General features: G+C 38.3%; 1 pseudogene; it reads left to right on the top strand.

Annotated features, from left to right (window-relative positions):
- The first annotated feature begins 1820 nt into the window (after positions 1-1820).
- Positions 1821-17658, top strand: LOC127440583 (synaptosomal-associated protein 47-like; annotated as a pseudogene).
- Positions 17659-60948: the final 43290 nt, after the last annotated feature.

The raw sequence follows: 60948 nt of genomic DNA, 5'->3' as shown, positions 1-60948 counted from the left end.
GCTGCCATCTGTTCCTCAGGTAAACGACACACACGCACCTGGCTATCCACATGATCTGAAAGAAAACGTGATTCATCAGACCAGTCCACCTTCTTCCATTGCTCCATGGTCCAGTTCTGACGCTCACGTGCCCACTGTTGGCACTTTCGGCGGTGGACAAGGGTCAGCATGGGCACTCTGACTGGTCTGCGGCTACGCAGCCCCATACTCAGCAAGCTGCGATGCATTGAGTGTTCTGACAGCTTTCTATCATACCAGCATTACGTTTTTCAGCAATTTGTGCTACAGTAGCTCTTCTGTGTGCTCGGACTAGACTTGCTAGCCTTCGCTCCCCATGCACACCAGTGAGCCTTGGGCGCCCATAACCCTGTCACCGGTTCACCAGTTGTCCTTCCTTGGACCACTTTTGATAGGTACTAACCACTGCATACTGGGAACACCCCACAAGACCTGCCATTTTGGAGATACTCTGACCCAGTCGTTTAGCCATCCCAATTTGGCCCTTGTCAAAGTCACTATGATCCTTACGCTTGCCCATTTGTACTGCTTCCAACACATGAAATTCAAAAACTGACTGTTCACTTGCTGCCTAATATATCCCACCCCTTGACAGGTGCCATTGTAACAATATAATCAATGTTTTTCACTTCACCTGTCAGTGGTTTTAATGTGCCTGATCAGTATACATTTTGCACAGTAATAAAATATTTCAGCTGTTAGATTTTTGTTAGCTCTTTGTAGGTGTCAATCTGTAGATGCAAAAACAATCAATCAAAAAAAAAAAAAAAATATTATATATATATATATATATATATATATATATATATATATATATATATATATATATATATATAGGTGTCTGCTGGTCTGTTCTCTTGATTTCCTGTTCTTGTTGTTTCTCTTTCCTTCAGTAGATTCTGCTTGTTAACATCAGGTGTCATCACTAATGATCAATCATCACTCAGAGAGTGTATCTACTTTATTTAATTATAACCAGCGAGTGAGAACCATATAAACACCAGGAGTGTACATTTAACACCGGGGATTGTGCTGTGTTGATATCGATTCATATGTGTATATTTCAGTTATAATGTCCACTTTGCTTACATATGAAAGAAATTCTCTCCCAGCTAATGCTATTAATTATACTGGGACCTTCTAACTAGGTACATGACATGACTAATTATATTTTATTATATATTTTAGCTTTTTAAAAATGAACAAATCAGTGTATTCCATCAATAAATATTAATCTAATATTATATTGCACATATAAGATGTTTATGATTTAATTGCATAATTTTTACTTTTTACAAGTATTTACACTGTTTTGTTAAAAAAGTGATAAAAGCCGGTACTGTCTCTTTAAGAAAAGCAGCAGTTCTGTAAAGAGCGTCTATAAATGAGCGCATATTAACGAGAGAGGACTCGAATGGCTTTACCTCATCCGTGCTATTTGTGATTAGCATTAGATGTTATTTTTTTGTTGTTCTGATCAAAAACTGACTGTAAAGAACATAAAGAGTTTTAAAAGAGACATTTTTGCTAATTTAAAAGAGAGATTGCGTGGATCTCGTCTTTGGACACACAATACGAGTCATACCAAACTTTTACTCTCAACACGCAGTGAAAGGATTTAGCTGCTGAACTTCCTCACCACTATAGTCCACATTCACTGGTGAGTGAAATCTGATCATTTGCCAGCCAGTGGCTAATCAAAGACATTTTAGTCGCATAGTGCGTCATTTGATTGCAAATTCAAGCGATTTTCTCTTATTGAAGTAAAGGGTTACGCATAGAGCGAAAGAAGAATCTTGGGATTTAAGAACCAATATCGAGCTCGTTCAAATGAAGATCGCAATGCATCATAAAATGTATATTTTTACCCAGTCATAATATCCAGTAATTATGAACAACTGGAAATGTATTGGAAATGTATTGGTCAAAAAGTGATCAATGCTGGTAAATCCCTATCAGCAGTCCATGAACAGTTACCATTATGCATTTGAGCAAGACACTTAATGCTAGGTTGTTCCAGGCGTATTCATTGTCCTTATAATAAGTGTACTGTTCGCTTTTGATAAAACAAATATCTGCTTAATAGCTACTTACTATCTACATTATTGACTTGACAAGTGAGCTTCAGTCAAAATCCATGGCATTAGTGCCAAATCGCTCCATCAGGATGAGCCGGGATGCATCCATTCACAGTTGGCCCGGCTATTATTACATCAACAGTGAGAAATGCTGGGTCAGTGGCACCCTTTCGTTAACTTGCACCACCCTGTGCTTCACGTCTAAGCAGAACCAGGAGAGTCTGGCCAGTCTGAGGCTCTCGCACATCAAGATGGAGTCCTCAAGCTTCATCTTCAGAGCTCTGACAGTATTGGAACAGGGAAACGTCAAGCACTGGTTCGGCTCCCTCAGGCCCTGCCGCACCGGCATTTACCATGTGCTTGAGCACTTCTGGAGGGAAAAAAAAAATCATTTTTCATTTGTAAATAACTTTTGAACTGTTTTCTAATTATGCAACAACACTGAGGCAAAAAAAAAAAAAAAAGTTTTAGGTTTTACAGGCCATACAATAAGAAAAAGATTATTGGAAGTTTGACATTTTGAACATTTGAACATTCCGTCAATATAAATCTAATCAGGATTATTCCGATTTTGATAGTTAACTGTGCAAAACCATAAGTCCGATCAGTTAGAAAACATACTGAACAGTCAGAACAGTCTGAAGGTCTGTGCCAAGTTTGATGGATGTAGTTTGAAAGCTCTAGAAGGAGTTGGTGTTAGAAATGTTGGTCTCTGTTTAGAGATTTTGAAAAAACCCTAAACCAAGGTCGTAGAATAACACTATGTTTACTTTGTCAAGCCAACATAATTATACAGGGCTTCCTTAAGACTAGTTGTCAAGTTTTGCACATCCCCAAACAAAAATTTCCATGGGTCAGATCAGAGTGTCCACAGTTATTTATGACCTATAAAAATGGGGGACAAGATTTTACTTCTTTACAGAGCTATATGTAATTCTTAATCCCGGACAACAGAGATTTCATCAAGGCATTTATTGATTCCCTTGTTTACATTGTGTGCAAACTACTATCCAAACTTGAGTGCCCATCTTGCCAAGGAGGAGCCAACAGGAAGCCAAATCTGAGGAGGCTGCCAAAGCAGCGTATACCAAAGGAGTGGGCAAGGGCCAGAAAATAATTACCAGCATTCCAGCTATTGTTTCCCATGGTGGGACCTCCGAGGACAAGAAACCAGGCAACCTGATGGTGTCGGCCTTCTCTCTAGAGCTCCTTCGTCGCTTTGAGAGGGAAGCGGTGGATGATATCTGTGTGCACAACCCTTATGAGATCAGTGTGCGGCAATGGTTCATCGGCAAGCCGGACATCTGTTTCCGAGTTCTCTCGGCCAGGATGGTGGAAGCTTTGTCTGTACTGGAGATGCAGTATAAGAAGAAAGTGGAGTTCACCTATGACTATGCAGCATTTTAGGTGACCCCAACAACAACACCATGAAGCCCAGAGGGTGGAGGATACATCTGGAGTGCAGGTAAAGGACATCTAGCTAACTGTTTCATCCTATGAAACCATGACTTGTTACTATGATTATACCAACAATATGATGATACTTTAATGCCTTTTACTTTATGTAAAAGTACATTTTTGAACTACGTAAGAATAATTTATATAGTAAGTTGGTTGTTGTCGCAAAATAAGTAATAAGTAAGGGATAATGTACAGCACATCAGGTCATAATTGCATAATTTTTTATTTTGTGATAATGGCACGTTTACATGCATGTTCTTACATCAATTAAGCAGACAACGTGTGTGGTCATGTAAACACATTAAGCAGCTTTCCTTTTTCTGTGTACGGTCATAAACAGCTTATGAATCTGATCGACACGGGTCGATTTTTGCCCATTACACCGATTTTGCGTTGCATGTAAACACCTTTACCGGCTTATCCAATATATGCATGTGTTGTGCTGAGAAAAAACAGAGAATAACTCAATTATTTTAAACATCACGTAACAAGGTTTTCTTGCCTTGTCGTATTTTTTAAATAAGCTGGTCATTTTGGAGTTATCAGCATATTGGTGTGCATGTGAACGTGCTGAATGACTGTACATCATCTAATAAGCTTAAACTAACTGTATGTTATCATGCACATTTCTATTACTTGCTTACACAGCTACTTACCAAATAAATAAATGGACATGAAATATTATTTACATAATATATTATTTCAAAAAGCCTTGTAATAAAGGGCAATACATGTTAGGTAATGCACTTATGTTATGACAAGCCATATATGAAGCATTTACCAACCTTAACTAACACATAAGTTTAAATGCAAAGGCAAAAAAATGCAGCAATATGAAAAACATTATGAAGACAATCCACTCCAGAGAGTTGTTTTTTTTTGTTTTTTTTTTTTTTAAGAGGATGCAAGGCAGTGATGCAGAAATATAATTTGCATGTTAAGAGTTAAAATTATTATTATTATTATTTTTTTTTTTTGCATTTGATATAACTAAAATGCATGTCCTCAATGCTTGTTCGGGGTTTCTTCCTCAGATTCCTTCAGCATTTAATGTTGGTTGTCAAAACAGCTTTCAACTTAAATGGCAACTTAAATGACACGTGATTCAGAGCTCATATTTTATTGGTCATATTTTATTTATGTGGACAAAACGACGCACTCAGCGCAAAAAAGTATCGCTTGCCGGCGCACGAATGTTCGCTGCAGGTGTGAATTGGCTTCATAGGAATTCATTGTTTCGATTCAAAATTAGTATAAGCAAAAGAGTATTTTTAAGGCTTTAGAGTGTAAAACAGCATTTATATGTGATCTATTTAAACTGCAACACCTGATTGGGTGCTTGAATTTTTGTTTTTGTTTTTTTTGTTCTAGAAATCAGCTACAAGTCCTGATAAATTACTGTAGTTGAATCTGAAATAATAGGGGAAATAGCAAAGCATAAACTGAGACTATGAACTGTTGTGAATTTCACCAGTAAAATCTGATTATGGTTATAAATAACAATTAAAGACATGACGTAGCATATTTCTACCACATGGTGGCAGTCATGCTCTAGCATTTTATGTGATCTGAATCTAATGCATATTCATTGAGAGGTGCAGATTTTGATTGTTCCATCGTGGCCCTCTTAATAAATGTTTAAACATCATTTTGTTGGTGTATAGTTCTAACAAAAATCTGTTTGCATAAACATAATGGAATATTTTAAATGTTTGCACATTTACTGAAATCAACCATACTCTCTCACCAACAAACCCTCAGAAGATTCTCAAGATATTTATCTCAGCTTAACTGGCATATTCAGTCTGGATCATATGTCCCCATTGTAGAGGTATGTGATAATTGTTACACATTGTAATAATTAAAATGCATTATGTCAATATACAGTATATAATTGTGTGTATATCCTCCTGAGACCCAAGCATGACTGCTGTGTGCATTTTCCATTTCCCTTTTTGATTTGTAATTACTAGCACCTAATATACATGCAAAAACAACAACAACAACAAAACATTCTAGATCATATAGTTTTCCTAAAAACTGATGTCCACACGTGTTGTCCATATACATTGTTTATAATGTATGCAGGAGTGTTGCTTATTCAATGTTTTTGAGATTTATAGACATTACAGCTGATTTTCTGTTTTGGAAGCTGCTTTGGAACATTGTATATTGGGAAAATCACAAATAAAAAATCTATGCAAATAAAAATGAATTTATTTGATTAGAATTTTATGTTACAATGTTTTTTTTTTCCTGCTTTGGCACCACAGTCTCAATGTTCCCTCTTTGCACAAGTGATTGCCAGTGCGGAAGCAATTTACCAATCAGAAATTATCATAATTAATTCTGATACAAGTAATGGCCAGCATCATCCAATCACAGCCAACCATGTTAAAATAAAATTATACATTATAAATTCTGAATCTATGTACTGATTATCATTGTCCCATGTCCTCAAAAATGTTGAGTGGTCCAAATATCATCTGCAGCCTGAAACTGAACATTTGGTCAGATTTTAGGAGTGAATGCACTTGCTGCATAGGAAACCTATAGGATGCTCCCCTGCTCCTTATTTAGTGAATGACTTAACCTCCAGAGTGCTGTCTGTACTGGTTTCAGAACAGTTCAAATGCACATTATTTTCATCCTTACTCCATATAAAGCCACTGAAAGCAACATATTTCAGCTTTTGGAATGAGCCCATTGATTCTCAATGTGAAACTGCACAGTAAATATAGGATTTCCAAGGGAAAATAACGCTATAGTCCACTATAAATAAAGTCTTTCTAGCAAGTCAGTCCACTGTCGGCCATCTTTGGAACGCTCTTGGGAGGCTATTTCCAGTCATACCAGTGCAGCTCCTATCTGCTTGAAATCAGAAAGACCAAAATCTCAAAAATGGTTAGTTAAGATTACAATCAAAGAACATATTTCAAATCAGCAGTAAAATCTGACAATACTGGTATCACATATCGTGATAATCTACCTCATATTTCGCTAAAAAACGCAATTTTCCCAGCTTGTATTGCTAATGCGCATGCACGTTCTAGAGTTGATTGACAGGTGATGTATGTATTTAAAAGGTGATTGGCTCTTTTAACTGTAAGGCGGGACTTCCTTTCTACATCCGTTGACTGCTGGGCTCTAGTGCTCCTTGGTTGAGCGTTCCAATTTCTCCCATTTATTTAAATAGAAGTGGCCCATCTCTGCTAAATAATCTCTGCTATAATGTAGGCCTACATTATGTTTAGAACTGTGGCGTTTACATGATAAATCGCTCAAATTTTCAAAATGGCATATCGGATGAAACTGGAGACTCTAATCTTTTGACTCAAACAGGTTTCAGTGTAAAAACTTGATTAGGTTTTTTTACCAGATATAGTTTTGCCGTTTCTCCCCAAAACTCTGCTGTGATCGGCGTCATGTTGTCACATGAACAGAATATATACTAATGTTAGTCAATATACAACACACATCATAAGATTATGCCATCAAAAGTCTTATAAATAAATAAAGTTTTTTTCTTTTAGTGGAGCTTGTGCAAGCAAAACTTGCTGCCACAAATTTCTGGTTATTTTCTATGTGGTTGCTAGGGTGTTGCTAAGGGGTTTCTAGGGTGTCGCTAAGGCCTGGCTCAAGTCAGAAGAGCCCATACCCTAGTCTCTTTAATATTCATGGTAGACTAGGCACAATTTATTTTATTTTTTTTACCCATTTTCGTCCACCAGGCTAACACAAGTCTGATTGCTTACAAAAGTAATAGCACAACTTGCTAATTGCCTTAGCAAGTATTACTAATAACTTAAAGGAGTATATGATGAAAAAAATGTAGTTGTCTAAGTACAGTGCCTAAGAGCATCTTTAGGGAGGTGGCCAAGTATGTATTTATGATAAATATAAGTGTAAGCGTAGTTCTACCAGGAAGATCTCAGGATTCAGGCATCTCACCCAATCACAATACAACCTCCACTTTATAAGCCTGCTCAGCTGCCTCTCATTGTTTGCGTACTTCCGTGTTTTAAAACGGAAAAACATGTCATGGAAAAGTGATAGAAATTCACTAGTCAAAAAGTGTGGGAACACAAAATAATGTCCTCCAATGTATTTCTAAATAGCCCCAAGAATTTAGCTAGGTCCCATGAATGTACACACAGTAATATTCTGTTAACAATATGCTGACACCTAGCAGCAGATACAGCATCATGCAAGAACAAAAGTTTTCAGTTATTGATGCCATTGTAGAAACACACTATTTTCAGTCAACCATGATTCATTTATTCTGCGAGTGAAATTATTCAGTTAGTATCTCAATTATTGAGATAAAGCGAGTAATATTCGGCTGGTCATATGATCTCAACTTGGCGACGTTCATGAATGTGCACCCAGCACCATACATAGAATAAAGCAACTTTTACTGCAATTCATTTCTTTCTGTTTATAAGTTTAGCAATTAGCCAAAAAAATCACTGAGTCCACACTTACACCTCCTCTGTCCTGTTATTTTAGTGCCGTGGGCAGTCGGCTCACTCCCCCACCACACATAGATATGAGGTCACAGTGCCATCATGTTCAGACGGCCACAGTGCCAGCTGCAGTAAACCCTCTCAGCACTCATGCTGACGTGCTGTATGGTATGCAGCAACCAGACATAAACACTGACGCAAAAACCGTCAACCATTTCTCATTGAATGCATTATTATGGCACTCTTCATGTTGAACCATTTCAAAACACAATATTATTGCTTTGACCAGAGATAATTAATGGTTGGTCAACCATCCCAAATATCACTTTTCAAGATGGTTTTGGGGTTGAGAAACACTAAAAACAAACATGGTAAAAGGCCAGGAGAAGTTGGGAAAAAAGTTTTTAAATGGGATGAGGTCTTGTCTTTGGCATGGCACTTTGTCTTATAGAAGACTTTAATGCACAGACTCAGTGCAGACTGTTTATAACAACATGAAAAATGATGTAACCTGTCACTCTCCACAAAAAGACTCAAGGACAGCACAAAAGATTACCAGTGTTCAAGTCTTAACGCAGCCATTACAAGAGTCAAGCAAAGCGTAGCTCACTGTTCTGGGCTTTAACTAACTTTTTTTCTTGTATTTTATTTTATTAATAAATTATATATATTTTATCTTAATATTTCAAGTCAAAATTTGGTAAAAGATCATTTAAAATTGATTTAAGAGAATATAAGTATTGACCCATTCAATGCATGCAAAACATTCATCAGAAGCTTTGCTTTCATGTTGCGCCAGGTTTTTTTTAATCAAAAAGATAATAGGAATTTGTGTGATTTTGTAAAGTCTAATATCCCACTTAGCTGCACATTGTATAGGAAGTTTGAAGGGTGGGAATTTCATAAACCATTATTATATTAAATAATGAATTAAAGTACATATAGGTTTGGAAAACCGAACTTTATTGTTACAAGATATTATATTCCTATGGTTCACACCCCAAAGGTAAAACATTGAAACTATTGGCCCTTATTGAAAGAAACATAAAAAAATGCCCCTTAGCAACATTATAAGAGCAAAGTTTGGAATGTGCCATTTCCTGCAAGTAGATTTTATATCAAACACTTTGTAGATAAAGAACAGGTACTGCGCAAAGCATTGTTTGCTTCTGATATCAATAATTTCCTAGAGCTTGTTCCACCCAAACCAGCATAAATGTATTGTGGCAATAAAAAGGGAGTGGTGTAGGATTCTTGCAACGTACACTGTGAAGGCACATCATAGTATTTTTTGTATGTACCAAGAATATATAAAAGAAGATACATTGTTGTGCCATTTGCCATAAAATGTACTGGCCACTGTGAACAATTGCAGTTGGAGTTCAGTGATCAAGTAGTAGACATAAAAATGTCAGGATTGTGTCCAAGAGTACTGAAATGGATTAGGTTTACTGTGACTAGTGTGTCAGTCTTGAATGCTGGGGATATTTTTATCATCACAAAACTGAAAAAATCACTCTGCTGAAATATCTTCTATTATCAAGTAATTAGTTGTGCAAAGGCAATTAAAGTATTACTATAGAAAGTGAGACTATTACAAACCCCTAAACCCAAAAAGTGTTTTTCAACTGTTTTATTTATTTTCAATAACCAGCACAAAAGAAACATGAAGACCGTCCCATTTTCACCTCTATATCAGTTGGTTATATTGGACTCAGTTGACTGTATACTATATACACCGATCAGTCACAACATTAAAACCACCTGCCTAATATTTTTTATGTCCCCCTCGTGCCATCAAAACAGCACCAACCCGCATCTCAGAATAACATTCTAAGATGATATTCTTCTCAACACAATTGTACAGAGTGGTTATCTGAGCTACCATAGACTGTGTCAGTTCGAACCAATCTGGCCATTCTCTGTTGACCTCTCTCATCAACAAGGCATTTCCATCTACAGAACTGCTGCTCACTGGATGTTTTTTGTTTTTGGCACCATTCTTGAGACTGTTGTGTGTGAAAATCTCAGGAGATCAGCAGTTACAGAAATACTCAAACCAGCCAATCTGGCACCAACAGCCATGCCATGGTCCAAATCACTGAGATCACATTTTTTCCTCATTTCAATTGTTGATGTGAACATTAACTGAACCTCCTGACCCGTATCTACATGACTTTATGCACTGCACTGCTGCCACTTGATTGGCTGATTAGATAATCGCTTGGATGATTGTTGGTGCCAGATGGGCTGGTTTGAGTATTTCTGTAACTGCTGATCTCCTGGGATTTTCACACCAATGCTGCTGGGGGCGCCGGGAACAATCGTGCTCTGATTCGGACCACAGTAAACGTTCCCAGTAAGAAAACCACCATAGAGACTTTGGGGGTAGGCTCTTTCGACTTGGGCCAAAAAAGAATAACATTTGCTTAGCAGCACCCTGGCAACTACCAACAAAAACACAGGTGTTGAGTTTTGCATGGGCAAACACCACTCACATTTTCTTCAGAAAAAATAAAAATCTACATTGTTGTACCAACCAAATACCACATGACACTCTGTGATGGTTTGTGGTGAGCATGCCTTCATTCACTTGTTTTAACCCCCTCCAAATCAGAGAATACTAGTTACTATATGACTTAGTCAATGTCCAGATAATGTCTGTGGAATTTTGAACACCAACCCCCAATAATCATTATCCATGAGTGTGTTTTGTGCTGGTTTTGTGTAGATGCTACAACAGTTGAAGAATCTGGCCCTGGAGACTGAATCCGAGCTGGAGCGTCAGGACGAGATTCTTGATGTACTGATGTCTTCCACCTACCATGTCACCATGAACATCAACAGACACACTTGGTGCAATGGTAAGATATATGCACAGTTAAATACTCAAAAAACTTTGACTTGGAGGATCATGTTTCACAATACATTTCTTCAGGACACACGTTAATCTTATTTGTTTCATCTTTATGAGTAAGGTGTGGCTATTTAGAAAGCTGTAGAGCGTGAGTTCGGTTGAGCGCTGATGCCTGATAACAGTACCAAACACTCAATGCTGTGACAAGGTTTTACCTGTATCACCTGATACACCAAAATTTTTTAGGTAGTTACGTGTTATAGAGGCTAGATAACAACATCCATCCCCATAAGAGTGAAGTGTCATATATAATATTTATAGTATAAATAACCTTAGGTGTACATTTAAGGGTAGTGGTTGTGAAAATCGCAAGGCTAAACCTAAAAGAGATTCTACCAGCCCTTTTTCTTTTTCAGATGGAATCTCAGATGTTCAAAATAGCATGCTAGTATCACAGTCTTATTGGATTTCAAAGAAACTCAGGATGCAGTACATGCACTTTATTTTATGCATGTTTTTAGTATGTAAGTAATACCCAGATGACAAATTTAACAAGCTTTTTACACACCCGTTTAGCTAGGGTTGCAATGCATTTACCCCAAACAATATACTTACACAACAGGCAGTATGTATCCATCACTGGTGGCATTTTCTAGTGGTAGGGCTGTTTTTATTATTCATATTGAATGAATCGAAATCAATTAACCAAATAATTGCAATTTATTACACAGACCTCTGGAATACTCGATTCTGATTGGTCAATGGCGCCATCTAGCTGTCTGATATTTCTGAGTAACAACCGCACATCCGGGGATTAAGACAAATCAGGGAATTGCATCACCTTTCCTAATTCTCGAATCACATTGCGATCTCTACATCTACACAATGTCCATTTATTTATTTATTTGGCAAGTAGTCTTGTAATAAGCTGGATAATGAGCAGTCAGAAAGTCATTATTTACAAAATAATAAGAACTCTGATGCAAACCGGAGGTGGATTTTAACTGTTCAGCGATTTCTTTATTCTCATATAATTACATTATTTCAAATCAAATCAATATTGTATGTCCATTTATTTATTTATATGTTTAGTAGCTGAGTGATAAGCAGTATAATGCACAGTCAGGTACAGTCAGTATAATGGTTGAAGGACAGTTCAACACCATTGACTCTAGAAGCATGTGGCAGGGAATTAATATCATCATGGACTTAAAAGGGAATAAAAACTCTGCCGTGAACATCGCTGCCTCTCTCCCAGATGAGTTAAATACTTTTTATGCTCGTTTCGAGGGAAATAACACCGCCCTCGCGGAGAGAGCTCTCACAGCCGAAACTACAGAGGTTAGTTCACTATCCGTCTCTGCAGCGGATGTTACCCGATCCTTCTGACGGGTGAATATCCATAACGTCACGGGTCCAGACGGCATTCCGGGCCACGTCATCAGAGCGTGAGCGAACCAACTGGCTGGTGTTTTTACGGACATTTTCAACCTTTCCCTCTCTTTATCTGTAGTCCCCACATGCTTTAAAACGTCCACCATTGTGTCTGTACCAAAGCAATCCAAAATCACTTGCTTAAATGACTGGCGTTCTGTTGCTCTGACCCCCATCATCAGCAAATGCTTTGAGAGACTAATCAGAGATTACATCTGCTCTGTGCTGCCTACCTCACTGGACCCACTGCAGTTTGCTTACCACAACAACCGCTCCACTGATGCTCTCTCCCACCTGGAAAAAAGGAACACTTATGTGAGAATGCTGTTTGTAGACTACAGCTCAGCATTCAACACCATAGTGCCCTCCAAGCTTGATGTGAAACTCCAGGCTTCGCTGTGCAGCTGGATCCTAGACTTCCTGTCAAGCAGACGCCAGGTGGTTAGAATGGGCAGCAACATCATCATTGACCCTCAACACTGGAGCCCCGCAGGGCTGTGTTCTCAGCCCACTCCTGTATTCCCTGTACACTAATGACTGTGTGGCAACACCTAGCTCCAATGCCAACATTAAGTTTGCTGATGATACGACGGTGTAGTTCTGATCACTGACAATGATGAAACAGCCTACAGAAAGGAGGTGCACACTCTGACACCTCAACATCAGCATGACCAAAGAGCTTGTGGTTGACTTCAGGAGAAAATACAGAGAACACAGTCCCATCACCATCAATAGAGCACCGGTGGAGAGAGTCAGCAGCTTCAAGTTCCTCAGTGTCCACATCACTGAAGAACTCGCATGGTCCGTCCACACTGAGGCCATTGTGAAGAAGGCTCACCAGCGCCTCTTCTTCCTGAGATGGCTGAGGAAGTTTGGAATGAACCACCACATCCTCACACGGTTCTACACCAGCACTGTAGAGAGCATCCTGACTGGCTGCATCACTGCCTGGTACGGCAATATCACCGCTCACAACCGCAAAACCCTGCAAAGGGTGGTGTGAACTGCCAGACACATCATCGGAGGTGAGCTTCCCTCCCTCCAGGACATATATACCAGGCGGTGTGTGAAAAAAGCTCAGAGGATCATCAGAGACTCCAACCACCCTAGCCATGGGCTGCTCTCACTGCTACCATCAGGCAGGCAGAATTGCAGCATCAGGACCCGCACCAGCAGACTTCATGACAGCTTCTTCCCCCAAGCAATCAGACTTATGAACTTGATCTCTCACAATCAATATATATCAACACTGCACTTTATTAATCTTATTATCTCACACTGGACTGTCATAAATTATATTCTCTCTTAACAACACACTGGCAACTGACTATCAAACGACAGCCTGAATGTCAATACAGCACATACAACCTACTGTATATTTTATATATACTATTTTTATTGTATACTGTGTATTCTATATTGTGTGTATGTGTATTCTATATGTGTGTATTGTATACTGTACATTGTATATTATTATTTGTATATTGTGTTGTAATTATGTGTATATTAGATATGTAAATTGTGTTGTGTAAATCTGATGTTTATTGTAAATTGGTATATGTCTCATCACTGTCATGACTGCTGTGTTGCTCGGATCTGTACCCAAGACTTTCACCCACTGTTGCACTTGTGTATATGGTTAAGTGACAATAAAGGGATTTGATTGATATGACTGATTGTTATTGCAAAATAAACCCCTTTAGGGTGATGCAAGACCCCTCCACTTCACGTTGGAGTCCCGATCACCCTGTCAGGGTTTATTTTGCACTAACAACTGGCTGACTGTACATTATCCCTTACTAATCACATATCAATATTTGCTGAAATAGGCCAACAAATAAAGATAACTCCATATATAATAATCAGAAAATTTATAAATAAATAATATTATAATAAATATAATCTTTCAGATAATTCAAAGATATTATATTATTGTTGCAGAAGACTAAAGCATTGATTAAACAATACAAAAAGTTTACTGCCCCCTGCTGACTGTGTTTGGCAAAAACATTAAACAAGGTGGCACTTCAAGCTTGAATTGCTTTGTTGGTAAGAAAATTCCTTATTACGGAGTTTAGGTACGGATCAGGGAGCATGATTGTCTCAATTTTTTTTGTATACATTATTTTTTATATAATGAATCGTACTGAATTTAACATGATTTAACATGTTAAATTGTCAGCCTTACTTTAAACTGTTGAACACAATTTGTTTGGATAAACTGAAATCAGTTTCCACATAAACATACTGTATACCATCGCCATCACCACAGCGAGTGTCTTTTTTATCCTTTCCACAGGTCCAATAGTCTCCTACAACCTAAATTCAACCCCCCAACCTGCCCCACACACACATAGTACTACAAACATTGTGTTGTTGTTAGAAGGTGATCTCTTAAACCATTTTACACGATTCTGTCTCAGGCATAATCTTGTTACATTGACACAAGTACATGTGTGCTGAATTTCAATCACATTGTTGATTAATGTAAACCCATAATTCTGTATTTATTTACTGTGCTCTTTGTGATCAAGGCAACTGTAAAATAAACTCAAACTGACATTTGTTTTCTGCCACTCTTCTATGAGGTTGGGGGGATTGATTTGTTGATAACAAACTTTGAGTGTAACAGAAACAAAACCACAAGGGAGGACTAACCCAAGCCCCACCCAGTCTTGCCCCCACATCTTGATTTGGCACATCAAAACATTTCCCAGCTGGAGTCGGAAGCTCTTAGCAATAACAGTGCTTGATAGTGCAGAGTGAAGGCTTTGTAAACAGGCTGACACACTTGCAGGGGAACCCTGTCATTACAGCATCCTGTTGGCACAAGAAGTTAAGCATCTGCTCACCACCCTGGCCTGCTACTTTCACGAAAACAAGAGAGACCACCGTGTGCTAGAGGCACAGATCAGTTTCATTTGGGAAGGGTAGTGGGCCCCTTGCAGTCTTGACTGCTGGAGGAAGACCTGTTAAAGTGACTGATGGCTGAAGTACACAATATTTAGTGAGGATAGTTTTTATATTTTTTGCAAAGGTGCTTTACTTTGCATGGTAAAATCCACTCGGAAAAGTTGCCAGAGCTAAAGCCATACACATGCTGACCAATGTCTTTGGCTGGTGCATTGAATCTTGCACTGTTTTTTGAGAGTCCTAACATGAGGATTGCATTTTTCGAAACAAGTCTGGAGACCCCTGCATTCTGTTCCATTCCTTTGTGCTCTTACGTAGAGTCCTACCTAAGAAATGCGTCAGTGCAGGGTCTGGTGAACTCGAAAATGGGTCTTCCTTAAAACTGATTAGTCGACTAATGCCGAGTTTACACGATTTTAGGCCCGATTTTCACTTGCCAACAGTTTTGTGGAGATCGCTGACAAAAGCCCGAAATCATAGGCAAATCGGAGCTCGCTCCCGTGAGCGACGAACGCAATGTATGAATTATCAAAGACGCGATCCGAGAGAATCGCCGACACGTCGCTGATGTCAGGGAGATATCTAGAATGTTAAATATCTGGACCTGTCTGCGACTCCAAATCGCGCAATGTGAAATGTGTTTTGACTGAATACAACTGCAGCGTTGACCTACAGCCAATGAGGGAGCAAGAAACGGTGCACGGGATCTTTCAGTGGGAGGAGTCCTGATGTACCTGCAACAGAACATCAACTAGCATGGCTGTGGTATCAAGAAAGTCTCATTGGACCGAAGAAATGGAGGAAAAATTTGTGGAACATTGGCAGGAGCACCAGTGCCTGTTTGATGTTTCCTCTGAACTGTACCACAACCGGGTGGAGAAAGAGAAGAGTTGGAGAGAAATTGCCAATTCTCTTGGACAGTCAGGTAAGAAAATATGTCGATTTTTCAGTAGGAGGTACTTTTTCATATTGTAACCAATAAAATATATGATGCCTTTAGGCGATTAAAAACATACACATCATATTCTGAAATGCATAACATATGATCATGCATTTGTTTTCGTATCTCTTATCACTTCTCGTGTGTACTCTGTTGTGAAATGTAATTTGGAGTCCAGGCAGAGTTGTCGGGGATTCGTCGATAGTGAAATGTTTTGTAATGTGTTCACCCCTGTCGCCGATTCCTCGTGTAATTTGAAAACACTACGACTTCCATGACAAGACAGACAGTTGTGTAATATGAATGGTACCACAATCTGACGTCTTTGAAAGTCATGTAGTGTGTAGGAGGCATAACCCATATCGATTATCCGTAAAAATGTAAAAATGTGTAGTTTTGCTCATCCCTCATAAGAGTGCCGATTGCTTTAAGACTATACAGGAAGCATGATTTGCCCTAAAATTTTATAAGAAATGTGTCAATAATCTGCATTTTTCTACATGAATATGTCCTTAGAAGACAGTGGACACTCAGCCTGTAGAGCACTATTGAAGCTGTTTCAGTGGGAGTCTATGGCAGATACCTGTAACATTAAAATCATTGATGCAAAAATGTATGTTGATTGGACAAAAGGCTCTAAACTTGTCATTTTGGGTTCCGCCAGGAGACGCTGTTTGCACTGAATCTGCATCTGATTGCTTATTGGACATTGGGCTTTCAATGGACTTTTGTCCCGCCTGGAAGACTGGCTTCTCAATAAGATTATTTCAATAAATGACCAATAATTGAAAATGTTGTTGTACATGACTGACAGTGTATGAAATGTAAAAGCACTGTTGAGTGTTTGGCAGCTCGGAGATACAGTACACGTGCCGTTATATGCAAGCTGACGTAACACATTTATTTAAATTTAAAACTGTTTTGAGCTAAGTGAATTATTTCCATTAAGTAATTTTACTGTTTGAGTATTTGTTATAGCAGCTTTTGGGAGCAACTTTGTGGACACCAAAAACTGTCCACAAAGTGTGTGCTTGCCCACTTTTTCAAAGCAAATGTGGAACACTTTTAAATTAATGTGTTTTCTTGTGTAGTTTTTGCAGAATTCAATGAGACACTCTACAATGCTAAATTGTTACTAGATCTCTTCGCTCTGGTGAGATTTTACTCTGTTTAGCCAGCCAATGTTTGACTGACCAGGGAGTTTCTCCTGCGGTCTGCACCCTAGTAACCATCTTATCCCTAGTCAGGATTCCATACCTCAAGACAACCGTCGCTTTCACCAAGTATCACTGGCAGCAATGCTGTTGTTTAACTCAAGTTTTTGTTTGCATGTTTCTCTTCTGTTGTGGAAAATCTGGGAAACATTGACTCATCCTGACTGTTCTGCTTCTGTTTACCAAAGGATACTCGGGATATAGGAGATTTACTGGTTCATTGCCCTGCTCTCCATTGCGTGATAAACAGCAAGCTCTTTATGGATTTTCTGGGTAAACTCTCAACACGTACCTTTCAGCTACTTGCATTAGGAAGCCTGAAGACATAGAGAGAATGAACACATACTGGTGTGGTTGGAAGCAGCCATGCAATGTAAGGAAGTGGCGGCGGTCTGGGCCAACCACAGTCGCTGTACATGAGATCCGGCTCTGCCTTGCAGCGGATGGTGTGGAGACACTAGTGATTTTTACTGGCCTTGACTTGCTGGTTTGTTTACATGATGGACTTGTGGTTGGCCACTCCGAGTGGAGTGGTGTCTCTATTGATGGTAAATCAATCAGTTTCAGTCTTTAACATGGGAAAAGTTTGGAGAGGGCATAGGCCTTGATTCTGTAGAGTGGTTTCACTTGATTGAAGGTAAAGTTGGGGTAGGTTCGCAATGAAGCTTAAGGACTGTTGGTTACTAATTTGTTTTTGTTGAGTTCTTTCTAGTAATGCCCATTGCTTTTTCTCCATAACTTACTTTGACCTCCAAAGATACTTGTTATCAGCAAGTATAAAAATCTAGATGTTTTTGGATATCCATGCCAACTAGGGGTGTGATTCTTTGGGTTGAAAGTGAATCGATTCTATTCAAGATTCAAAACGATTTTTTGCAAATTCAAAACAACTAAATCTGATTCAATTCACAATGAAATTCGATGCGATTAATGATTCGATTCTGCATTTTTTTTAAATGCATTTATAGGATTCTTTAAAGGGATAGTTCACCCAAAATTTTAAATTCTCTCATCATTTACTCACCCACATACCATCCCAGATGTGTATGACTTTCTTTCTTCTGCTGAACACAAACAAAGATTTTTAGAAGAATATTTCAGCTCTGTAGGTCCATACAATGCAAGTGAACAGTGACCAGAAATTACATAATGCCAGAATAAAACTAATTTATAAGACTCCAGTGGTTAAATCAATGTCTTCATATGATCGGTGTGGGTGAGAAACGGATCAATATTTAAGTCCTTTATTTCTATAAATGTCCACCTTTGACCAGCCCCGACCAGTAGGTGGCGATATGCACGAAGAATGCAATCACCAAAAAACAAAAAGTGGAAGTAAAAGTGGATATTTATAGTAAAAAAATTACTTAAATACTGATCTGTTTCTCACCCACACCTGTCATATCGCTTCTGAAGACATGGATTTAACCACTGGACAGCTATGAATCACTTCTATGCTGCCTTTATGATTTTTGGGGATTCAAAGTTCTGGTCACCATTCACTTGCATTGTATGGACTTACAGAGATGAGATATTCTTATAAAAATCCTCATTTGTGTTCTGCAGAAGAAAGAAAGTCATACACATCTGGGATGGAATGAGAGTAAGTAAATGATGAGAGAATTTTCATTTTTGGGTGAACTATCCCTTTAAATACTCCCCCTAATGTGTCTTAGGCAAGAAAAAGAAAGACAAAATACTTAAGATAGTTTATTGCACCAAATGCTGTGCATTGAACAAGCACTACACTGATGCCTTTAATGGTTGTGCACTGTTACCATGTCAACAACCACATCTCCCGCTGAAAGGGTTTAATCACGCTCCTCCCACTGGGCCCCATGGGAATTGTAGGCTGGGCCCCATGGGAGTTGTTGGCCCCTGGGCTTTAGACCATATAAGCCTGTGCATTAATGTGCCCCTGGGCTATGCAAAGGTAGGCAGCTAACTTTCTGCCTAATCAGTTAACGGCTTAACTGACAGTGTTCTGAATGAATGGAACTTTTAAAAAAAACTGGTCTCAGTACAGTTTAAAAAGCACCTTATTTTCATACTACCTGTATGCATCCTCCAAAGGCAGCATTTTCCAGTTTTCGGACGAAGCCCATGAGTTGTCAGGCTGTACACTGCTTTGAGTGCGTTTCACTTAAGAAAAGAGTACGGGTTGTCAATTGCTCAAGTGATAGTCAGTGGCCGTCCTGAGCAGAGATCAGACACGAGGTGCTTGAAAGCTGTTCAGAAAAAGTTTAAATGAGTGTTACTGAGAACGGGCATGATTCCCAGGAAGGGCGACAGAAGAATTCAGCGTGCATCGCTATGCACTGGCTTCCTGTTAAGTACAGAATCGATTTTAAAATTGTATTGTATGTTTACAAAGCCCTCAGTAATTTGGCCCCTCAGTATCTGACCTAAGTAATCGATACATCAAGATAATGAGTGAATTGTTACACCCCTAATGCCAACTTGTTTTGTTGGTGCAATGTTTTCCTCATGGACATATAAATCCCCAGTGTTAAATTAACAGTCCTGGTGTTCATTTGGGTCTCACCCACCGATGTTAAAAATGAACACTGAAGCTCTGTTGAATCTACACTTTGTAGTGTTGAATGTTAAATTGCCCAAGCAGATAATTAAATAAAGTAGGTACACTCTCTGAGCGATGATTGATTGATCATTAGTGATGACACCTGCTGTTAACAAGCAGAGTCTACTGAAGAAAAGAGGAACAATTAAATCAGGGGTGCCCAATACGTCGATCGCGATCTACCAGTCGATCGCAAAGGCAATGCTGCTAGATTGCACAAAATTTAAATATGCTTTCGTTAAATTTGAATAAAAATAAATATAATGTCTTTCCTTCTTTTAGTTTCTGTCTGACTTGCACTTGACGAGTAGATTTTGACCAGGCGAGATTTTTGTTTCTTCAGTTGCCATGACAACTAGGTTCACGCCTTCCAAGGGCTTCGGAGAACAGAGTTCGAAATTGCGAAGCTAGCAGTTTTCAGCAGCTTCACAAATGACCTTCATCCGCAAACCATAATCCAACCATTTGAAAATGAGTGCAGTACCAAGCAAAAAGCCAAAGACTTACCATTTGTCCATATGTCCTTTTCTAAATGCATTTGTCTGATCTGCCAAACACGTATAGCTATTCTGAAGAAAGGAAACATGGAGAGACATTTTTAGACACTTCATAAAAACTATGACAACAATTTTCCTGCAAGAAGCAAGCTTAGAAGAACAAAGGTGAAAGAACTGAAATTTCAATTAATTGGTCAACAGTCACTTTTTACTCGCCCAGGCCTAAAAGCAAAGGCAGCCACCTAGGCATCATTCCGGGTGAGTCACACCATTGTTAAACATAAAAAATCATTCCAAGATGGACAAATGATAAAAGACGCGCTTGTCGAGGCAGCAGACTCGTTTCGGGATTTTAAAAACCAATCTGAGATTGTGTCCGCTATCAAAGCTGTTCAGCTATCGAAAAATACAGTTACACATTGTTGTGAAATGATGGCTGATGACTTGACACAGCAGCTTAGATAGGACATAACTGACTGTGGATGTTTCTCTCTGCGGTTAGATGAGTGCACTTTTATAAGGATGGTGTTTAAAGACATGACAGCGAGAGAGGAAATGCTAACACTTTTGCCTATGAAAGAACACACTCGGGGTGAGGAAATTTTTCTTTCATTTAAGGATTTTGTCGACAAAACACAGCTACCAATGTCTAAATTGGTGTCAATCACCACTGACGGTGCACCTGCGATGGTCGGCAGTTCGAACGGGTTTATTGCCAAATGCAAGGAGGAGGATGCTTTTCCCGACTTCCTTAATTATCATTGTATTATACACCAACAAGCTCTATGTGCGAAAATGCAGAACATGAAAGAGATCATGGATGTGTGCATGAAAATCGTCTGCTCAATACGTGCACGCTCACTTCAGAGATGGCTGTTTTGTGCTTATTTGGAGGAAGCTGACTGCAACCACACAGATCTCCTGCTGCATACAGATGTCAGATGGTTAAGCAGGGGCAAATTCTTGGAAAGATTTCACGAGCTGCTGCCTGAGATAAAAGAGTTTCTCCTATCTACAAAAAATACAGAGTACAAACAACTTGAGGATGAGCAATGGCTTTTAGATTTGGCTTTTTTGACTGACCTGACTAACATGCTGAATTAGCTCAATTTAGAGCTGCAAGGTAAAGAGAAGGTGGTGGTCAACATGATCAGCTCAATTAATTCTTTCAAAAGAAAACTGCAGTTACTCACATATAAGCTGCAGCGTCATGAATTAGGGAACTTCCAAAACATTGCATCTGAGCTGCATAAGCAAGGAAAGGAGCCTGCACAACTTGACATTGAGCGCTAAATTGAGCAAATTGAAAAGGTCAGGTCAGACTTTGACAAACGTTTTCAAGACTTTGCTTTACTTGAGCCAATCGCTACATTCATGTGCTTTCCATTTGGAGATGAGCATGAGGTTGATTCCCTGGCCTCAGACATGGGAAAGCTGTTTCAGATAAACCCATCAGCACTGGAGGAAGAGATTTTAGCACTGCAGACTAACATTCAGGTGAAGGTGACGGCATTTTATGGACAGTTTTGGAACCTTCTTGCAGAAGAAAAGTATCCAAATATCAGAAAATGTGCAACCTCATCGACTGCACTGTTTGGCTCAACTTATTTATGTGAATCAGCCTTTTCTCACATGAAGATTATTAAATCAAAACACCGGTCCACCAAGACTAATGACAATTTGGAGGCTTGTTTGAGACTAGCTACCAGCAGCTACTGCCCGGATTATGCAAAACTGTCTGATTCCACTCAGTGCAAGTCATCAGAATAAGGTAAATGCCCTGGCTATTGTAATCTATTGTGCTGTATGTGTTTTGAGTTTAGTATTAAAACTGAATGATATCAACACTGTACATTATTATATATATATATATATATATATATATATATATATATATATATATATATATATATATATATTTTTTTTTTTTTTTTATTAATTAGAAGATGAATTCCATGTAGGGATACATGCAGTAGTCCCAACAAGCGATTTCTTTAAATGAAACTGTGTTTTTTTAGTTGGTAGATCTTATTGAGTTAGTCATTTAAAAGTAAATCATCATGCAAAAAAGTGTGGGCACCCCTGAATTAAATGTTAAAGAGGGCAATTTAACATTCAACACTACACAGTGTAGATTCAACACTGCTTCAGTGTTAGTTTTTAACACCAGCTGGTGAGATCCAAATGAACACCAGGAGTGTTAATTTAACACCGGGGATTTTGCAGTGTACATCACCATGCATTTCTATGCGATATAATGTGGTAGATATACAGCACTATTATCATTAGTGATACTGGCAAAGGCAAGAATTACTATTGTAATAATAAGGTTAGAGATTTAACCAAATAGAGACTTGAAGATAAAGGCCAAGAAAGCAACTGCATAGCAACATGCTACCAAAACACTCAGAAGACCTTAGCAAGCATAGCATAGCATAGCAACCGCCTTGGCAATCACCCACAACACCATAGCATTTGGCCTGGCCAAGCACCACTAACATTTTCTTAAGAATCTAGTTGTACCTAAATCTAAGAAGTAAGATCCACTGAACCTGATCTACATAGTCTGAGATTTTATATTTGTCTGTGGTGCCAATTTGGGCAAAAAGAAATACACAGCTTACACATGAGAGCTGCCCAATTAGAACATGTCTGAATGTGGAGCCTGACTCATGTGTTGGCTGCTCCAGGCTTGCTGCAGGTGCCGTTTCCTCTTACTCTGGTTTGCTATGGGAGGTTTGAGTTACAGGAAATCAGCCTTGTTGCTTAATGTTGGACCTCTGTGAAAATAGCCAAAAAATTGCAGAAGGTACCATTTGTGTTGCAGTACATTCTGAGAAATTGATAAGGCTATTCAGGGAATGTGTGTGCTGAAAAACATCTTGTTGCATATGAGATATCTAGATTACCAGGATTGGCTGCCACTCGCTTCTGGCAAGTCCTTGTGATTGTTTTGCGGTCGACATAATAGTGATCACAGTCTAAAGATATTTAGACAGAATTTTAGTCCTGAGGGCAGTTGTTCCATCATTGGAGAATATATTAAATATGCATGGTGTAATATTTACCTAACAATTACTAATGGTATGTATGTATGATTAAACTCCTTTGCATTAAAATAGCATTAAGTCGCCATAGCCATGACATTTATATAGGCATGTACTTCATTTACCAAATGCTCTGCCGCTTAACTGAGGAGAGGGATTTTTTTTTCCAAGGTTACATTGTTACCTTTAGATCAAGATCAAACTTCTGTCTTTTTCAACACTCCATTCAGCATCAACTGCCTCAAGAAGTTGTTATAGATCTGGGCTGGTAACCTATAGGTTGTTGTGGGTAAATTACTTGTGAAATGAAATCTGGTAATAATTACAAATTGCACAGCTAAAATTGTAATCAATAATATAATCTTTTAAATGACACTTTCTGGGTAATCTAATCTGATTACTTTTGGATTACTTATTGCATGTTTTGATGAAAATCAAATTATAAGTGTTTAAAGTAGGGGTGGGTAAAATATTGATTTCTCAATGCATCTTGATCTTAATTTGAACGAATCCCGATATCGACACTGGCATATGTGACCAAATTTTGCTCTATGCAAATAAAAATGTCTGTGATTAGCCACTGGCTGGTGAATTTTCAGAATTTACTCACCAGTGGCAAAGAAGTTTTGCATTGAGATGCTTTCACTCTGTGTTGAGAGTGAAATGTTTAGTTTGACTCATTGTGTGTAATGTGTGTCCAAAAAATGAGATCCACGCAACCCATTTGTCATTAAATAATGTCTCTTTTAATATCCTTTCTGTTCTTTAAAGTCAAAAACAACAAAAATAGAAACATTTAATTCTAATCACACATAGCATGTGGTAAAGAAACCCTGTGACTCCTCTCTTGTTAATGTGTGCTCAACTAAAAACACTCCACATCCAATCATAATAAGCACTTGGAGGTTCTGTATGTTTATATACACTACCGGTCAAAAGCTAAAATGTGACCAAATTAATGAAAATCTAAAGTTGAAAATTTGTAAAATCAATACTTTCATAATGTACCAAGTCAGAAGGTCTTCTGCATAAATAACAGCAGTAGCAGAGAGAGAATGTCTTTCATATGTAATCACACTGGATATTATAATTGAAATATGGCCAAATGAATCGGAATCAAATCGAATTGAGAGCTTGTCAGTCTAATTGGATCAGGAAATCTGCATCAATACCTAGCATTTACTCTCCTTACATTAAACTTGAAACATATCAAAATAAATTCAAACGACTGGCCAAAGCTGTCCCCTACACCCTTGGCGATTTTCAGTAGGTCAAGACTAATAGAATACATAATTGATATATAATCATGTAATCTATTGTTTCTCTCTTATTATTGACATGCCTCCCTTTGAAACTGGATTTTTTTTTTTTTTTTTTTTTTTTTGATTAGATTTGAGAACTAGGGCAGTCTTCCACACCCCCCTTAAAATACCTTTGAGAACCACTGATGTAATCCATAAAAAGTACAGTTACGCACATATAAAAATGTAATGCACTATAATCTCATTACAAGTACTTGAGTTTGTAATCTAATTACGTAATCCAGATACATGTGGTTCACTAGTACCCAATGCTGATTTTAGGTTCAAACATTTGACAGACTGGTTTTGCCCTTGACCAAAGCATTTAATCCCAGGTACCTACAGGGTGACTATTCCTGTAGTAAGTTGCTTTAGATAACAAACTGTCTGCTAAATGGCAAATTGGCATTGCAGTGTTGGTACCATTGTTCCACATTTTTACAACAAATTTTTTTACAAAAATTGTTTCTGTTATTAGCTTCAATAATTGGAATAATTCATAATGTGCCATTAAAAACCACAGCATGTGATGTGTCAAAGCTTTTAAGGCAAACAATGAGCAGTTTAACCTGAGACCAGCCATCAGTTTAAAGTGTTTTAAATACTTCTGCAGTGGTTCTCAAACCTGTCCTGGATGCCCCCCAACAGTACACATTTTGGATGTCTCCTCAATGAAACACACCTGATTCAACTCATCAGCTCATTAGTGGTGACTCCAAGACTTAAATTGGGTGTGTCAGAAAAGGGCGACATGCAAAATATGCAGTGCTGGGGGGCCTCCATGACCAGTTTGAGAGGGTAATAATACCTTGCCAAGATCCCTGTCTCAGCATGAATGGCCTCAATGTGACTGTAATATACATTTCTAAACACTGAAGGTCCATGCAGAGATGAACACGATATCATCAGCCTCCTGCAAATATTATTGTTATCATTTCTTTGGTCCTAGATGGGTCTGTTTTGTTTTAAGGTTATTTAGAGATATACTTGTTTCACTTCTGCTTAACTGATCGACATGCAAGCCAAGACCAACAAACAGAAGTTTTCACCTCTCCATGCAAATGGCTTGGCGAGGTAGCTCATTGCAAATATCTCAAAAACAATACAGGATTGAGTACAGTACAATACAGTAAACAATTTTAAATAAAATGCATAAATCACAGATCACAAGTTGATTGTAACAGTTAAACATACTATTTAAGAGACACATTTTAATTGCCAGCCTTCTATATAATCTTTAAAGGAATAGTTTCACACCATCCTCAGAAAATAATGAAGCATATCTGAAGGTGGCAGCACAGTCCTTATTTACATTTCTTTCTCTCTCTCTAAATTAAGAGCAAATGCTTCTCAGATCCAGCAGACTTTTATGTTTCTGCATGAGCTTTCATCACCGTTTCTTTTTATACCAATGCACCGATCCATCACACAGTACACACGGCATATCTTAACAATGGAAACAAATTTCCAACTTGTTCATGGTTCTTGTGAAATACTCACTCATTCTGTGCCGTGCTATAAGATCCATTTCTGCCAGAATCCCTCCCATGGCCATGCTTCGAGGACTGACAAAACACCTTCCCAGAAATATGTTTTAAAAGTGGAAGTAATCAATCTAGGAAAGTCCCAGTTGCCTCAAAATACTTTTTCCTCAATATCCTTCTTACTTATTACTTATTGCAAGCTCCAATTTTATTGTGTTGGGGCCATAACCTCATTATTACAGAACACATTTTTAATGGTTTACTTGAGTCCAACAGTTCATATGGAAAGTTACTTGTAATAAGGTGATATTTCTAAGTTGCTGGTAGAACATTGTGCATCTTAAAGTGCCAATATACTTCTAGCAAAATCGATGAAAGCAGGGGTGTAATGTCATTTCTAACTAAATCTGGCACAAAAGAATATGTTTTTGAGTTTTTTACGGAGGTTCAAAACACCGTGCACTGCAAACTTTCTGGAGAACTTCATACCAGCTGTTAAACACCCTCTTACTGCCATTGGTCCACGTCATCGGTGGGAGTGACCCGGTGCTGTACCTATACTTTGAGGCTGTAATTTTTTTCCCAGTTGATTTCTAAGCTTAGTCAAAGTCTTTCTAGCAAGTCGGTCCACTGGCGGCCATCTTTGGAATGCTCCCGGGAGGCTATTTCCAGTCATGACAGTGCAGCTCCTATGTACTTGAATGGGGGAACACTGAAATCTCAAAAACTGCTTGCCAAGCCTATGTTTAAAGGACAGCAAATCAGCAGTATAATCTGATGACACTGTTATCATAAACTGTGCTTCTTTACCTCATAATACGTTAAAAAACGCAATTTCCCGGCGTTCTCGAGTTAATTGACAGGCAATATCTGTATTTCTCCCACTCATTTTAATAGACGTGACCCGTCTCTGCTAAATAGTCTCTGGCTTAGAACACATAAACATGAGTGCAGAGTTGCAGAGCTGGTGCAAACCTTTCATCTTAACAATTGTTCGTGTAATGCCTATAAAATACAATAACAGATGATAACTGGTGAATATATAGGGCCAAGTATTAGCGCTAGCACGAGTTAGCGCAGTGAATGCAGAATTCAGACATGTCATATTACACATTACACATGATTTACTCCATATTTGTCACTTTGATTCATCATCAAGTGGTTAAAACAGAGCCTTTTACTGATCTCATGTGGATTCTATTCATAGAGTAAGGCAAGTACTCACATTTTAATGCCACATTGGTTAATGTTTTACATGTAGGACAACATGCATTTCATCTTCTGAATCATTTAAATCATTTACAGCCCCAGCGGTTCAGGTGGTGTAAGAAATTTCGCAAACAGTTTACCGTTGCCAAAGAATGTTTAGCCCAAGATGGACCACTTGTATTGTAAAATTAATGGGAGAAATTGGAACACCCTATATGAAAGATGTAGAAATTAAGTCTCGCCTTACAGGTAAAAAAATCAATTACCTTTACATACAGACATCGCCTGTTAGTCAACTCGAGCCTGAAAAATAGCATTTTTTATTGTTTTTGTGTGATCTGAGCTAAAGAAGCACAATTCATGATACTATTGGTGTCAGGTTTTATTGCTGATTTTAAATGTTCTTTGATCGTAATCTTGACCAACTGTTTTGGAGATTTTGGTCTTTTCCCATTCAAGTAGAAACAAACTGTACTTTTATGGCGCTTGTTTACATAGAAAACAACTGCCCGGGTGTGTTCCAAAGATGGCCGCCAAGTGGACTGACTTTGCTTGAAAGGGACTTTGCCATTGCTCAGCTGTTTCAACATTCTTTTTCAGCTCTGAGCGAAGAAGAACTTCGCTGTCAGTGTATAGAAGCCTTAATGATTTCTTATTGCAAATATAGAGCAGAGGAGACAACAGCATAAAACAGGCATTGCTATTACTGTTGCTAATATGTAGAGTTAGGGATTTGAACAAACCACTAACTTAAATTCAGCATGAAGCCATTCTGCACCATTTGTTCTACAGACATGAATGATACCCTAAATCAAAGACTTACACTGAAGCCACACGTGCCAAGTCTTGAGACCAGAATCTGAAAGTGACTTGGACTTGGGCCAGCAAGCAACCACCCAGAACACCCTATAGCAACCACATAGCAACATGCTAAAAACCACTCCTTAGCAACAGCATACAATCACACTGGCTAGCCTCATCGTGGAGAGTTTTGCACAGGCAGGAACAACTATCTAGTTCACCATCGCTCTAGTTTTTGAATAATAATGCTCTGATGAGTATGTGAGGGGCCATATTTTCTATATGATCACTGGATTATGTATTCATTAAAATCCCATCTATACGGCTCCCCAAACAGGCTGTCAGGCAAGCGGCCAGCCTCCACAGCATCAGTATTTTTACGAGAGGGCCCCCCAGAAACCTCGGTCCTGCTTGTTTTTAGTGGCCCTGGCTGCGAATGGAAACACTTAACTCCCACAATAAATTACTCTGCCTCGGTGATGCCATACTACACACGGGCCCTCCACCTCTGCAGGGCCACAGGGTGAGTCATAAAGGAGCGTTCAGGAGCATGTGGCTGGGTGGGGGCTGCTCAGTTATCAGCGGCAGGGTGAAGATAAGGTTTCAGGCCAGGTCTTCCTCTCCAAGGGTGGAGGAGGTATTCTTACAGGGCTCTTAAGTGTAGCGGTGGCCTTGTGTAAAGTGCTATGAGCTTGATGGAGAGTGTTAAGGTGTCGTTGTCTAATAGGACAGCTACAAAATAATTAAAATGAGATATAGAGTATATTTAAATAAATCAACACAAGTGAATTACTTAAAGCCATTTCAAAGATATCCAGGAAAGTAATTATAAAGGACATGGGCTGTTTCTCAATTCTAAGAATGCAGAGAACGGACGAGTGTTCTTATATGAAGACAAGTCTTGCCAAGCTACCTTGGAAGAACGTACTCGGAAGGACAGGAGGACACAGAACGCATCTATTGCGAGCTTTGAGATGTGCTGTGATCTTCCTGTTGCGCAATTAACTATCACAGCACATTTGAATCCAGTGAGAGAACTACTGGCATTATCACACCATTGAGATTTGCAGGACTATTGACATGTTAAAAGAATAAAATCTGTAAACACTCATTTTCTCCATGTGTTTATTACTATATTAAAATGATGGCCAAAAAAACAACAAATGTTGACGGAGTATAAGGACTTGCACGAGCCGTCAGACTTTCGCAAGCTTAGAGTGGGAAACTCTTGAGGAAAAAACAAAAGGATAAATGTCCTTCGTCTGCCACCATAGTACCGAGTTCTTGCCCACAAGTCACCATCTGATGCATCTTTAATATCAAGGACACATTTCCTGCGTCCTCTGTACTTGCGTTCTTGAGGATTGGAATTGAACTTTGGCAGTGGATGATTATGTAGAAGGAGTCAATGAGAATGTAAGAACACAAAAGAATGCACATTGAAAAACAGCCAGAATTGTGTGGCTTTTATGTCTGATCGCTTTAAGGCCATCTATATGACAGTGTACTCCTAAAAGTAGACAAAATGGATTATTACACATTTAAACTTTACAGTCTTTCTCTTGAAGGAAATTGGACCAAAACCATTTTCAATATTTTCAGCTTAATGATTTTAAAGAGAACATGAAAATCTAAATTGACCCTGGCTGCATTTGAATATGCATACTTCCGTATATAGTATGCAAAAAAGCATTATGTTAATGAAAATATAGTTGGCGATAAATACCTGGATGACCTACTACTGTACATCTGACAAGATTCTGAAGTGTGCATCCACTTGGACACTTTACTATCTCATAAAACCACAGGAGATGAGAAGACGTCACATTCAAATCACTGAATTCAAAAAACAGAGGAGAACCACGAGTCATTTCAGGCGACTCATTTCAACTGTAAGTGTTATACATACCAAGGAAGTTGTTCCATGTGCTTACATTTTGCATGTTGGCCAAAACCAAATGAAACCAGATGTTATTATGTTCGGTTCACGGGACAATGCCCACGTTCCCCAGATGATGTATGTCCAGGAATGTATTCATACTTCTCACCTGCACACCTAAAGAACTTTTTTTAAGGGCTGAGAAGTACGTCCTCCATCAAATGCAATACATTCTCTGACAATACGAATTGCGGCACAGCCGTAGATAAAATGGTAAATCGATGCAAGCTATCAGTCCCATGAAAAGGTTTTGTACTAACCAGTCATAATGAGTGACAGGACATATTATGTGCTTAGTTTATTTTTCTTAATTATTGTGCTGGGTAGCCCCACCCACTGAAATCTAATTAGTCCAAAATTTGCTTTTCATAACTGTACATGGAACATCAAATATGTTCTGATTGCTGGTGACTGTATCACATCGCACAGCCGTTTCGTGTTCAGTGTAGACTAGCGATGCGTCGTTCATGAAAGCTTCATTCATTTTGAACTAATCCTTTATGACCCAGGATTAACGAGTATTCTCAGAGAATTATTAGTTCATTTTGCCATGGCCATGCATGTCCAAGATTTATAGTTTGTGAATTGTGAGCCTATGCAGATTTATGTGACAAAGGAATGAAAGACTGATACCCAAAGACCCAGTCGGGAGTTGAACTAACTGTTTTTGTTTCCTGTAGAGCCTGTGCGGCTGTCACATGACAAAAGAATGAAAGACTCTGTCCAGAAGACAAAGTCGAGTGGTAAACCAATCATTTATGATTGCAATAATTTAGCTTTAGATGCATTAGCATGATTTCCTAATTCGGAAATGATCAAAGTTTGCGTAAATGGATGTGTTCGGGGAATTTGGCTATTGAAAATTGAACATAGTGCCCCCTTCTTTAAATGAAAGGAATGTCAAAGATCCAAGTCTGTAAAATAATCAGATCTTCCCATCACTAGTGTAGAAAGACAAATTGCTTGTCACTGGAATCAAATCGCATCACGCCTTGTTAGAACATGGTGTTATCGCGTATCGTCACTGTTCTTCCCAAAGAAGAAAAAAAAAATGTTTGTCTTGGTAATCTTTCATCAAAACCTTGCTTCACCTCTGAAACAACTTGCCTTTTGTACTGACATCAGCTAGGTCGTGCAAGCTAACCAGTAGCTATTAGCCAAATTCAGGTATGGCTCCATTCTAGTATTCATCAAGTTTTTCTGGTTAATGATCCTTTTTTCATTCAGAAATTTGTCACATTCCAGAAGTTAAAGGGTGGATTGCAAAAATGTCATGTTGACTAGAGAAAGGCCATACTGTACATATTAATATACAGTACCTGATCAGTTTGTATTAGCTTAGAATATTCCTCATAGTATTTACTGACTGTTCGACCATGGTTGTTTCAGTGTTTTCTGCTATCAAACGAAGGGGTGCTCTCTTGAGCATTCACACACAGCGAACTTCATCAAAGTTTACATTTCAGCAAGATGAGAGCGCATGCAGTTATTGGGTGGGACTTGGGAAAGTCCTCTCTGGCTGACTGAGGCCCCTGGCACTGGGCCAACATGGTAAGCAGAGCTTCCACTGGGCAATGATGTGAAGTCATTGTCCAGATGCACATTCAGATGGGATCCAGAGCCGCACACCCACCAGGGACTGTAAATGAAGGTAATGTGGAGCAGACGAGAGGGTGAACTCCAGGCCTGGCAGCGAGGCCTCCAGGGTTCACACACCATCAGCACTGGACAGAACATAGCTAGTCGGGCCAGCGAGACAAAAGACTTTCAAAAGACTGTGGCTTGGAAAGAGCTCGTCTTGGCATGAAGCAAGAGGTCACAGAATGATCGCCATGCCAAAATCTTGATAAGTGTCAGTTAGCCTTGATGATTTAATGAATATTCCAATATGAAGTCTCAATTGAACAAATCACAGCCTGTAGCTGTATGAAAATTCAAACAATATGAAAGTGAGTAAATGACGACTATTCCTTTCAAATTTAGCAGAAACGAAAATTTATTTAAATGTCAAATATTCCCAGTAGTGTGGTGACTCATGCTAATGCAAAAAGAGGCCAGACATGGAGAAATAACACCAGGCATAGTTTTGCGTAAAATATAGTTCCGACAAAGCCGTCTGTAACATATGAATAATAAAGGAAAATTCTCATGTCATGCTATGATAATAAGTTCCATTTCAAACTGACATTTTCAGAGAAGCAATCGCAGCATCGCATGGTACACACACAATGAGAGGATGAGAGTCGCAGACACACTTTGTGGGTTTATTTCTCTAACTGCATGGAATTCATGGACAACACCTATTTTGGTGGAAAATCCTGCTGCAGTCCAGATCATTTGTCTACGTAAGTCAGCAATGAAGCAGACTGTAGTTTTGAAATTGGAGATGATGGCGCTCCACTGAGAACACAGACCAAGGTCTACTGAGCCATCAAGGAGCGCAGTCAAAGATTCCCAGATGTGGTGTGTAGTGCGTTCCACCATGTGTTAAGCAGATACAGATCTCGTTTTGAATGGTGAACGTGCCAGAGACAGAGAGCGCAGTAGACCCTTTACAGGTGAAAAATTAGGATGGCAGATTTTTAGCCTCCTGTAGATGGTGTGGTTAATGAAAAACAATGACGTGCTCTGCGGGTCGGTTTTCCCGGCCAGAGAGATGTAAGTGTTCCTCGGGATATCGCCCAGGAATCCCCTCTACAGAAGGGAAAGCACGGCACAGTCAAAACAGCGTGCTGTAATCCCGCAGACTGGTTTCAATTATAGCATAGAATATCAAAGTTAATTACTCCTCTTTTAATGCAGCTTTTTTTTTCCGCTTTTCCTCTTCCGCGCCCAGTTTAGTTGGACAGAAATTTTGTGGGTGGAGTCCTCACTAATTGGTATGGAAAACTCGCACCTGTGGTAAACCAATGTTTTGAAAGACTTAGACGTTGAATATTTGTGTGTGCGTCCTGCTTGGAGACGTTTGGATGCGGCCCATAAGAGCTTTATAAAACCCTTTAGCCATGCTGAAGTCGAAAAAGTCATGCATGTGGTGTTTTCCTTTTGCTCTGTTTTTATGTGACCTCTGCTTACAGCTCATTTTATCTGAATGGATCTACATCTACTCCAGGAAATACTTTTCAAGGCAAATTTGTTTTTGAAAGTCACTGTACAGACGTACACCTTAAAAATACATGAAAGCCATTGATTGTTTCCAGGGTTATTGCTCAAGAAAACAAATAAAATACAGCAAGGCATTTTTGTCGCACTATATGGGGTAAGTTGTCACAGTGTAAACCACCTATTATGGACTTTTCAGTAAAATGTCAACAGTAAAAAAGTTATGAAACAAAAAACAAAAATGTAAAAGGTACCGTACTAACATATCAAACCATTGTCAATCAAATCTACCTTCGTTATTTAGTTGACTCTTATCTTTGTTTTACCAACAGCTATTGCAAAACTATTATGATGATATTGGAATTTCAGTTTTGAGTAGAGAATTCACACAAAATATTCCGATGCAGGTCAGCTTTGAACTAGGTTTTTGAAACCAACTTATAAAGCCACTGATAATGTTAAAAAATGTTTAGTTAGCTCTGTGTATAATGGACAGCTCAATGAGTTGAATGTGACTAAGGTTCAGTAATGGGGCTTTTCCACTGCATGGTACAGCTCAGCTCGACTCTGCTCGCTTTTTGGGGGTTTTTCACTGTGGATAGTACCTGGTACCTGATACTTTGGTCGAGGTTCCAAGTGAGCCGAGCTGATACTAAATGTAACGTCAAAACCCTGCAGATCACTGATTGTTCAGAGAGAATCTTCACTACCAGCGTCACTGGATTTGCGACACGGGACATCAACCCGCTAGTTTTAGCAACAGCGACAGCAATATCATTTGTTCACACGACTTTTGAATTGTAAAAAGAAATGGCTGTGCGCAAAACCATGCCGTGGTCAATAAACGAGTTGCAGATGTTCCTCTCGTTAGCAACGAACGAAACGACGCAAAGCGAAAAAGTCTTTCAGGAAGTGTCTCAAGTATTGGCCGCAGAGGACCCACCAACAGTGTAGGGAAAAGTTAAAAAAACTTAAAAGTGACTACAGAACCATCAAGGACCACAACAGCCGGAGTGGTTCAAACAGAAGAAAGTGGAAGTGGTTCGACCAAATGGCTGCTATCTTATGGCAATAGACCCGCGAGCAATGGGAGGGAGAGTGCCCTGGACTCAGCGTTGTTGGAGTCCACGAAGGAGGATGGTATGTTTTGTTACGTTAACTTTATATTCTGCTTGAAAGCTTCACTTTATTTAGTTGACCAGCTACTGGAAAGCTTGCTTCTGAAACAACCAGGCCAATTTAACTGTTACACTTGTGTAAAATCACCATGCAACAACTGCTTTATGCAGCACAATGAGCTAGTAGCTAATAGTGATGGGTAGTTCGCGAACGAGTTGGCTCTAAGAGCCGGCTCTTATAGGTGAATGTTGGGAGCCGACTCGCATATCAGAAGAGCCGAATCTATTTATAAAAATATAAAAAAATTAAGATAAGAATAATCAAAAGATTTAAATGAATAGAATTAATGAATTCAAAGAACGAAAAAGAAATAAAATAATATTGGCCTAAATGCTCAAGCGCAGGCACATTCGTTCTGACTGTCTGCTCAGACTTACAGCCTCACCTGTTGTTCCTGTCAATCAGACACGCAGTGTCAACCAATGAACCAAAGATGCGTGAGGGAGGGCGGAGCCAACTTATTATGTTGTTCAGTAGTATTCGTATTTGTTACATTTATATGCACTTTGTTTATATACATAAAAAAGTTATACTTTAAATGCAAATGCAAATGCAAACCAATGCAAACCAAACCAATTTTTAAATACATTATGGTTAAGGTAGAGTATGATTTCATTTAATAATTTAATTAGAATTGTTTTAACACCAATCACAGTCAAACTATCGCAAACTGTTTGACTTGAAAAAATAATAAAAAATGTTTTTTAAAGAGCCGTTTGGGAGCCAAAACAGCCAGCTCTTTTTGGTGAGCTGAGCCGAACGAGCCGGCTCACTGAAAAGAGCTGGATTGCCCACCACTAGTAGCTAACAGCTAGCGGTCATGTTATTGTTTATGGTCAGTAATGTTTGTGTCGCGTTTAAGATGATGTCATGAAAGTAGAGGTGGCGCAACTATGACGATCAGCCTATAATCCCACCCACGTTGAGGCGGCACTAAACAATGGAATAGCAAGCTCGGAAAAGTAAAGCGAGCAGAGTCCAGCCGAGTCGAACCGTAACAAACCGTAAGTGCCATTAGTTCAATGGGCCTAAAGAGGGAAGAAGGGAAAAAGACAACAAACCATAAAAGTGCAAAAAATGAAGCTGCTGGTTTGTTTGCTTTTAAAATGTACCTCCTCATTAGCATGTACCCGCAAATTGATCGTTAAATTGTGTCAGTGAGTTAGAAAACACACACACACACACAAACATTTAAGATTGTGGTGCTGGAATAGGATGATCTCTCATTAAAAAGATCGATTGATTAAAAAAAAAAAAAAAAAAAACTGGGAGCAGTTGTTAGGACTTTCTAATGGTTTGGAAACCTGTTCTTAGGTCAGCTCAGTCTGTTTTGCACCCCGTGTCAGAAATGACCTTTACTGTTAAGGAGCAATATTTGCCCCATGGATTTGTTTTTAAAAGAATATTCCAGGTTCAATACAAGTTTAGCTCAATCGACAGTATTTGTGGCATAATATTAATTACCACAAAAATTTCTTTCGACTCATCCCTCCTTTCTTTAAAAACAAACAAACAAACAAAACAAAAACTGTATTACAGTGAGGCACTTACAATGGAAGTGAATGGGGGCCAATGTTTCAAAAGTATCGCCACAAAACATAAAGGATATGCGTGTCAACATGATTTTATTGTGATAAAATCACTTACTAAACTTTATTTGCAAAGTTATAGCCAATTTTAAAACTTCGTTACCATGACGATGTAATGTCAACAAACCCTAAAATGACTGTAATAATGACAATTTAAACATCTTTACAGCTCAAGTAATACACAAGTTTTAACAGAAGAATGAATGTTGGTGCTTTTATAAAATTATCAGCTTCACATTTCTGCCTTTAAACCCTCCAAAAATTGGCCCCATTCACTTCCGTTTTAAGTACCTCACTGTGACCTCGATTTTTGCTTTTTTCAAAGAAAAGAAAAGGTGGGACGAGTCTAAATTAATTTTCATGGTAATCAACATTATTCCACAAATGCTGTCGATTGAGCTTAACTTGTATTAAACCCGGAATATTCATTTAAGGGCATTTTTATGAGGGCATGATGCATGGTTTTATGTAAAATGCTTAATTTTATTAATTCATTAAAATATATTTTCAACATAAATAATTAAATATGCTGTAAACTAAAAATTTAAATGAAAATCATATCATATGTTAATTAGTATAACTAAGACTAGAATATAGTATTAAGAAATATATCAGAAAATTACAATGTAAATAAGAAATAGAGGAAAACATTAGGGAGGGCATTTTTCGCCTTCACATTTTCAGTTTCAGGGGCATTTCTGTCATTTTCAGTGGCATTTCTGCCCTCAGTCCTTGCTAATATCTGCCTTTGATTGCACCTAAAATGATCAGAAAGAACCCTAGGAATGTTAACAAATAAAAAACCCAATCTTCTCTCCTACTTTCAGGGTTGTGGTACATTTGGAATTGAACGCCTTTCTGAACATGAATTGAATTTGAGTAAAAAAACAAGATGCAGAATTGTAATTTGAATTTGTATTTTAGGACACGGGAATAAATTAAATGCATTCAAGTGCTATATATATATATATATATATATAGGCTTATAAATTCTTTTAAAAGTGTTTTAAATGTCAAATATTTATTATTTAAAAATATAAAACATTACAGCTTTATTTTCTGTGAAAAGCGCTATACAAATAAAAATTACTTGACTTGAAAAATATAACCATATATAACTGCATAAAACATAGGCATGAATAGTTCAAATGAATTAATTAATCATTTATGTCATGCCACAATACTTATTAGCTAGACTAATGAAATTCCTCTGTTATGCAACTGTAAATTATAATTCAGTGAATTCCTCTACCTGTCATTCACTTTCAGCATCCTGTGGGGTGTGGTCAATTCCATTTAAATTCCAACACATGAACTAAAAAGGGAGCCAAATTCTTGCCCAACCCTGCCTGCCTCATCCATCCCATCTGTTTCCATATAAAATCTGTCTCTGGCTGAAACAACCAAACAGTTGTGTTTGTTTTCGTCTGTTTATATTTTGTTGCCTTGTGTGTTTATATTTAATCTTTTATTGGGGGACATTTTGAAAGTTAAAATTGATTCTTTCCAACCAAAGGTAACAAGGACAAATATCCCCATCTAAATAAAAAAGAATGTGCGTCAGTCACGATCCCACCTCCGTAGCTTTGTGGTTTTTGACCAAGGGAAATCTATATTCCAATTTAAGAGTCACTGACTGTGCCATACTCTCATTTGTGGTGCCATCTAATCTCCAAATGAAAGGGGCAAATCATCAAGCAAATATTCCACACTTCTGCAAACAAAATGGAAAACGGAGAGAACGGGGAACGACTTGTGGGAGTCACTTCACTCTAGGAGTGGAACGCTGGAACAGCACTGTTTATTTGCCCTATTGAACTTTTCCTGTCAAACATGGAGCTTGTAGTTAGAGTGAAGCTGTGGTGGGGCTCTGCAATGAGACTGGCACGGTCCAGCTCTTTTACAAATGCACACTCTCACAGTTTTATGACACCAGTACGCTCTTTGAAATTTACTGGTGATTATTGCATTTATCATGTGGCACTGAAATGCTCATAAATGACATCCATCCTTGTCAAGTTCTGCATCCAGAATGTGTGGCACTGAGAAGTAGAAAAAACATTCTTCTGAGAAATGTCACTCTTCTGAAAGGTGAAAGGAAAGTTTGAAAACATAAGGAAAGGTTCATCCAAAATGGAAAAGTATGTTTTAGAATGTCCAAGCTGCTTTCTTCTGTACAATGAAAGTGAACGGGGAAATGGGCCCCATTCACTTCCATTGTAAGTGCCTCACTGTAACCCAGATTTTTGCTTTTTTTTAAAAAAAGGAGGGACGAGTCAAAATTTATTTTTGTGGTAATCAATATTAAGCCACAAATGCTGTAGATTAAGCTTAACTTGTATTGAACCTGGAATATTCCTTTAAAATGACTCACACACAAGACTCCCACTGATTGTCATCGAAAAAAAAAAAAAAAAAAAACGCTTGTCAGAGAAATGGCTCAGTAACAGATAGGACTGGTCAGAAACACTCTTAAGGCGGGGCTTAGTGTAACGGTAGCCAGCTGATAGATAACTGTGCAATGTGTATAAACCTCACTCCTGACCTCAAGAGGTGGATTAGCAACGGATGCTAGAGGTTATAGCCTTTAGCCTCCTTGTTAGTGCGCCCGCCTCCCATGCCAGAGACGCCGGATCATGTCCCGTACAGAGACAGGAGCATCACATTTGCAAAGGGTCAAAAATAAGCACAGTTTTCAAACAAATTCCACAATACTTGTAATACTAAAGGAATATTCCTGGTTCAGTACAAGTTAAACTCAATCAACAGCATTTGTGATATAATGTTGATTACCACAAAAATAATTTTGACTCATCCCTCCATCTCTTAAAAAAAATCAAAAAAAAAAAAAAAATGTAAAAAAAAAAAAAAAAAGGCACGTTTGAGGCACTTACAATAGAAGTGGGACATTCCGTAAATGTTAAAATACTCACTGTTTCAAAAGTGTAGCCACAAGATGTCAACAATATACCTGTTAACATGATTTTAGTGTGATAAAATCACTTACTAAACTTTTCTTTTCTTTTCTTAAAGTTACATCCAATTTCACAACTTTGTTGCCATGATGATGTAATGGCATAAACCCTAAATCCCTAAAATTACCCTTAAAACGACAATTTAAACAACTTTACAGCTCAAATAATACACACGTTTTAACACAATAATTAATTTGAGTGTTTTAATTAAATTATAAGCTTCACATTTCTGCCTTTAAACCCTCCAACAATTGGCCCCATTCACTTCTATTGTAATTTTTTTTTTGTTTGTTTTTGTTTTTTTGAAAAGGAGAGAATATATTTTTTTGTGGTAATCAACATTAGGCCAAAAGTACTGTTGAGTTTAACTTGTATTGAACCTGGAATATTCCTTTAAACATTTACACACATCAGTTTTACGCGTAGACAGTCACATTCAAAAGACAGACTACATTTAAGAATGTTAAGCAAACTGCAAAGGTACAATTATTATTATTATTATCTCAGGCACTGCTTTTGTCTATGACATTTACTGCAACAGAATGCAATATTCATAAACATCAGTGTCTCTTTACTTAGGCCTCACAGTAAATAAGGGTAGAAAACAAAGGAGCCGCATAAACCTTCACGAGGAATGCATATGGTCTCAAAAAAAAAAAAAAAAAAAAAAAAAGAAGAAGAAAAAAAAGTCCCCAAATTGTACTGCAATTATACACTGAGATGGTGGTCTGAGTGCAGCTAAAGAAAACAGAAGCTTGTGTTGAAAGTCTATCACAGTAAGACTTACAAAGCAAGAGGCTACAATGGAATATCAGGGGGAAACAGGCCCACTTCAAACGGAGCATCCGGTCACTATTAGCACAATATGACAATAATCAGTCAAGAACTGTTTTGTGTGCTGCCCTTTAAAAATGCATATATTAAGAATTTGACAAGGGCACTCAAAGTTAACTATGCACTTCCTCTTTTCCTGAACATGCAAGACTGTTCTCACCTAATGTCCCGCTGTATTGTGCTCGACTCAAATTCAAACACATTCTGGCATTATGAGGTAATAAGACACTGATGGAGCTCAACAAATCAGCCGTTGTGGGAGATGAACTTCTTCTGTTGGACATATTTTTTGACAGTAATTTCATTTTCCATTCTTTTCATACATATAATGCTTTTAAAGAACAGTGAGTTTCCATATTTCTTGTAAATCAGTATGTTCTCGTAAGGGTGGGACAAAAATCAGAATTTAAGAATAGGCCCCCTTTCAGTTGAGTTCATGAGTTGAAATATGAATACATTTTTCACATCCTCCAGGACTGGTGCAGAACAGCACAATTCAGCAAAGGTAACCACTTAAGCGCAGCACTATGCAAACGTCATACGTGCAAAGTCAATGGTCATGGCAATGACGTTTTGATATTTTCTGGAAGCATGTGCTAAGACTAGGCGCAAGTGGGTTGGTGAAATCGTGTGCAAAGCACTAATGGGCAGGGTCAAGGGCAAGTTAATTCTGAGGTTCTTCTCCAGGTATTGCACCGTCTGCATCCTATTATATACATATGTCAAGCAACATCGATATAAATTAAGATAGCCCATTCATAAGAATTTGGTATTGTAAATGGGCTGTATGCAATGCATCCCCTGCTCTGTGACTGTACTGTCATCTGCACTGCTCCGGACTGCAATGTATGTGTTGTATGTTCTCTATCGGCCCCTCTGAGACTGTTGGCTCTCGTCCTGCTCACCCATGTCTCATCTGCTTGAACATAATAAACGTATTATTATAATTATTCGTCATATTGATCTATTGACAGAAATCATGGCAAGTATTAAAAGTGAGTAATAGCTCCTAGATATCATCTGCTGGTGGAATCCCCAAACTGCAAATTCAGCAACTGATCCATGCCAAGATTAGACATGGTTCACAAACATCTTAGCACAATTTCAATTATTATTTCTTAGGAAAATAGCAAATTATGCTTTGCACCACTTCATTAACATACAATATACCCACACTGTAAAAAATTGCCAGGATTTTACAATATTTAACAGTAATTTCTTACAATAAAATACTGCTTTCAGAATTTTACTGTAAAATCAATGCAGGCTATGCCAGTTTCTGTTATAACACAACAAATTACTGTAAAAAGAAATAACAATATCGCACTGCATTGTGGGATAACCATGTTAAGTTTGAATTCACCATTATGGTGTTCAGTAGGGCTGAAACGATTAGTCGACATTATCAACAATGAGAGAGTTAATTTTTTTGTGAGTTAAAGATGGATTGAAGTGAACAGAAAGGTGAGAGAGGGTAGTCTTCGACCCATTATACACTGCAACAAAATGTGTTTGTGATTTGTTTTTATTTTGGCTTGTTTTCCAATATAAATATCTAAAACTCCTTTAAAACAACGTACATTTACCTTAGCAGCTATACTGCAGAAGAAAAAATTGTTATCAGAGAATGTTGAATATAATATCAAAAATACAAATATTTTAAAATATCTAAAAATCCTTTAAAAAAAAGTTGTATTCACCTGAGAAGCAGCATATAAGATGTTTAGACTTGCTTTTAGAGAATAGATCTTGAATACAAGTATATTTTGTCTTTACTGTACTCGCAGAAGTATAACAAAGTGAAAAAATACACTTACTCTATATTTAAGATACATTCTCTTAAAGCAAGTCTAAATATCTTATATGTTGCTTCTCAAGTAAATGCATCTTGTTTTAAGGATTTTTAGACAATTTTAAATGGAAAACAAGACAAAAACACTTTACATTTTATTACTGTTAGTAAGCATGTATAATACAACCTTTTAAGTTGGGGCACAAGCTGAATAATCAGTTAAGAGCTAATGATTAATCATCGCAATAATCGCCGAATAGTCGAATAATCGTTCAAATAATCGTTAGATTAATCGATTATCAAAATAATTGTTAGTTGCAGCCCTAGTGTTTAGTGTTCCCTTTGGATGGGAACTTTGACTTCTTTAAAGTTAATACATTTTCTCCTAGCTGATGCAATTGTGTTTTAAGAACATTATACTTTGCACTGTGCTGTAGGGAGTCTGATCAAAATTTACAGTTTACACTAAATGGAGTATTTGTTCGAAAAAAATTCATACTGTAGTTGTAATCAAACAAGGAGGTAGTGATTCTTGCAATGGCAGGTTGTAATATGATTGATCTGTTACTGCACATAAACTTTTAGTAGAGTTGGCAACTAGATATGCACAGATATCAACACTCAGCATACAAAATTCAACAATGGGGACAATTAACAATCATTGCAGGTTAAAAAATATAAATTTTATATTTTTGATTCTACAATACAGCACTGCTACATTACAATAATTTCATGGCCCTGTTCACTGCAAAGTCACTGTATACAGTTGTCTTTAAATTGTAATAAAATGTAGAAATACTATTGTAAAATATACTGTGAACTTCATGCAACTAGAAGCTAAGAATTTACTGTAAACTCACACAAACTTTTTTACAGTGCACAGTGTGCGCGCATACACCCACAGATAGTGCAAACACTCCCACCCATGCCCACGTGTGCTTTGTGCTGGCAAGAAAATTGTGCTTAGAATTAGAGTTCTCACAAAAAATTGGATCAATTAAGACATCACAGGTTCATTGTGTTTTGCACTGTGCCTAGCACAGTCACGAAAATAGAGCCCTTGGTGTGTTCCCTTTTGACTTGGATCAGTAAGCAACAGTGTTGGTGAGTATTTAACTAAAAGTAGTGATGCTACTAACTTAACTACATTTTTCAGTAGTGTCACAGTAAGTCAGCTACTCTTTAAAAAAGTTGTTAGCTGCGCCTAAGGACTTAAAGGCTTAAAAATGTATCTGTTTCTTGCCCACAAGTCTTGTGGATTACTTTTATCCTGCCTTTATGTGCTTTTTGCACTTAAAAGTTTTGGACCCTGTTGATTTGAATTGAATGGACCTACAGAGCTGAGATATTCTTCTAAAAACCATTGTTTGTGTTCAGCAGAAGAAAGAAAGTCATACACATCTGGAATGATATGAGGGTGAGTAAATGATGAGAGAATTTTCATTTTTGGGTAAATTATTTCTTTATATATCTTCAAGGTAGTTAGCTACTTTTTCATAATAGCTTGTATTGTAGCAAACTACTTTTGTAAAGGATTAGCTTGACTGTGGTTGAACTAAGTTATGAGTAGATTGTAGCTTGGGTAGCTACAGTTTCAAAGTAGTTTCCCCAGCAATGGTAAGCAACCACCTAGTAACTACCACAGCAATAAAACCCCACAAGCACCAGTCTCATTGTCTTCAGAAAATGTAAAAATGTAAGTGTCAGTTAAATGCACTTCTGTCTATTTGCAAATATTTTCTGACCAATTGAAAGTGTAAACCTTTCAGTGTAAGCAATCTAATCTGACAAAATTCTGTTTATATGGTTGTCCTGCTTGCTTATAGTATTTTCAGTGTACACAAAGAATGTTGAAACATCTGTTTAGTTCAAGGTAGAATGGCACAGCTATCATTTGTCCTTCGTCTGGTGCAGCTGGTATCACCTCAGCAGACTGAAAACGTTCCTGGAGCCATTGCTGGGAAAACAGATCTGCTACCTTTGAGAATGGAAACAGAGAATTTTGGCAGTTTAGTTCGCTTCAATATGCTTCGGTACCATAGTGGAAATAAGGTGTAAGACTTAATAGTACAACTGATATGGTGTGTAATGCCAGAAAAACTACAATGTCTTACTGGAATTACAATATTTCATAATGCAATAACTTGGATTCAATAAGTTAGGTCTGAACAATGACTTTTCCAGAGCAAATCATGACCTTGGAGTCTGCAGACATAGATTACATGTAACAGTATAGGAAAGAATTGTTATCAATATGGGAATGCTCCCCATTGTCAAGAGACAGTTAAGTTAAAAATGATGACTGCAAAGCACAGTCGACACATCACTTCCAAAACATAATGCAATTTATAATCAACAACACAGTGGGGAGCCCAAAACTGTAGCAGTTTTGAATTATAAAGAAAACTTTAAATGAAAAAAAAAAAAAAAAAAAAAAAAAACCTGTAACATCTGGAGTTGTGCGAGCTGAGCACACAGCAAGTGGATCTTCAGTGGCTTGCAGATATACAGTTTTTCCCCCACAGTTTCCTTAGGAATTGGTCATATTAGTTTAAATGGTTTGACATCTGCATAAAGCAATTTCTCAATAATATATGGCATTTCATGTACCATTATGCCTGCATAAAAGAATAGTTCCAACCTGGTCTCATTGAATCATATTACTATACCTTTTAGCAAAATTATTTTTCCGTGGCTCATTGTACGCGGCAGTTCCCACAAGTGGCGCTATCAAAACAATGACGTTTATTCACTTTCACACAAATCAGAAGTAAAACGGCAGATTATGAGTAACACTTACTTTTTAGCCTGTTCCTCACACAATGCTATCTTATGACATTAAAACATTTTTACTATACTGCATTACTTGTTACCGTCAATTTAACGTTTGCATTACATAAACAACCACATTTACAAATTTGTTTGGGTACAATTAAATTGCGCGGTAGCTCAATTTATAGAGCTTTGCACTTGCGATGTAAAGGACCAGGATTTGAGTCCTAAAAAGCAGAGTTGACATGTGAGCCGAAAGTGTCATAGAAGCACCACAAAATGATGTGGTTGCTCCAGGTGTTTTTCATTTCGTATTTGTTTTCATAACACTATCGATTAGGTTTAGGTGGCTTAAAGGGGTCATGATATGCATTTTTTTTTTCTTCTTTAAGGTTAATTATAAACTGTCATAATGTAGTATTACATGACCTTTTTTCTACCCTGTCTTTGGCCCTCTGTCTGAAACCCTTGGTTTTGGTGTACTTCACCTTTAAGACACGCCCACTGTTATGATTGGCTAACGTCATTGAAAACCAAACCTCCTCAGCCATTACAAGTGTGGAACTGTACTTTTCAAGAATGAAAGAATGAAAACTTGCAAGCGATATACGAAATCCCCTAAAGCACTCTGTCCAGGCAATCATCGATATGAACCTATGTCCCAATTTATGTAAAGCACACAATCAAACTACAAACTACAGTTGCTTTACTGCAATAACAATAGAAAACTGAACAAAATCGTCACACTGTTTCTCCCCAAAACTTATCAGGCACACAAGATTTGGTGATAAAATAACTCTATTTAAACATCGAAAAGAGTCGAACACAAGGTGCGAATGCGAAGGGTTAATAAATGTGTGGAAGAGTGTTGTAAGGGACGGTCGGCATGGAGATTCCCCTGTTTGATCTCCCGGCTTCAGTATGGTGTCAGGAAATAAGCGATGCTGGCTGGCTGGCTGGCTGGGGAATCTCCCTCAAATGATTTGCCAGTCGACCTGGGGGAGATCTCCATCGATAAATTTGCCACTTAAATACGGGAAAATGGGCGCCTCCATGTGTTCCTTTCAGCCAAAATGTAAGACATCATGGCTAATACGAGACAGATAGGAAAGCAGACAGCCTAACTACCATAAACGTTATTGTTTTTTGGTGTGCTCTGCATTCTGCTGCCATATTTAAATAATTTAATCTCTAATCAATATTACGTGAGGAATTATGTATCTCAGTATCCCAGCCACTTTCTTTCTCTGTCAACTCACCGGTCACGATGATTACGTATGTTGTGGAGGCAGGGACTATGCAAATAACACCGCACTGTGATGTCACAATGTAGCCGATTTCAAAACAGGTCATAATTGCAGTGTGGAAATAATGAATGCTCTTTTTGGACTGGAGAGGAAGCTTTGAGTTTTAAATCTTACAGTATGTTTTTTTATAGTACAATGACCTCTTATAGCCTATATCAAATATCAAGGACAGTTTGATTCCTCATGTCATGATCCCTTTAAAGTAGGGAGGTAGGTTTTGTTGATTTAAAACTCACCAAAGCATTAACTTTAACCTTATCTGTTTGAAAGAAAATTAAACTTGCTTTTAGTTATTACTCACACGGTGGACATTTAACTTCTGAACTGCAGCGCTACATGTAATGAACCACTTAGCATCATTTTGCAAAAATATTATGCCATGCTTCAAAAAGGATAAAAAATCACCATAAAAGTAGTCAATATAAAACACTTTGCACAACTTTGAGTAATAAACATTGGGGTATACCAAGTTCACTGACAGTCTCATTCTCGGATCCGTCTCATCTCACTCCCTAACTCCCTGTTGTGAATCAGTATATCGTGAACATGAACTCGGGCACTGGCTAGGGTGTTGATCCACTGAGCATTGGGACACATATGACTCAATTACCAGCGACAAGATAACGAAGTTGTGCTTTTAAACGCAGCTAGTATTAATCAGTAACATCGCTGTATAAATGACACTATTACTTTTTCGTTGTTGATATTAAAATGTAAAGTGTTATCATGAAAGATAAATGACACAAATGAAGAAATAAATACAACCCCAATTCCAAAAAAGTTGGGACAGTATGAAAAATGCTAATAAAAACAAAAATGTGTGATTTGTAAATTATATTCACCGTTTGCTATATTGAAAGCTCTACAACTACACATTATATGATGTTTTACCATGTGAATTTCATTATTTAAAAAACAAATGTACAGTAATTTCAAATCAGATGATTGCAACACACTCCAAAAAAGTTTGGACAGTCAAGTGTTTACCAATGTGAAACATCACCATTTCTTCTAATAATGCTTATTAAGCATTTGGGCACTGAAGACACAAGTTTGTTAAGTTTAGAAAGTGGACTTTTCCCCCATTCATCCATAATGTGGGTCTTTAGCTGCACAATTGTACGGGGCCTTCGTTGCTGTATGGTGTGCTCCATAATGCACCACACATTCCCAATTGGAGACAGGTCAGGACTGCAGGCAGGCCAATCTAGCACCCACACTCTCTGCTTACACAGCCATGCACTTGTAATCTGGGCAGTATGTGGTTTGAAGTTGTCCTGCTGGAAAATGCAGGGACATCCCTGGAAAAGATGGTGCTGGATGGCAGTATATGTTGCTCCAAAATTTGTACATATCTGTCTGCATTCATAGTGTTCTCACAGATGTGCGAGTTACCCATGCCATGGGCACTGACACACCCCTGGCCCATACAGACACTGGCTTTTGGACCTGACGCTAATATCAGCTTGGATGGTCCTTTTCCTTTTAGGCCCGGAGAACACAATGGCTGTGTTTTTCAAAAAACTTTTTGAAATGTGGACTCTTCAGACCAAAAAACACAGTTCCACTGTTCTACTTTCCATCTAAGATGAGACCAAGCCCAGAGAAGTCGGCAGCGCTTCTGGACAGTGTTGATGTAGGGCTTCTGCTTTGCATAGTACAGTCTTAACTTGCATCTGTGCAATATCCATTACAGATGTATGATGTTTTTTTAAGACAGTGATGTCTGAGGGATCCGAGATCACGCACATTCAGAATTGGTTTTCGTCTTGCCCTTTACGCACCAAAATTTTACCAGATTCCTTGAATCTTTTAACTATATTGTGCACTGTAGAGGGTGAAATGCCCAAAACGCATCCAATTAGTCTTTGGGGAACATTATTCTCAAAGTGCTGGATTATTTGCTGAGGCATCTGTTGGCAAATTGACAAGTCTTGAATGATCCTTGCTCTTGAAGGACTAGGCTGTTTTTGGAGGCTCCTTATACAGTATACAGTACTATGACACAGCTGTTTAACATCTTCTGTTTCACATTGCCTTGTTATTTCAACTCATCAAATTGTTATTTGTCTTAAATTGCCCCTGTCTCAAATTTTTTGGAGTATGTTGCAATCATCTGATTTAAACTTACTGTACATTTTCAAAAAAAAAACATTGAAATTCACAAGGTAAAACATCATATAATGTGTAGATGTGGAGCTTTCAATATAGCAAAGGGTGAATATAATTTACAAATCACTCCTTTTTGTTTTTATTAGCATTTTTCATACTCTCCCAACTTTTTCGGAATTGGGGTTGTAGACAAGGAGTGTATTTTTTTTCTTTTTCTAACAACTCTAATATTTAAAAGATTGTTTTCCTTTCATGTACATTATTTAAAATAAAAAAATAAGGCTGTGACTAATCATATATTTGCACTTGCGCTTGTCCTTAATGACTTGAGAGACTTCAGAAGACGTGACAATGTTTCCGGTAAGGAAACATAATGAGCAACGATACTCCCTGGTTTTTACGGTGCATTTTGGGAATTTGCGACCTGGACAGCCCTAGAAATGGCCGACTCCCAGGCCTTTTTTCATGACACAAAATTATTTTATCGCTTCAGAAGACTTGGAATATAGTGCATCATCGTATTGATTTACTTTGGTTTATTGTGTGTATGTGTTTTGTTTTTGTCCTTTTCTGAGCTTCACAGAGCAGAGTCACTATTTACAAGTATGGCAAATAAACCATGAGAAGACTTTTTAGAGATTCACCTTTTGTGTTCCATGGAAAAAAGAAAGTCATATTAGTTTGGAGCGGCATTACAGACAGCATGCAGTAAATGGAATTTCATTCAAAAGAGACATTTGTGTACTTTTTATAGTTAATTATGTTGATCAGCATTATAACCAGACAAGCCCATAGTCAACGACATTTTCAAAAGCCAATTCAGGTGCCTGGACTGCAGGAGTGGAATGATGCTTTACAGCGCCTGTAAAGTGTGCCAGATTGTGGGAGTATGCTGCATCCTCCACAACCTACAGTAGCACTCAAAACTGTCCTGCAAGATGGGAAATTGTGTTCAGCACTGATTTTTGTTTTTGTTTAGTTTTTTTTTTTTGTGGTCATGTTTGCACATTTACCTGATTTGCATGATTTCTGCAGTGATTCCAGTGCTAAAACAATGCAGATAGTGTGTTATAATCAACAAAGTGGGTTTTCATTCTTTGCGGATTTGTCAAGTTATAGCTACAGTAGGTTGTCATTGGTCATATTTGATATGCCATATTATTTAAGTGAATGAATACTGGATCAAAGAATTGTTCTTTTCTGATTATAATTTGACTTGCTGTAATTGGCCAGATCTGACAGATTGTTCCACATTCCTGCTCCACTCTACATTCCTGCATTAAAAAACACATATAATTCACTATTCATACTTTCCTCCAGGTTGTCGAAGCTTGTAAACGAGCACTGGTAAAATGGTATGAGTTCCACCACATTTTATTCACAGTTTGGAAACCTTTGAAGTCCTCAAGAATAATTTCAAAACAATATCCAGCCCAAATTTAATTGACCATATACCCTCTCAGACCAATAAAACACCATTAAATTTGTTATTGTCAAGATCCCTCCCACTGGATTGATTTATAATGTGTTTCAGCTAGAATACAGATGGGAAAAATCACAATGCAGGTCGATTCCCTCGCAAAGTTTCCCAGCTGCCTGAGATCCCAGAGCACATTGGTGAAGTACTTTACCAAATCTCTTCTCCTCATTTCAGCTTCCACTGTAGCATTTTGCTGTAGGCTCCAATCCTCTGTCCAAGTCTCCTCTGTCTTATACTTAACTTTACAGATGTCTGTTTATGAACCACAATAACCATTATCTCTAGACCCTTCCAAAGCTGTCAGAGGTAGATTTACAGTGAAACGATATCCTGTCACATTACAATATCAGATGGTCATTATTTGAGAATGAAACATTTCAGGGGCGAATGTTAACCAGAAAGCACTTAATCAGGATGGAATATGTCAAAAGAAATCATATCAATCTTCCTGTCGTGAGAATTCTATTTACTTTCAAACAGTTGAAAGGGGAGTTTCATTTGGCTTTTGGAAAGAAATCAGCACAAAAAAGGACCCAAAAGACTGTCAAGGATCGTGAGTAGGCACTTTCCTTCATGTGGACTGGGCCATCTGAAAGGATCTCCTCACAGCAGATGTAGAGAGTAATTTATGGTTTGTGACTGGCGGTGGAAGGGTGGGAGGTTGTCTCAGTTCTCATCGGACTGGACCACACTCTAGCTCACGCAGCTGAGAACCAGAGTGGAGGAGAGTTTTACCTGCCCATCCGTCAGAACGAAGAACGCATTTCCTTCTCAAGAATTCTCAGGGAAGACACATCACATCTGGTAGCTCCTCAGAAGGGCTTTGCTTTTCGTAACAGCCCTACTTTGTTGTTTATTGTATAAAGAATAAAAAAACATATCAGAAGTTTCGATATGAAATTGCTTAATTGGGGTATCTTAGAGTCGCATTATTGAACTCGTTTTGAGACACCGCCAACAAATCTATCCAAGCTTTTGCAAAGAGCTGTAGACAAGCACTTACATACAGTGGTTATTTACCAGGTAGTCTGGTGTGTCACTACATTGTGAAGAGAATATTAGTACTTTTACTCTGATGCATTTCTCCAGACCCAAAAACCCTACGACTTCCTCAGATGTCAAAACTTGCAAACATGACTTTATTTACCGTCAGATTTACTAAATCATGTGCGCCCTCAGACAGGAGCTTGCCATTTGTAGAACCTGCTTGCACTGTACTGAAATGTTCACATTCACATTTAGAATAATTTAGTCAACTAATACCTTAAAGTAGCTGGTGAGTGTTAGGGTAAGGGTTTTTGGCCCTTTGGCCACTTTATTGTTAGTGCATAGTAGATTCTACATGAAGGACAGGAAACGATGGGCAGGAGAAGGGAACGGGATTGGGAAATGAGGCAAGCTGGACTCGAACTCGAACTAGCATTGCCCAGATGTGCACCATGGCTCAACACATAGGAGCATGTGAACGAACTGTGATTTAACTATTTAATGTTTAACGATCAAAATTAAAGGTTAAAATTCAGATTGTACTGATATTCTTGGGTAACATCTACACACACGTAAGAGACTGAATCAGTTGAAATATCTTTTTCATTAAGATCTTCATTAGGTACTGAACACAGGGTTTAAGGAAGTTTTTAAAACAAACATAAACTAGGTTCTTGACTTTTGTAAGACATTGATGAAGAAAAAAAGATAAAAGATAAAATCATGGTAAACGTGGCCACTTTACATCCGAAAGCTACAAAATTGGCATGTGCAAAGTCAATATGAAATGCCCCACCTTGTTGCAGGGCCTTTACTGTGTGTCAGTGGTTGATGAAAAAGTGTGAGTGTTTGGCAGACCATATTCCCAACATAAACCCACAGGATGTGTTGGAACAATTCACAGAATGCATCTGGGCTGGGAACCGGTTGGTCATGTGTCGTTGATCCAGCATTAAGGGAATGACCATACGTTTCGTGGCAGGCAGTCATCTACCAGAGTTACATAAGAAATTATATTTTTAAACCAAATGGGTATGTCATTTGGCATGGAATTCAGGTGATTATCAAACTTACAGACTTGGTGTTTCCGCTTAGAGCATTGTTGGAACTGCAGTTTCTCAGTCGCACCAGTAAAACAAGAGCAGAGCAGAACTGAGGTTCAGAACAGAGTCAGAAAATGGCATTTTGGCTTGGAAAGTGTGTAAGGCAGCCAGGGCTGCATACCTCTCATGCTTTAATGCCCAGAAAAAGTCAACACCATTGAAAGTCCCAGTGCATTGAAAGTTAAATTATACCAATTTTGGCACGAAATAAACACTTCCAGACTTCATTTTCTCTTCAATTTATAATCATACATGCTCTTGATAAAACTGAAGTGTGGTTTTGTTGCATTATATGTTGAGATTGGTGGCCTCATATCACGTCGCAAACGCACACAATCTGAGTGACCAAAGAGAGCAGGTTGAAGAATGAATTATGAAAAGACAAACCTGTTTAGACTCATGTGTAAGCAGACTGAGGCTGCCTCATCAAGGGTACTTACACCCAGATCAGTTATTGTAGATAAGAAGACCTAAAATGAGCACATTTACAAACATTAAAATGGCTCAGTAGGAGAAACTGCAGACATGACTTGCATTGGGAGAGAAGGCAATGTAGGCCTGAAATATTCTATGCAAGTATGTGAACGCATATGCTTTTAGCTACACAGGCTTGATTCCGTCCATTATTGTGTTCTGAAATGTGTCAGAACACAATTCTCAGAGGTTTAAACTCTTCTTCTATGGTCAGTTTTCTCAGGTCAAATACGGTGTTGGCTGAGCAAACGTTTGAGGAGAATCTTGCAGAGCAAGTTAAAGTTAACATTAGTTAAACTCTTGGCTTGTTTATAGCTAGCTACCTGAACAAAAACACAATCTGGTTTAAATCGCATAGACATTTGAAGGTAACTCTATCACCCCTTGAGAAATGAGGTCTATTACCACAACAGTAAAGTATGTATAATGAGCTCGTAATTCGTTGGCCAAACATTTGCATCTGCATTTGCATCCTTGTGTAGAGCATACAGTATTTCTGGACTTATATATTTGGTTTGATAGCATAACAACACAGTTATCCTCAGGCATGCGGAACGATACATAGAGAAATAATCTTATATATGCACATTTAGTCCGAGTACAGCTGAGGAAATATGACACACCAAATAACACCATGTTCCCCCAAGCGAGCTGGACTGCAATGAGAAAATCATACTTGCACAGTGATCCTGAGAGCTACAAGAGGCCCTGACAGCTTCCAAGGTCAAGGAAAGCACACAACATCTGGTCCAGGGCTGGCAGAAAGGCATCCAAAGTTTTAGGGGAAAGACAGAAAAGGGAAAAAGAACATCATTCCAGTGAGCTTCAATGGAAGAGATGGCGGAGTCTTCACCATGACTTGTTGCTCAGGGTGGGGGATCCAGACAGCTGGGGTGGCAAGGCTGGGGAAGCCCTTGTCCCCTTGTATGACCTTATCTCTCTGCAGCTTAAAGGTTTGGCCTTGTCTTAGAAGCTCTTGTCTGATGGTCTATAGCATTGGATGGCTGGAGGAACCAGCAGTGACTCAGCAGGTATCCAAGGACATAATTGCATTAATAAAGTAAGAGACAAACTGGCTTTACCACAATTTAAAAAAAAAAGATATGGCTCTGTTCTAAACCTAGGCCCTTTTGGCTAGCTAGCAGGGCAGGTTAGCTTCTGCTGGTATGTGCCAAAACTACACCATTTTAGGGGAAAAATAAAGCATCTTTCTCCATTGAAGGCCATTCATTTTTGGAGGGTTGTTAAAAGCATGAAATTTACTATTTTGCCCTGTTTGCTACCTGTGGCATCAAAACCAAGGACAGTCGCTAGTCAAGGGTTGTGGTCATTTTTGTCATGCTGTCAGCTAGTCAGCACTGTCAGCATGTCAGGGCACCATTTTCCTCTGGCTCCAGCGAGATTGCTCGCGTTTAGAGTTCAGAGGACTGGCTCAAAAAAATAAATAAAACTGTCTTTAGAACTGAGTGTCAATGAAAAGATGGCAGTACACAGAACATGTACATCCAGGGCATGCATCAATCTAGTAACTGCCTTTGAGATGAATGGGAATGCTAGATTTCTCTCTCCAGGTATTTTAGACCTCCTTTGAGCTGTTCACTATCTTCAGTCAGTCATCTTTTAAAAGCAACATCTTTAGTAAATGGTTTTGGAACCTTATAAGTGACTGATTTGAAGCGAACTACATTGGTACCATCTCTGTTAATGCTCACTAATGTGTGGCACTCAAATAGCGCTCCCATGTGAAGCCCAAGGCCTATAATGATTGCTACGCCCCTGATGACAACAATGATGCAAAGAACGGGGTTTGTTGGTCACACCAGAGGGTGGTACTTCCAATTTACGCACGCATTTACAAGTGAATGAGATCCATTGTCTGTTGAAGTTTCACGTTCTGTGAGGGTTACAAACATTCATTAATAGCTACTCTTTGCAAATGGCATTGCATGTTGTTAACAGTGCACTTTTACCCTCACATACATTTGTTCAGTCTCAGTAATTTGGCACAAGAGGCACACGTTGGTCCAAACAGCACTGAGGTTTTTAATGTCAATGAAATGTTGTTTAGAGTGCATATTTCCTTGATGAGCACTGCCAGTTCTTACAATATGGACAAAATACAGCAAGTGATGTATTTTAAATTAACCTTAGAGTAGAGCAGACTGCTTTTGACAGTTATAAATCACTTGCTTCTATAGAAACCAACCTACACACATATAAATAGCAACAAAGAGGCAGTGGGGATATTTTCATCCATAATTATAATTGACGTTTGAATATAATTTCTTTGTTTTTTATACTAATCAGAGGAGCCTGAACGTCATTTATTTTGCTTGTCATTGACGTACCAATCCAAAGTGATCAATTTATTCTTTCCTCCATCAATAGAGAATAACAGTGACCGGCCACTTTTTCAGCACCTAAAATAAGTTGATCAAGGGTGTGGGGAGACTGATTTAATTATGTCATTCACAGTGCTTTGTGGGAGTGGGCAGTCACTGTTTCCATGATTCCCACTTCCATGCTACCAATGCCTTCTCTGATTTGTGGATCTCTCCTCAGGATTGTGATAAATTTGGTATTTCACAGGGAATCTAACATTGAAACATCACTTTTAAAAAGGAGGTCACAATGACTTTTGACTTCTACAGAAGCATATATCCTCATTTGCTAACTGTATATCTTGCACTGTTATGGAAGCATTTTTTTTTTTTTTTTTTTTTTTTTGCAGTAGCCCTTTTGTTTTGGATAACATCAGCTCATTTAGGATCACACTTCACCTAACCATCTGTCGCTCACAAACCTTGTTTTCCATTATGCATATTCAAACAGGTGTGCCACGTTCGGTTACAACACACATGAGAACCAATAGCATTCGCATCAATGACATGACAAGATCACAGTTTATTTCCAGTATACAACAGATGATAATGCCCTCAACCAATAGTCAGAATGACTATCTTCACCATTGCAGTGAAATTTGCAAGAATTATATCACTCTAAACGGCTGAACAGTGTACATTGTTTGAAATGTACAGTGGCAGTACTGGCTGTACAGTGTTTGAAATAAATGCTTCAATAAATTCAGTTTAGTCTATTAAAATGGACAGCCTGGGTTTTGAGTGAAAGGTCTTGGTCTGGATCCTATCCTCGGTTTTGGATTTGGGTCTTAGTGGGTTTTTTATTGGTCTAGGTCGAAGTCTTGAATAGTTGTGTCTTGACTCCAGCACTGTCTGAAGTGGCACATATAAAAGCAACATGTTCGAACTGAACAGAAGCACGAATAAGAGCTTAACTCCCTGTGAGCTATGACATTACTCTGAGTGACTGTCCTTGTGTTCCAAATTGCATAACTTATGCCTTCAGAGGGCACTTCGTAAGGAGAGCAGTTACAAATACAGTTGCAATAAAAATTATTCAACCCCCCTGACCAGCAATACATTCTGGTGATGTGAATTAAAACACATCAACTAAAACCTCAGTACACAAAGTAAGTTTTGAATACACATTTGAGTGATTTTGAGAACAAAGTGTTCGGTTTACCCAAATTTTAAAATAAAAAATTACTAATTCTCTCCACAAATGTTATGTCAAAAATATTCAACCCCCTAAGTCAATCATTTGTGGAGCATCCTTTATCCTTAATAACAGCAAATAAAGGTTTCAGGTAAGTGTTCTCAGGCTTCGGACACCTCTCTATTAGAATTTTTACACATTTCTCATTAGCAAAAGCTTCCAGCTCATTGACATTCTTTGGTTTCTGTGCTGCCACTGCTTCCTTGAAATCCCAACAAAGGTTTGCAATGGGATTTAACATTTCATGACCTATCCCTGAACCAGATTTTGGACAACTTGGATGTATCCTTGGTGTTACTGTCTTGCTAGAAAGTCCAGTGATCACCGAGCTTCAATTTACACACTGAAGGCATCACATTTTTCATGCCAAAACGGCCTGATACCTGAAAGAATCCATGGCGTCAGTCACATAGTCAGGATAGCCGTTACCTGCAGCCGCAAAACACCCCCATAACAGAACTGACCCACCTCCATGTTGACTGTGGGGATGGTGTCATTCTTGTCATCACCTTGTCATCTTACTCCAGACGTACTGCTGACCCATGGGTCTAAAACTCATTTTCATTTTAGTGTCATACGTCTATAAAACCTTCTTCCAGGACTCCACAGGTCTTTCCTATTACTTCTTGAATATTCAGTCAGCTGGAGTCAACATTTCCCTTGGTGAAGTTTTGCTTTCTTCCACACCCCAAGAAGGTTGCTGTTGTACCATATTTAAAAAATATATGAATGGTGCTGCCAACTTTGTCTATTGGAAATTGAAGTGCCTTGGAAATGTACTTTTAGCCATGACCTTTCTTGTGTAATTAAATAATCTCCTCTATTAGCTTTTGAGACAGCTTATTTTTAATTGCATTTTTTGCATAGAAATACATTTTTGCTTACAACGCTAAACTTACATTTTAAAACTTAAATAAGTGCCATTGCAGATTGATGACTTCATTTTGTTTTAAAACAATTACTTGTGTAGCCTTACATATTTAAGAAACAGCTACATGCAATAGGGGTTGAATAATTATGACATGGCTGTATTTAAAAAAAATCCTGCTATTTAGACATATTAGGTTATATATTCACACTATGACTTTGAATGTGTCACTCAACTGATATAGATTTAAAGTTGAAAAATTCTGGGTCATCAGAAAAGCTTACCTTTGTAAATTCTTGGGGGGTTGAATAATTTCGATTGCAACTAATATATATATATATATATATATATTAAACAGAATTTCCAACAAAAATGACTTCAAAAAGTGAGTTTCTATGGCCCTACACTTTTCAGTCCTCAAAAGCTTCCACAGTGGATGGTTAAGTCTTCGAAGGTAATAGGGATGACCTCTTCTGAATGGAAAGCACCCTGTATGCAGCAATTCGTCTCTGTCATGACCCCCAGATCTACCATTCCTTCCTGCTTTTGTTTATGCTAATCAGGAACAAATGTGCATGCAGGTCTGTAAGTAGGCTGAATTTGTGGATGAGCTTGACTGGGAAACAGCTGGATGTATTGAAGATGAGTATGTCTGGCAGGCTGGTTGAAGGGAAATGATTGAAATACAGTCTGATATAGAAATACTGCTTTGATGCTGGACACCTGAAACTAAACACAGACAAAATGCCACAATGATTTATTATGTATTTGAAACATATGTGTATTTAACTTCACAATGATGCATCATTCTGCATGATGGCAGCTATGCAGGTTTATTCAATGTAGCTTTACACAAGAGGCCAGAGTTGCAAGATTTCATTTCCAGAGCCTGAACATACAAACATATTTCAGTGGATTTGTACTGTCCTCACAATCACTTTCTTAATATTTCAGACCTGTGGCACAAAATAAGTCACCTGGCACTCCTGTGTCTTCAGATACCACCATTAAATGACATGTGCAGTTTTCTTTCCTGGGTTGATGTATTTCCTATTTAAACAGGAAGTTGGGCCAGTACATATGGAAGGGCTCGTCTTTTTTCTTTTCCTTTTCGGCTGATGTCATCTAGGCCGCACACATATATGCACATGTGGGCCGCATGGGCGGGAGAATAATGTTAAACAATAGCCAAATAGCTGTTTAGGTATTTTTTAAAACTACTATAGCCTTTTGAAAATCTTCCAAACAGTTTCAATACAGTTAATGCTTTTCACAGTTATAAAGGTTACAGCAATAAAAGTAAATAATGATCTGAATTGTAATTCTACTTTTTAGGATACATCATGATGCTCTCGGGCATCAACTTGACCTTCAGTACCCATTTGCTGGTCAAAAATTCTTCTCAAAAGCAGGTGCTAGCTGTATTTCAGAATGAAAGTAGTAATCCACAATCCAGTGCAAACTCCATTTTGGTATGAAACACAAATTTTTCATGATCCAATCAATTCCCAATCGATAAAATTAAGTCCCACTCTAAAATTTTTTCATTGAATATAGTGTTTTACTTGGGAATACATCAGATAATGGAAGTCAAATTGGTTGCACCCGTCAAAGGGTGTTTTAAATGTATACACAGTTGACCAAATTGCCCACTGTGGAAGCGGCTTGTAGTTGGTCAGAAAGTTCTGCTAAAGAGAGAAAATAAAGAGTTCAAAGTAAGGTGAAGTTTTTAAAACACTTGTCATCTCCGTGGAGTCCAGTAATGACCAGTCATACTTTCTTGGAGTTAATTTTTGTTTCTCAATTACACTCTCTTCCTCTCAGGGAGGACCTCTGCTACATGCTAACAAAATAAACATCATTCTGATAATGCATCTCCATTCATGGACTTTGTGGTCATTAGTCATGTTTAAATGTAAAAACTCTCTCTACTCACTCTGGTTTAGTCAAACAGGCAAAAGATGGGCCTTTTATTTTTGGGCTTTTGACTTCTGTTGGATAGTTGTAGTCGAGACTCACTAGGTTGGATTCAAACCTGCATCACCTACATGAGCAACACAGCTGAAAATATCTGGAACAAATGCGGGAACCGACATTAGATACTACACATAGCAAGTCACGAAAAAAGATCTTAATAGATTAGTTGTTTCTTCTAGACAAGAGATGAGATAATGTGGAGATAAAATGGAGACTTTAGTTTAAGTCTCCATCTACTCGGACCACTTGTAATCTCACATGAGTCTCATCTAGAGTTTCAAATGAGATTTCAACAGTCTCAAACTGTGCTCAGATTTGCCAAAATACCAAAGTCTGTGATTGAAAGTCAAACATTTCTTATCAATTATTTCAAGCCCAAATTATCTGAGCTATGCTATCCACATTGTATAGCTCTATACTCTTTATCTGTCTATTTTTATTTGTCATTTTCGATTTTTTAGGAGAAACATCTGAAACACAGTTAATACCTCATTAAAACATTCCTAAAGTCACCGTGCAATGACTCTCAGTGTTTTGACTGTAGAGAAACATGGAATCTTAACATTTAAAAATGATTAATGCTACAAAACACCTTTCTTTATCAGCAAACCTTGAATGACTCAAACGTTTTTTCTCCCTATTGCATGCCTAAAAAAAAAAAAAAAAAAAACTGATGTGACGCAAGACCCACCCACGTTTCTTTCATCCACTGAGGTCAGTATGGGCCACTCTGTTATCTAGCTTGTGGGTGCTGAGATACAAAATTGTAGTCATTAATAACATCCTATAAACACTGCTGTCTTTAGGCCAAATATGTATATATTATCACTCCAGTGCCACAGAGAGGCAGACCGCTTCTTGTGAAGAGAACTGAAAGCATGCAATGTTTGATGCTCCTCATTGGCTTTCAGAACTTCACTCTGTGATCTTCACCAGATGGAGTAGTACTCTTGAAGCTGTCTGAAACGGCAGCACGGACGGGTTGGCCAGAGAAAAGTGCTGATGTGACGAGGCAGAAGAACATCATTAATAAAGATAATGAAGCAGATGGCGTCTCTAATCTCTCTGTTGAGACACATCTGGCTGAGAATGTAGCAGATTGCAGCGCAGAAAAGTTTGGGGGTGGGCTTGAAGAGAAAGTTGCGGTGTTGCTTTTGATGAAGAGAACTGTGTGCTTACCACAGCAATGTTGCAATGGAATAAACACAGGGGTCCTCCCCATCCAAAAGAGTGCTAAATAATCTAAGGACAGCAAACTAGAAAAGACAGATACTGCGCCGAGCTGATTAATAAATCACAATGTTTGTCCCCCCCGAAATGCATGAAAGCCACAAGAATGGGAATTATGATATGAACTAGAAACTAGAAAAGTGCCAATGCAAGAGCGAGGGCTCTTAAACCTACCACACCACTGGAAATAGATAATCATAACTAGCTCCTGTGGGAGCCCCAAGTTAGGCACTACAACGGCAGTGACTCTGAGAAGTAGCTCCAGCAGGAGCTGCATTCGGACAAGAGGGTTTCGACCTCCTCGTAGCTGGAGTACCTTCACCACTGCACCCGTGACTAAAACCCACAAAGCATGAGAATGTGGTAGCTTGCACTTAGTGCAGATGGGATGGCAGCTGTCCGACCCCCAAAAGTAGGTCCGTTGATTTGATCTGGGCATAAAATCCTGATTCCTCCAGTCGCAATTTATTCGGATGGGAGAGCTCACACTGCTATTAGAATGGGAGAGCCCTCAGAGTAAGTAACATGAAATCTCACACTGCATTTGAACAGGAGATCATAAGATGTGATTTTAACGGGGAGCCCACAAAGCTGAATGTCACTCTGCATCTGAACAAGAGAGTTCACATTGCATTCGAATGATGGGTGGTGCCAAGAAAAAAGCCTTACTGAACTGAGGTTTGGGACAGGTGCATACTCAAGAGCTGCACCTCTAGACTATAGCTAGATATAAGATCCAAGTGTGCTTATCTTATATACGTTTGTTATCTGGAAACACCGAAACCAAAAAAAGAAGTAGATCGACTTTGCCTGGGTTCTGAAGGCTGCATTGTTTTTCAGAGGATTCATCATCCGATGGTAAAAGTTTGATCTCAAGAGAATCGTGCATGGTTCACAGCTTGAGGCAGTGCCAAATTCGTGAAGGACTGTTGCTAGAAGGAGGTAAGCAGCATTTAATATATTCTGTAGATTAACTGGCAAATTAGATGAGCAAGCTCGTCCCGAATTGTTGTTTATTACATGGCTCTTTGGAATACTTGATTGTGATAGGTCAGTGTTTCTCATAGTCCTTTTTTTGAGTACCACTAACACTACACATTTTGGATGTCTCCCTTATTTGACACACTCAGTTCAGATCATGGAGCACTCTACTAATTAGTGCATCAGTAGAATCAGGTGTGTTAGATAAAGTAGACATCCAAAATGTGTAGTGTTAGTGGTACTCCAGAAAAGGATTCTGGGTCAATTGCTGCATTCTGAGGTCAAATATTTTAATCTGATAAACTGTATAATTGACCATTGTCCAAGTAACTCATTTCCTATAATTTACTAAAAGAAAAATCTGTTTAAA

This window comes from Myxocyprinus asiaticus, chromosome 5, assembly GCF_019703515.2.
Source record: "Myxocyprinus asiaticus isolate MX2 ecotype Aquarium Trade chromosome 5, UBuf_Myxa_2, whole genome shotgun sequence".
NCBI lineage: Eukaryota > Metazoa > Chordata > Actinopteri > Cypriniformes > Catostomidae > Myxocyprinus > Myxocyprinus asiaticus.
Note: the sequence above shows the minus strand (reverse complement) of the source record. Positions and strands in the feature narration are given on the sequence as shown.